We start from the raw sequence: 72,089 nt of genomic DNA, 5'->3' as shown, positions 1-72,089 counted from the left end.
CAAGCTCGATGAAGTCGCCGCCTGAATCTGTTCGACTTCTTCAGTCTAAAATTCAAGCAGAAATACATGCTTCCGCACAAATACGACTGGAACTCCAATCTCTATGCAAGATTAACCATAAGTACAAGACATTTATTGATGCTATGCAGCTTAAGTTGGTCGATATGAGCGCCAAAGAAGCGCAGTCTCATTAGGTTGCTAAGCTGCTTGCGCTGCAGCTCTTGGGCTAGGCTAACCTTTCTTGAACTATGTTGAAGTGCTGTCAGTTCTGTCTATTATTTTGTCCGCCTGTTAACTTCCACTGGTGGCGACCTGCCCAGTTTATGTAATCTGCTGTCTAGTTGCCGTTTATTATCACTGGCGGCGAACTTTGACGCCGAGGTGATGTAATACGATGTAATTTCTTTGTTGTATAGTCTAGGTTTATTCTTGGTCGGTATGCTGTAATTTAGGCCGGAAGGTTCTTCAGGCCAGCTCGTTACTCTTATGGGCCAAAACATGGGCCTATAATCATCTTGGGCCATTAGCAGGTCTAAACCTATAGTTGTTTCCCACCTTTAACAGGCCAAGTAAAGTTCTGGCCAGCTGGGCCAGAGAATACCATGGGATTTTAGGAGGCTAAAACCTAGATTGGGCTAGCATTGAGCCGAAAAATTCACGGGCCAATATAGGCCAAAACTGCCTAAGGCCCATGTTTGGCCCAAATAGGACGAGCAGTTAACAGGCCAAAATATATCTCGGGCCTGTTTGGCCCAATAAAGTTATGGGCTTTAAGCAGGCTGGTATCTACACGGGCCATAGGCCTAAAAGTTTCACGGGCCATTATTAGATGGGCTGTAAGCAGGCCGGATTCAACACGGAATGTAATTAGGCCCAACTGTTACACAGGCCATTAACAGGCCGATAGGCCAGTTGGGCTGAAATTTATCCACGAAGACTACGGGCTGTTAAGAGGCCTAAAGTTACTTCGGACAAGAAATAGCACAGTTTTTGCATGGGTCGTTAAATGGCCTAAAGTTAAACCGGGCCAACAACGTCCCATATGCACCATGGGCCGCTAACAGGCCGAAACTATTATCGGGCCGAACTGGTAAACGACAATTTAACAGGCAGAAAAACAAACCTGTCTTAGAATGGGCCCAAAAGAACAGTGGCCTGTTAACGAGCCTGGTCCGATATGGGACGTAATTTGGCTAAAAACACGACAGGCTGTGAACGGTCCTGATCTGGTATGGGCCTCAATTTGACCCAAAACATGGCAAGCTATTAACGGGCCAGCCCACTAGTGTCTGAAAAAACATGGTGGGCCTTTAGCCGGGCCGGCCTTTTTCACCGGAATGGGCCTCTGTTGGACCGTGCCACGTGTCGACGTATGATAGGAGTCTCCTGTCCAATGAGTGGATGACATCTGTCCCAACGGTGAGCCAACACGTGTTTCCTCTGGCCAATGAGAACTTTACACGTGGAAAACCCCCATTGGTCCGGGCTGTTAACAGGTTACCGGATCCAAAACCAGACCCGATAGCTTAACGGTGACCCGTTACGATCGATGTCACGTGTTGGTAACCCTTGACAGAAGCACTCCTATGACACGTGATTTATCGTCATGGAAGTGGACACTTCCGTGATGATAATTTTGGTAATGTCATGGAACACTTCTATGACAACACATGTATGACTATCTTGATTCTGTCATAAAATCATCATGGATGTACATGCATGACAGAAAACGTGACCTACTGTGACAAACACGTATCATCACGGAAGTGTATTTTTTTTAGTGATACCAACACTTTCCAAGGAACTTACTATTTGACAACATAAAGTAAATTCATTTTTCGTTTCGGGACTGGGCATCCCTATTACCTTTGCCATGCTCTCGTGCAATGAAAAGTGAATAAACACTCATCTTGAGAATAACACATCTATCATGGAAAAATATCAGCCACCCCCTACCGTTTCATGAGCGGTACGAGCACACAAAAAGGAAATTATTTTGAAAGTTAGAGATGCCACATACAAATTTGCTTAAAACGGCACAGAAATACTGCATATAGGTAGGTATGGTGGACTCCTATGGCTAAACCGGGTTTAAGGATTTTGGATGCACAAGTAGTATTTCTACTTAGTACAAGTGGAGGCTTGCAAAAAGATTGATAAGAAACCAACCAAGAAACGAAAAATCACATAAGTGAGCATTAAGCATAACTAACACCGAGTAATGCACCACAAGTAGGGTGTAATTTCATTGCATAACTATTGACTTTCATGCTTGCATAGGGAATCACAAACCTTAACATCAATATTCTTACTAAAGCATAATTACTCATTAAAATGACTCACATATCACTATCATCATATCTCAAAACTATTACAAAGAATCAAGTTTATTTTGTCCAACTTCACAAAGCTCTTTATGGTCTTAAACAAGCTCCTAGAGCGTGTTATAAATGCTTGACCAAGTTCCTTATTGAAAAAGGCTTTGAAATTGGAAAAATTGATTCTCCACTTTTTACTAAAAGGGTTAATGGTGCATTATTTGTGTGCCAAATTTATGTGGATGATATCATATTTGGTTCGACTAGCCCTAATTTTAGTGAAAAGTTTGGAAGGCTAATGTCGGAGAAGTTTGAGATGTCTATGATGAGTGAACTCAAGTTCTTTCTTGGTTTTCAAATCAAGCAAACTAAGGAGGGTACCTTTGTTTCCCAAGAAAAGTATACCAAGGACTTATTCAAGAAGTTCAACATGCAAGAAAGCAAAGGTATGAAAACACCCATGCCTAATAGTGGACATCTTGACTTGACAAAGGATGGAAAACCGGTTGACCAAAAGGTTTACCGCTCTATGATTGGTTCATTGTTATATCTATATGCCTCCTGTCCCAATATTATGCTAAGTATGTGCACGTGTGCACGATATCAAGCAGCCCCTAAGGAATGTCATCTTAAGGCTGTGAAAAGGATAGTGAGATACTTAATTCATGCACCAAACTTTGGCATTTGGTATCCTAAGAGGTCTTCTTTTGATCTTGTTGGCTATTCCAACTCGGACTATGCCGGTGAAAAGGTTGATAGAAAATCCACTTCGAGCACTTGTCAATTTATTGGTAGATCTCTTGTGTCTTGGTCCTCCAAGAAACAAAACTCAGTATCCTTATCCACCAGCGAAGCAGAATACATTGCCGCCGGTTCATGTTGTGCTCATTTACTTTGGATGACCCAAACTCTTAAGAATTATGGGATATATGTGAAACATGTTCCATTGCTTTGTGACAATGAGAGTGCCATTAAGATCGCTCACAATCCCGTGCAACATTCTCGAACTAAGCATATTGAAGTTCATCATCATTTCATTTGAGATCTTGTTTCTAAAGGAGACATCGATCTTAAGCATGTTCGTACCGATAAGCAATTGGTGGATATATTCACCAAACCGCTTGATGAGAAAGTATTTTGCCGTTTGAGAGGTGAATTGAACATCATTGATGCCTCAAACTTGGAGTAGAAACTCCATTTGGATGCATGGGCATGAGCCTTTGACTAATCCTTGATATTTCTCTTATGAGGATGATCATATGTCTTGGATCTATACTTGTACCCTTGCATGTCATCTAACCCTTGTAGGTACTTGGATGAGTCCAAATCTATGAGATTGCAACACACTCACATCATGAGCAATCTCTACATCACCAAGTCTCTACAATATGGTGGTTTAAGACAAGGAAGCATGAATCCTTTCAACATATCCTTTGACAATTTCAATATATAAAATTTCATTTGGTATCAAGTTTCATGATTGTCATTTTGGATACACAAGTGCTCTTGCTTGCAAGACTAACCCACGCAGGTAGATGAACTCAAACTACCACTGGTGCTCCCAACTCTTGATGAACTACATCAACCTTGAGCATCCAACACAAGTTCGACCACATGATCAAGATCAACACCACCACCCAAGGGATGTTATTCCACCTTAGAGAAGCTTTACCCCAAGGCATGGGTCAAAGCAGCTCAACAAGATGTGAATACGTCAAAATGCTTAAACGAAAAATGGAAACCCCATTTTGAGCTTAAACGATGAGTATGACCTATGATCAAGTGTTCTCACTTGACTCCTCAGTCAATATACTCTAACATAGGTGACTTTGTCGTTAACCCATTCTAGATGAAGTTCTCTAGTGTTTCTTTGTGTTCTTGCATTTTTCTGCATTCCTTGCATCTAATTCATTGCAAATCTTTTAGTTAATTCCCTGCAAATCCTTTGAGATCTTATTTGCCAAGTGAGCTGAGATGACAAAAAATTTCATCTGTATTGAACTCGGTCTCACCGATTTCTGCCTATCGGCTAGACCGAACTGCAATAGTGTAAATAGTTCATCGGTACAACTGACAAGGACAAACCCGGTCTCACCGATATGAATTATCTATGACATCTCCTACTCGGTGTCACCAATTAAAATAACTCGGTGGTACCGATTTCACTACTAAGAAAAAATTTTGTCATTGCCACTGTCATTTCTTTTCCAGCTCCACTCGATGATTCTTATCCTCTACTAGCATCTTAAATTACATGTTGTTTTGTAATGTGACTCAAGGACCAAAACAGTTTGACTCCAGAAGATCAATTCTTGGAAATTGATGTCAAAGGGGGAGAGGGAGAGCACATCAAAGCTTATCATAAAGGAGAGAAAGTACATCTTAGCTTCTCGAGATGCTTATTAACCATAGAGGAGAGAAGTCACATGTCTTTAAGAGGGGAAAGGCATGTTAGTGTATGTTATGATTGCTTTGCTCTCATTTTCTCTTACCCTACTTTCTCCCATTATCCAATATCAGATTCAAGGGGAGAAAGAGTTCATATCTAAGGGAAGAAAATCTTTGGAATTCATTGCATATCTTTGATCCGTGGGGACATGTCTATATCCAAATAGAGTACTAAGTGCTCACTCACTACATGCCATCCTTATCTTGGTACTCTTGTGGTTTTCTAAATTTGCTCTGATTAGTAGGTGTTCGTGTGTTATCTAACCCTATTTTCTCAAGGTCACCTCCTCCAAAGCCAACTCAAGACCACACGGTAAGTATATGCATCACACTCATGTGCATGTTGATCTCTTGCTGATGTACATATTGTTTGCAAGAAGAACTCATGAACATGAAGGTACATTTCCTGTATTTACCTCATTTGCTCTGATGCATATAGCCAAGATATATGTAACTCATTGCTTGCTCTGACATGCTTATGCATTCACATAATCTTACATGCTATCCTTACATGATTGCATACATGTAGGGGGAGCCTATGCATGTTACATGTCTTTCCAAAGCTTTAATTATCATTCTTCATATCTTTATCTAAAGCTTTGATGTATGATGAAATCACAAGTGCTCCCTGGGTGATTTTGGTAATTAATGTCAACATATCTCTTGTTGAACTAATAGTTTCATCTATTATATTTCAAAAAGTTCAACAAAGGCGTGGCATGGAAAAGAGGACGTGGAACCCCCTTCAAGGTGCTAAGGACGAAGATTGGCTAAAGCTCAAGACTCTTCAGTTCTATTTTAGTTATCCAAGATCACAATTAGTCCATAGGAAAAGCCAATACTATTAAAATGGGATGAGGTGTTGCTTAATGGTCTACTTGCTCAAAATGCTTAGTGATATGCTCCAAAGCCCTCAACCACTTTCTCAAATCCAAATATGTCCAAAACCTAAAGTAAAACTCGGCCCCACCGATTTGATTCACCCGACGCCACCGAGTTCACTTGACATAGCCACTGCCAGAAACCCTAATTAGTTCGGTCTCACCGATGGGATCTCAGTCTCACCGAGATGGCCTTGCAAACTCTGTGTTTCTTGTTGCAATTTTTTTGGCCTCACCGAAATATGCAATCGGTCTCACTAAGTTTGCCTGACCAACTCTCTGTTTTCTTATTACTGAAATCGGTCTCACCAAGTTCATGTAATCGGTCAAACCGAGATAAGGTTTTGCCCTAACCCTAGCACATCGGTCCCACCGAGTTGATCATGTCGGTCCCACCGAGAATCCTAACGTTCAAATTTTGAACTAAACCGGTCTCACCGAGTTCACTTATTCAGTCTGACCGAGTTGGCTCAATTGTGTGTAACGATTAGATTTTGTGTGGAGGCTATGTGTACCCCTCCAACCCATTCTCTATTCAAGAGAGAGCCATCAGAACGTGCCTACACTTCCACTACTCATTTTCTGAGAGAGAACCACCTACTCATGTGTTAAGACCAAGACATTCCAATCCAACAACAAGAATCTTGATCTCTAGCCTTCCCCAAGTTGCTTTCCACTCAAATCATCTTTCCACCACAGCCAAATCTATGAGAGAGAGTTGAGTGTTGGGGAGACTATCATTTGAAGCACAAGAGCAAGGAGTTAATCATCAACACACCATCTATTACCTTTTGGAGAGTGGTGTCTCCTAGATTGGTTAGGTGTCACTTGGGAGCCTCTATCAAAGATTCGAGAGATGAACCAAGGAGTTTGTAAGGGTAAGGAGATCGCCTACTTCGTGAAGATCTACCCAAGTGAGGCAAGTCCTTCATGGGAGATGGCCATGGTGGGATAGATAAGGTTGCTTCTTGGTGGACCCTTCATGGGTGGAGCCCTCCGTGGAGTCGTGCAACCGTTACCCTTCATGCGTTGAAGTCTCCACCAACATGGATGTACGATAGCACCACATACCGAAACCACGCCAAAAATCTCCATGTCTCCAATTGCGTTTGCACACTCCAATCCCATCCCTTTACTTTCTTGCAAATTGCATGCTTTACTTTCCGCTGCTCATATAATCTTGTAATGCTTGCTTGAAATTTAATGTGCATGCTTAAATTTGTACTAAAAATCCACCTCAACATGAAGGACTTAAAAACTACTACTTTTGCTTGTTGAGGGTCTAATCACCCCCCTCTAGACACCTCTTCTCGATCCTTTCACCTATGTCAAGCTTGGGGGAGGTGCCCTGGTATCATATCACCTCCACTATCTTTTGCCTTTACTTATCTTAGTTCGATCCATAGTTATGTTTTGCTTTAGATGAATAAAAGTTTAGTCCGATCCTTTCTTTTTTGAGAGTTTGCTTAGTGATCTATATTTGTAATCATGTGCGAGATATATAATAAAGTTTAGTTTGAGGTTTTGTTCTTTGTACTTTCATGTTCAATAAAAAGAAAGGAAATAAATGAAAAAGATCATATGCTAATCCTATGGTAAGTAATGACATCACATAAGGAAGAGTATAAGTAGAAAAATTTATTGGAGATTTACAAACATAGCATTGGTCAATGATGCTATTCATGAAAGAATTAATAAGGGAAGAGATGATTCACATGCAAATACACTATCCTAGTGTCATGAGAAACCACGGCCACCTATGGGACCAGAGGGCTAATTGCTGGTTCGGCAGGGGGGCGTCGCGTTGCACAAAGAACAGACAAGCATGGGGCAGCACGGCAGAGATCATGTAGGCAATTTTACCCAGGTTCGGGCAGCCGTGAGGTGTAAAACCCTACTCTTGCTTTGGTGGATTGATGGTGGAAGAGCGGTGGTGGAGCGTAGTACACTTGCCCGGCAAGGGCGGCAGTGGCTACGCGCGTATGGTCGTGTTTGTTATCCAACCTTCTAACCCTTTCTACGGTTGCCATGGGCCTCCTTTTACGAATTAAGGGGCTACCACAATGGCAAAGTAGTCATTATGCACTGATAAGATAGCAAACAGTGCTATTGTACCTAACTCTGCAGGCTGACAGGGTGCATTAAATGCATCGCTTAACATCACATTGTTGGTTGCCCGGCAAGCCTTGCCGGGCTATTTTGCCAGCTTCACACCTGCTCGCCTGACACGTCGTAGGACGGGTGTCATTCTTGGGCATCTTCTGTAGACAAAGGCTGCCGTGTGGCGAATGGCTGCCACTTAGTCACTTTGCGGCTTGACACCGCACTGATTGATGATGCAGGTTGTGGTGGAGTAGTTGGGTGAGGTGGTTTTGCCCTCGTGAGTCCCGGCAAGCCCTGCCGGGACGTCTTGGGTGTCTTCTTTTGGGGGCAGCCCTGCCCCTGCTGAGCTGGCTTGCCCGGCAAGGGAGGCCCTCCTCCTGATATTTTCTTGTTTCTCTGGCTTGAATTTGGTCCTCTTGGTTTGCATGTTGGTCCTCCGAAGCTCTTGGTCTCTTGCACTCTGGCATGGCCTGGTGCCTCATTCCTATTCCCGTGCATGTGTATAGTCTGGGCAACAAACCCAGGGTGTGTTGCACTGACAGAAGCCCACGGGCCTGCCCCAAACGCACTACCGAGTGTCATTGGTGTAGGGCCTAATAAGTGCACAGGCGAGGGCGCTGAAGAGGCTGGCCTCTTGATGTCATTTTTCTTTTGCTTCTTCATCAATCTTGGGCTTGGGTCAGTTTTTGATCTTCCCACACATCGTGCGCAACGCTGTGGAAAAACTTCGGTCATGACCCGCGGATTGCCCATGCCCCATGCTTACGGGGCGGAAACTGCCATTCCACTTGCCTCCTGTTTCACACGCACCTACCATGCGCTCTACATGCATTGGGTGTGGTAGGTGGTGGATTCGGAGGGCGAAGGAGGAGTGCCATGGCCGGAAACCGGTCGCCGATGGTTGGAGCAGAGGGTCGGCCTTGATTCTTAGAGCCATAGAGGGCGCAGAGAGGCCATATTGGAGGAGCGGGGTGGCCATTTCCTGTGTGAGAAGCCAGCCCCCTACCTCATCTCCCTATAAAAAGGGATAGGGGTAGTGCTTCTCCGCACATGCTTCTTCTTCCTCCCCTATGCAATCCTTCCCTTTTAGTCATTGTGAGAGGGCGAGGGTGCGACTGTGTCCCAGTAGCGGCGATGAGGGCTTCTACTCAATAGTGCATCCCTCCTCCTCTGGATCCTACAGTGGCGGAGCCCGCCGTGAGGGGAGGAGGGAGGGGGCGAGGCCGAGGTCGTCGCGGCGCTCGGGGAAGAGCAGGACAAGGCGGCTCCTCGGCAGTGCCCCCACCGGCAGCCTTTCCTCCAATGGAAGGCCATGTCGGGGACCAACCTCGAGAGTTCGTCGTCAGGCTGTACAAACCTCTGTGCGGCCATCTTCGCCTCCCAACTCCCTTTGCACAAGAAATGGAGCTTAAATAGCCACGCGCTATGAGGTTGCACGTGAGGGGCTGTGGGAATGGCAGCATGTGGGTTGACATCGTCTTCCCCGCCCTCACGTGATGTACCTCCACCGTGGTTCAAAGACCTTTGCTCGCGCCCATGGCTTCTCGGAGGGGCATGTTCTCCAATTAAAATTAATGGGGAGTGGCCTGCTCTCCGTCAAGATCTCTGGGCGCTCAAGAGGTCGCTTAGGGTGCTGCGTGGAGGGCCCGACCGATGACGAAAGCTCCTCCTCAAGCGAAAGCGACGAGGAGGACAGTGACGGCGATGACGATGGTAGCGGACGGGAGGGCGACGACTCAGACTCCGGCTGAGCGCCGCCCGCACAATCTTCATCAGGCGGCAGCACCATCATCTGCATCCGAATCTCCTTCCCGGCAATGCGATTTGCCGGGGAGTTGAATGCAGAGGTGGGGATGGTGCTCCCTGGCTCCTCCAGCAGTCCGCTAGCTGGACCCAGGGAGGCTTCCTCTCACTCTGCAGCTCCATTAGCCCCGTAGACCAGGGAGAAGGGAGTCTGCCTGGTAGCTGGATTTGGTGTCGTTCTGAGAGACCAGAGAACTACCGGTAGCTCATCGGTCCACCGCCTGCCTTGCTCCCGCAGTGTATCAAGGGTTCTTGTCTTGAGTCCTCGCAACACTTCAGCATTCGCTCTCTTAGCTCGCCCATTGCTCCTGGGATGTGCAACAGAGGCAAATGAGATCTTGCATCTGAGGGCATGAACATATTGCATGAAGGCACGACTCATGAACTGGGTGTCGTTGCCAATAATAATCCTTGCGGGAACTCCAAAATGGCACACCAATTCTTTCAAGAACTTGATAGCTGACTGAGCAGTCACCTTTCTCACGACAGTCACTTCCGGCCACTTTGTAAACTTGTCGATGGCAACGAATAAGAATTCAAAGCCCTCGATTGCTCGGGGGAAAGGGTCGAGGATATTGAGCCCCCAGACCGAAAATGGCCATGATAAAGGGATTGTATGAAGAGCTTGGGCTGGCAGGTGGATGTTCTTGGAATGGAACTGGCAGGCTTCACACTTGGTGACTAGCTCGAAAACATCTTGGAGGGATGTGGACCAATAGAATCCTTGCCGGAATGCTTTCCCAACAAGTGCCCTTGATCCAATGTGGGAGCCACACATGCCTTTGTGTATCTCAGCCAGCAGTTCCTTTCCTTCTTCCCGGCACAGGCACTTCAATTTTACACCGTTGGGCCTCCTTCTATACAAAGTGTCATCGACAAACTAATACATACTGGCCCTCCAGGCTACTCTTTCACCTTCATCTTGGTCACCTCGAAGCTCTCCGGTTTGGAGGAAGTGGACTATGTGCCTTGCCCAAGTTGGAGCCTGGGGCTCGGCAACAAGGACTAGCGGCACCTCCTCAACTGTGGGGGCATGTTCATTGTTCGTGGGGCCCATGAGCCTAGCTGGAGGGTGCGGTTCGGCAGGTGGTGAGGAGTTGTTGTCGGCAATGTCTCTGCCAGGAGCGGGCGACTCTACCGGGAGAGGCTTACCGGAGTCCAATTTCCTCCTTTTCCGGGCCATTGTTGTCGGGGATATGGAGGGCTGAGTAAGATGGAGAAAAAAATTCCTTGGTTCCACAGGAAGCTTCTGCGCAACACACTTTGACAGATGATCAACTATGTTGTTTTCCGCATGGGGTACGTGCTCTGTTTGCAATTCATCAAAGCATTCCTCCAATCTCCTAACTTCCTCGACGTATGCCTCCATCAACGGGCTTTGGTAATCCTTGTTGACTTGTCTCACCACAAGCTGTGAATCTCCTCAAATGACCAGCTTCTTAATCCCCAATTCCACGACAATCTTGAGCCTGGCAAGGAGCCCTTCATACTCTTTTGTATTGTTGGTTGCCTCTTCCCGGGCGAAATGCATCTGGACGACGTACTTCAAGTGCTCCCCGGAGGGGGCGACAAGAAGGATGCCAGCTCGTGCACCTTGCAGGGAAAAGGCACCATCGAAATACATAATCCATTCTTGGGACGATTTCTTGTCGGGGATAACTACCTCTGGCGCTTCCTCATCAGGGGTTGGCGCCATTCTGCAATAAACTCTACCAATGCCCTGCTCTGGATTGTTGCTATGCTCTCAAATTTCAAACCAAAACTGGATAACTCCAAAACCCACTCCACTATTCTGCTAATAACCTAAGGATTTCAGAGTATCCTTTGCAACGGAAAACGAGTGAAAACCGTGATCTCATGGGCTTGGAAGTAGTAGTGCAGTTTCCTTGAGGCCATGATGAGACCAAAGATCAACATTTGCACGCTAGAGTACCTCGATTTAGCCCCCTGTAGTAAGGAGCTGACAAAGTACACTGGGTGTTGCACCACTTTCTTCCTTGCCATGTCCTTGGGGTTGCCCTCATCGTCGTCCTCACTTCTGTCATGACTCCTATCTGACCCTGCCGATACTTGCTCACTTTCTACTTCATCCACTTCCCGTTGCGCTACCAAGGCTACGCTAACCACTTGGTTGGTTACGCTAAGTATAGAAGCAACATCTCTTGTGGCTTGGGAGCAACCAAGGTGGGCACAGAGGAAAAGTAGGCCATCAACTCTGGCAAAGCCGCATGTGCCTCTGGAGTCCACTTCATGGGCCTTGCCTTCTTCAAAATTTTGAAGAACGACAGGGCGCGCTCGGCAGACTTGCAAATGAATCTGCTTAGCGCGGCAACGCACCCTGTCAGACGCCTCACATCCTTGATTGTCCTTGGTGCTTGGATCTGCTTGATAGCTTAAATCAAATTGGGGTTGGCTTTGATCCCCCATGGGACACAAAGAACCCAAGCAGCTTGCCGGAGGGAACGCCAAACACACACTTCTCCGGGTTGAGCTTCAAGTTGATCTTGCGCAGATAAGCAAATGTCTCCTCCAAATCTTGAATAAGGGTGGCTCTATCCTTGGTCTTGACCATAATATCATCCATATAAGCTTCGATGTTTCTGTGCAGCTGTGGCTCGAAACCAATCTGGACTGCCCTTGCAAAAGTGGACCCGACACTCTTTAATCCGAACGGCACGCGGGCAAAACAGTACGCACCACATGGAGTGATGAACAATGTCTTATCTTTGTCTTCCTTGGACATGAAGATTTGGTGATACCCAGAATATCCATCTAGAAAGGAGAGCAAATTACAGCCTGAAGTGGAATCCACAATCTGATCGATACACGTCAAGGGGAACGGGTCCTTCAGGCATGCTTTATTGAGATCTATGAAATCTATGCAAAGCCTCCACTTCCCATTAGCCTCCCGGACTACTACTAGATTTCCCAACCACATGGGGTGTAGCACTCCTCTGACCAAACCAGCCGCTTCAAGTTTCTTGATCTCTTCCGTAATAAACTACTGCCTCTCTCAGGCCTGCTTCCGGACTTTCTGCTTGATGGGTCGGGCATGTGGGCAGACAGCAAGGTGGTGCTCGATTACCTCCCTGGGAACACCGGGGATATCAGATGGTTGACAAGCAAACACGTCGATATTCGCCTGCGGGAAGGCAATGAGCGCACTTTCCTATTTGTCATCGAGGGTGGCGCTAATAGTGAAAGTACCATCAACGCCAGCCAGCCCTGCCGGGACCTTCTTCACTTGGGGAGAAGTGACCTTGGATTTCTTGCTATTGGAACTCTCCAGCAAGTCATCAACAGACGTGGCGCACTCCGAAGAGACAAGCTTCCCAGATTCCTTGCCAATGTCCCTGCTGCCCTTCTTTCCTAGGTCCTCCTTGGCGGGAACTACTGCTGCCACTGCCTCTACCGCGACTGCATCCCGATACATCTTGTCCATGCAAATGATAGCATCCTTCTCGTCTGATGGGATAGTAATGACTCCCACAGGCCCAAGCATTTTCAAGGTGTTGTAGGCATAATGGGATGCCGTCATAAATTTAGCTAGGGCTGGGCGTCCAAGGATCCCATTGTATGGCAGGGGGAGGTCGACCACATCAAACACAATCTTCTCAGTCCGGTAGTTCAGCTCTCCCCCAAACGTTACCGGTAGCGCGATCTTTCCCTTAGGATGGCTCCTGCCGAGATTAACTCCTTGAAACATGCCGGTAACCTTTAACTCTTCCTTTGTTATCTGAAGTTGGCCAATAACTGTCGGGGAGATCAGATTCAACCCGGCCCCGCCGTCCACCAACATTTTTGTGACCTTCAGGTTGCGAATTGTTGGAGAAACCAACAATGGAAAATGATAACCATGAAACGTTTCATCATGATTTTAATTTTGAATCACATGATAGTTATTTTGTTGAGTTTGCTCCCACTACAATGAAGGAGGATAAATTTGTTTATGTGGAGAGTAAGAAAATTTATATCCTTATGCATCATGAAAAGAGTGCTTTTTGTGATAGTTATATTGTTGAATTCATTCATGATGCTACTGAAAATTATTATGAGGGGGGGGACTTATGCTTGTAGGAATTAAAATAATATCAAGTTTCCTCTCCATGTGTTGAAAGTTTTGAAGTTGCACTTGTTTTGCCTTCCTGTGCTAGTTGATTCTTGCTTCCATGAATTGTTTTCTCACAAAATCCCTATGCATAGGAAGTGGGTTAGGCTTAAATGTACTATTCATATGCTTCATGATTCTCCTTTTCATGTTTCAATTCTTATCTTTTATGCGAGCATCATTGAATTCGTCGTGCCTAGCTAAAAGGCATTAAAGAAAAGTGCTTGTTGGGAGACAACCCAACACTTTTACCTACTGGTTTTGTGTGTTCACATGATTAGGCTACTATAGTAATCATTTTTAATTGATTTTGTTTCAATAAAGTGCCAAGTAAGACCTTTGGGATGGCTTACGGTGATAGTTGATTTGATCTTACTGAAAAACATGAACTTTTGCGCTCAGGAAAACAATTGTCATTTTTAACAGAAGTGTGATAAAATTATTATTCCTTTTGTAGAAGATTACTAGACAAATTTCCCAGGTTTTACTATTTTTTCAGAATTTTTGAAGATTACTACAGGCTGTTCTGTTTTTGACAGATTTTGTTTTCAATGCATAGTTTGCTTGTTTTCTAGTTTCTATGGCTTATATTGCTCAATATAAATTGTGGAAATAATATGCTATAGTAGGCATTGTGTGAGAACAATTATGAATCTTGTCTTTGGCAGTACCAAGGTTAAGTGGTTTGCTCTTTATCATACTAACCTATCTCATGAAGTTCCGTTAAGTTTTGTGTGATTGAAGTTTTCAAGTTTTGGGTGAGATATCGATATGAGGAGAACAAGGAGTGACAATACCCTAATCTTGGGGATTCCCAAGGCACCCCCAAGGTAATATTCAAGGAATATCCAAGCAACTAAGCTTGGGGATGCCCCGGAAGGCATCCCCTCTTTTGTCTCCAACATTATCGGTAACCTCACTTGGAGCTATATTTTTATTCGTCACATGATGTTTGTTTTGCTTGGAGCATTGATATATTTTGTTAGGATTTGCTTGATGTTATTTATAATAATTTTTTGCATCTTTTACTTCAATAAAAATGTCTAGTATAGCATTTGCCATGCTTATTTTGCAAGTCTATATGTTGCTGTTTCAAAACTAAAAGTTTACCGCTGTTGCAAAAATTCCCTACAGAAGTTAGAATGTGATAAAATGCTGAAACTTTTTGCATATTAAGCTCTGATAAATTCTCTAAAGTGTGGTAAATTTTCATAATTTTTGGAGTTAACGAAGTATTGATACTCTTACATTCTTTACAAACTATACTGTTTTGGCAGATTGCCATTATGTTTGCATTGTTTGCATATATTTGCTTGTTTAATGATTCTATTTGAGGATAGGAGTATTAAATATGCAGAGGAATTTAATAAGCAATGTTGAATAATAATTTTAATGATTTTCTATGGTAGAGAATGATAAGGTTTATGCATTGGTTTATACTAACTTATCTCACGAGTTCTTGAGTTTTGTGTGGATGAAGTTTTAAGATTTAGGGAAACCATGATATAAAAGGAATTAAGGAGAAACACAATCTCAAGCTTGGGGATGCCCAAGGCATCCCAAGATAATATTTCAAGAAGTCTCAAGCATCTAAGGTTGGGGATGCCCCGGTAGGCATCCCACCTTTCCTCTTCAACAATTATCGGTTAGTATTGGTTGAGCCTAAGTTTTTGCTTCTTCACATGAGTTGTGCTATTCTTAGAATGTCATTTTATTTTCATTTTGATTTCTGTTTTAATAAAATACTTAGATATGAAAGTTTTTAAATAAAATATAGTCCTCAAATAGTTACCAGGGAGGCTAGGTAAGCGGCATTCACATCCCGCCAATGAAGCTCTTTTCTATGGAATTGCTCTAGTACTTCACTTATATCTTTTTGAGCATGGTGTGCTTTAGTATTTTTGAAGAAATTCTCTCTTTCTTCATGATACGTCTCCGTCGATTCTACTTTTCTAAACACTTTTGCCCTTGTTTTGGACTCCAACTTGCATGATTTGAATGGAACTAACCCGGACTGATGCTGTTTTCAGCAGAATTGCCATGGTGTTATTTTTATGCAGAAATAAAAGTTCTCGGAATGACCTAAAAATCAATGGAGATTATTTTTGGAATATATAAAAAATACTGGAAGAAGAATCCACGTCAGGGGGCCCACACCCTGTCCACGAGGGTGGGGGCGTGCCTACCCCCCTGGGCTGATCCGGAGTCCGTTTGGGGCTCCGGAGAGGGGAATCCGTCGCCATCGTCATCATCAACCTTCCTCCATCATCAATTTCATGATGCTCACCGCTGTGCATGAGTAATTCCATCGTAGGCTTGCCGGATGGTGATGGGTTGGATGAGATTTATCATGTAATCAAGTTAGTTTTGTTAGGGTTTGATCCCTAGTATCCACTATGTTCTGAGATTGATGTTGATATGACTTTGCTATGCTCAATGCTTGTCACTAGGGCCCGAGTGCCATGATTTCAGATCTAAACCTATTATGTTTTCATGAATATATGTGAGTTCTTGATCCTATCTGGCAAGTCTATAGTCACCTATTATGTGTTATGATCCGTTAACCCCGAAGTGACAATAATCGAGACCATTACCGGTGATGACCGTAGTTTGAGGAGTTCTTGTATTCACTATGTGTTAATGCTTTGGTCTGGTACTCTATTAAAAGGTGGCCTTAATATCCCTTAGTTTCCAATAAGACCCCGTTGCCACGGGAGGGTAGGACAAAAAATGTCATGCAAGTTCTTTTCCATAAGCATGTATGACTATATTCGGAATACATGCCTACATTACATTGATGAACTGGAGCTAGTTCTGTGTCACCCTATGTTATAACTGTTGCATGATCGATCGCATCTGACATAATTCTCCATCACCGATCCAATGCCTACGAGCTTTTCATATATTGTTCTTCGTTTATTTACTTTTTCGTTGTACTGTTACAATCACTATAAAACTAAAAATATTACTTTTGCCACCGTTACCATTATTATCATATTACTTTGCTACTAAACACTTTGCTGAAGATATTAAGTTTCCAGGTGTGGTTGAATTGACAACTCAGCTGCTAATACTTGAGAATATTCTTTGTCTCCCCTTGTGTCGAATCAATAAATTTGGGTTGAATACTCTACCCTCGAAAACTGTTGCGATCCCCTATACTTGTGGGTTATCAAGACTATTTTTTGGCGCCGTTGCCGGGGAGCATAGCTCTATTCTTTGAGTCACTTGGGATTTATATCTACTTATCACTATGAAGAACTTGAAAGATCAAAGAACCAAGATTTTTCCCTCAACTACGAGGGGAGGTAAGGAACTGCCATCTAGCTCTACACTTAATTCACCTTCTGTTTTCAGTAAACTTGCGACACCTACACATGCTCTTGATTCCGATAGGTCGCATGTTATTGATGATGCCACTTCTGCTACGCGTGATATTTATGATGCAACTACTTCTATGCTTGATACTACTATGCCATTAGGTGAATTTCTTGATGAACAACTTGCTAGGGCTAGAGAGAATGAGATTATTGAAACTGATAATATTGATGAAAGTGATGATGAATATTCTCCCTGTAGATATGAACTGCCTGTTGTTCCTGAGGGTTATGTTATGGATGAAGAAATTGCTAGAGACTTTAGTGCTTGCAATGATAGATCTGATCTTAATAAATTATTAGCTAAACTTAAAGAAAAGTCTTTGAATGCTAGAATGAAATATGACCCTGCTTTTGCTACTTCACCTATCTTTATTACTGATAAGGGATATGATTTCTGTGTCGATCCTGAGTTAATTACTTTGGTTGAATCTGATCCTTTTTATGGCTATGAATCTGAAACTGTTGTGGAACATCTTACTAAATTAAATGATATAGCCACCCTGTTTACTCATGATGAGAAAACTTGCTATTACTTTATCCTTAAGTTGTTTCCGTTCTCATTAAAGGGTGATGTTAAAACATGGTTTAATTCTCTTGATCCTGGTTGTGTGCGTAGTCCCCAGGATATGATTTATTACTTCTCTGCTAAATATTTCCCCGCTCATAAGAAACAAGCTGCTTTAAGGGAAATATATAATTTTGTGCAAATTGAAGAAGAGAGTCTCCCACAAGCTTGGGGGAGGCTTCTCCAATTACTTAATGCTTTGCCTGATCATCCTCTCAAGAAAAATGAAATACTTGATATCTTTTATAATGGACTAACCGATGCTTCCAGAGACCACCTGGATAGTTGTGCTGGTTGTGTTTTCAAGGAAAGAACTATTCATCAAGCTGAATTGTTATTGAATAATATGTTGACTAATGAAAATAATTGGACACTTCCTGAACTAACTCCTAAGCCAACTCCGAAGAAAAGGGGTATTCTATTTCTCAGTCCTGAAGATATGCAAGAGGCAAAGAAATCTATGAAAGAAAAAGGTATTAAAACTGAAGATGTTAAGAATTTAATACCTATTGAAGAAATACATGGTCTTAATTTGCCGCCTATTGAAGAAATACATGGTCTTGATAACCCGACACAGGTAGTAAAGGTAAATTCACTCTATAGATTCGATAAATGTGAAATCCCATTTACTATGTTTTCTAGCCCATGCTTGGATGAGTTTGATGACTTTATGGTTAAACAAGAAAACTTCAATGCTTATGTTGGTAGACAATTGAAACACAATGTTGATATGCTTGAACACTTGGGTGATTATATGGCTAACGTTAAAGGTCAACTTAAACTTATTAGTAAACATGCTTCTATGGTTACCACTCAAGTAGAACAAGTACTTAAAGCTCAGAATGATTTGCTCAATGAATTAAATAATAAGAAAAATGATAATGCTGTTAGTGTTATGACTAGAGGTGGTAAAATGACTCAGGAACCTTTGTATCCTAAGGGCCATCCTAAGAGAATTGAGCAAGATTCTCAGAGAACTAATATTGATGCACCTAGTCCTTCTAAAAGGAAGAAAAAGAAAAATGATAGGACTTTGCATGCTTCTAGTGAACCTATTATTAACACACTTGAGAATCCCAATGATATTTCTATTTCTGATGCTGAAACACAATCTGGTAATGAACATGAACCTAGTGATAATGTTAATGATGATGTTCGTATTGATGCTCAACCTAGCAATGATAATGATGTAGAGATTGAACCTGCTGTTGATCTTGATAACCCACAATCAAAGAATCAACGTTATGATAAGAGAGACTTTGTTGCTAGGAAGCACGGTAAAGAAAGAGAACCATGGGTTCAGAAACCCATGCCTTTTCCTCCTAAACCATCCAAGAAAAAGGATGATGAGGATTTTGAGTGCTTTGCTGAAATGATCAGACCTATCTTTTTGCGTATGCGTTTGACTGATATGCTTAAAATGAACCCTTATGCTAAGTAAATGAAAGATATTGTTACTAATAAAAGAAAGATACCGGAAGCTGAAATTTCCACCATGCTTGCTAATTACACTTTTAAGGGTGGAATACCAAAGAAACTTGGAGATCCAGGAGTACCAACTATACCATGCTTCATTAAAAGAAACTATGTTAAAACTGCTTTATGTGATCTTGGAGCCGGTGTTAGTGGTATGCCTCTCTCTTTATATCGTAGACTTGATTTGAATAAGTTGGCACCTACTGAAATATCTTTGCAAATGGCTGATAAATCAACTGCTATAACTGTCGGTATTTGTGAGGATGTGCCTGTTGTGGTTGCAAAGTTACTGTTTTAACGGACTTTGTTATTCTTGATATTCCCGAGGACGATAGTATGTCGATTGTCCTTGGTAGACCCTTTTTGAATACTGCAGGGGCTGTTATTGATTGCACCAAAGGCAATGTCACTTTTCATGTTAATGGTAATGAGCATACAGTACACTTTCCGGGGAAACAACCTCAAGCCCACGATATCAATTCTATTGGAAAAATTTCAATTATCACTATTGGAGGTTTTGAATTTTCTCTTCCTACTGTCAAGAAGAAATATGATATTCTTATTGTTGGGGACATGCATATCCCCATTGAGGTAACCTAGTGTTATTCGAAATTTCTCTGGCTTCATGTTATTCGAAATGAGTTTGTTAACAAGACCTGATCAACCTTGTTAGTGGATTCCTTTTGATGAGCATGAGATACCAAGAGATGCTCAAGTGCGGCCTTGTGAATGGCCGTCAGAGGACTTCATGATTCGAGCAGGAATCAAGGAGGAATTTGACGCATATGTGCATAATGCAGATCTTGAGAGCTTCGTGGCAGATAAGTGTCGTCAGTACCTCTACTTAACCGATTCATTTGTGAGAAGGTTTAAATTTTCATCATCACGCAATTCTCAAACTGTCCTGTTTGATCTTTATGATAAATCTTATACCATGGACTTAGAAGATTTTAACACTGCTTGTAAACTCCCACAGTGGGGTAATGTTAGTGAACCTCGCAAATCTGAATATAAAGACTTTCTTGCTAGTATAAGTGTGGGGGAATCTAGGGAAATCACACAAGCTACCATAGGGAGCATTCATTTTCCTGCCATACATTATTTTGCTCTCTTCATAGGTAGATGCATAAATGGTAAGGATGAGGCATGTCACATGTGTGTTCGTGATCTTAGTGTTCTCAAGAGTGCTGTGTTAGGATATATGCAATATAACTTGGGGGCCATTGTTGCACGTAGGTTGCATAATAATAGTATTGATGGAGATTTATTTGGTGGAATTTATGCAACCCGTTTAGCTGATTTTCTTGAGATACCCATTCGTGGAGATGATATTGACTTGCCTCCTGCTTATTTAGATTATAATTCCATGGTTCGTCATCAGTTTGTTGAGAGGAACAATCAGTTCCTCCAGTACCGACTAATCTTCGACAAACGACGCACCTACCACATCGCTCTCCCTGCTCCTGCTTTCTTTGAATTTCAAGCAAAGGGGAGATATGTTATAACCAGGGAGGAGGCGACCGAGTACGAGAGGAGGGTGGAGGCAGCTCGCCTCCAAGCTACAGCTCATCAGACAATTGCCGCTGCATCTCAGTACGACCCCAGCTACAACTTTGATCCATGGGCATAGACCAACTTAGGCCAAAAGCCTAAGCTTGGGGGAGTACGTATCTCTCACCGACATTACATTCATGTTCACACAGTCATGCCAATTGTTGGTGTTCATACTTTTTCATTGTATCATCCATGCTAGTTTATTTCCATTTTCTCTCTTTCTTCTTGTGTGTTTGAATAACCTTAAGAAAAAACAAAAAAATCAGTTGTAGCTTTTAGTTAGTTTACTTCCCATGCCTGTAGTAGTAGTAATTAAAAAGAAAACCCAAAAAGATTTCTCGTTCTTCTTTTGCTTGTTGGGAGCTTTCCCGTGTAAATTGCTTTATTTCTTTTCTTTCCTTTGGAGGTCGGGAGGAGAAGACCATGATGAAATTGTTGAGTGGCTCGTATATGCATTATTGTTGATCTAACAAAGAGCCCATATTACCTTGTCTTCTCCCATGAATTGAATGCTTGCAGATTCCAGCTTAATCCAATGCACATGAACTATTATTATTATCCACACCGTTCGGTCGTACAAGTGAAAGGCAATAATAATGATTATATGATGAACTTATTGAGATGAGAAAAGATGGTATGAACTCGACCTCTCTTATTTTTGTAAATATGATTAGTTCATCGTTCCTGATTCAGCCTATTATGAAAGAAACATATTTGCAATGACAATTAGAGATTGTAGTTGCTTATGCCATGCTTAATTAGCTCGGAGCTTATAATGGTTTACCTTGCGTGCCAACATGCTATTAAAATGGTTGTGGTGTGGTATGATAGGGTGGTATCCTCTTTTGAACGATTCGAGTGGCTTGACTTGGCACATGTTCACGCATGTAGTTGAAACAAAATCAACATAGCCTATACGATATTTATGTTCATGATGCATTATATCCTACTCATGCTTGCATTCGGTGTTGATTAATTTTAATGCATGTTCATGACTGTTGTTGCTCTCTAGCTGGTCACTGCCCAGTCTTTTTATAGCCTTCACTTGTACTAAGCGGGAATACTGCTTGGCATCCAATTCCATAAACCCCAAAGGTACTCCATATGAGTCCACCATACCTACCTATATACGGTATCTACCTGCCGTTCCAAGTAAATTTATATGTGCCAAACTCTAAACCTTCAAATAAACATTCTGTTTTGTATGCTCGAATAGCTCATGTATCAACTAGGGCTGTCTGTATCCTCCATGCTAGGAGGGTTATTCTCAGGAGGAGTGGACTCCGCTCCTCATTCACGAAAAAATGGCTGGTCACCGGGATGCCCAGTCCCATGCTCAAATCAAATCAAAATAATTGCAAACCAAACTCCCCCAGGATTGTTGTTAGTTGGAGGCACCCGTTGTTTCGGGCAAGCCATGGATTGATGCTTGTTGGTGGTGGGGGAGTATAAACTTTACCATACTGCTTGGGAACTGCCTATAATGTGTGTAGCATGGAAGATATCGAGATCGCTCAGTTGTTATGTTGACAATGAAAGTATACCGCTCAAAATATTATTCATATCTATTTCAAAATCGAGCTCTGGCACCTCTACAAATCCCTGCTTCCCTCTGTGAAGGGCCTATCCATTTACTTTTATGTTGAGTCATCATCCTCTTATTAATAAGCACCAGTTGGAGAGCACCACAGTCATTTGCATCCATTACTGTTAGTTTACATTGAGTATGACTGTGACTGGATCTCTTTTACCATGAATTACAATGTCTAGTCAGTCCTAAATCCTTAAAGGTGCCCTGCATTTATGTTTCGCGGTCTCAGAAAGGTCTAGCGAGATACCATCTTGTTATATCATATCATGATTGTTTTGAGAAAGTGTTGTCATCCGAGATTTGTTATTATTGCTTGCTAGCTGATTATGCCATTGATATGAGTAAACATGAGACCTAAATGTTATTGTGAATATGGTTAGTTCATAATCTTTGCTGAAAACTTGAGTGCTGGCTTTACATATTTACAAGAACAAGAGCAAACAGAGTTTCTAAAAGTTTTTCTTTATCACTTTCAGTTTATCAACTGAATTGCTTGAGGACAAGCAAAGTTTTAAGCTTGGGGGAGTTGACACGTCTTCGTCGTATCTACTTTTCCAAATAGATTTGCCCTTGTTTTGGACACTAACTTGCATGATTTGAAAGGAACTAACCAGAACTAACGTTGTTTTCAGCAGAATTACCATGGTATTATTTTTGTGTAGAAATAAAAGTTCTCAGAATGACCCGAAAATCAACGGAGATTATTTTTAGAATATATAAAAAATACTGGAAGAATAATCCACGTCAGGGGGCCCACACCCTATCCACGAGGGTGGGGGCGCGCTCCCTGCCTCATGGGCCCCCTGACGCTCCACCGAAGTCCACTTTGACTCCATATATTCGTGTTCGGGGAGAAAATAATTAGAGAGAAGGATTCATCGCGTTTTACGATACGGAGCCGCCGCCAAGCCCTAAACTCTCTCGGGAGGGCAGATCTGGAGTCCGTTTGGGGCTCCGGAGAGGGGAATCCATCGCCATCGTCATCATCAACCTTCCTCCATCACCAATTTCATGATGCTCACCGCCGTGCGTGAGTAATTCCATCGTAGGCTTGCTGGATGGTGATGGGTTGGATGAAATTTATCATGTAATCGAGTTACTTTTGTTAGGGTTTGATCCCTAGTATCCACTATGTTCTTAGATTGATGTTGCTATGCCTTTGCTCTTCTTAATGCTTGTCACTAGGGCCCGAGTGCCATGATTTGAGATCTGAACCTATTATGTTTTCATGAATATATGTGAGTTCTTGATCCTATCTTGCAAGTCTACAGTCACCTATTATGTGTTATGATCCGTTAACCCCGAATTGACGATAATCGGGACCATTACCGGTGATGACTGTAGTTTGAGGAGTTCATGTATGCACTATGTGTTAATGCTTTGGTCCAGTACTCTATTAAAAGGAGGCCTTAATATCCCTTAGTTTCCAATAGGACCCTGCTGCCACGGGAGGGTAGGACAATAGATGTCATGCAAGTTCTTTTCCATAAGCACGTATGACTATATTCGGAATACGTGCCTACATTACATTGACGAACTGGAGCTAGTTCTGTGTCACCCTATGTTATAACTATTGCATGATCGATCGCATCCGACATAATTCTCCATCACCGATCCAATGCCTACGAGATTTTCATATATTGTACTTCGCTTATTTACTTTTCCGTTGTTACTGTTATAATCACTATAAAACCAAAAATATTAATTTTGCTACCGTTACCATTATTATCATATTACTTTGCTACTAAACACTTTGCTGCAGATATGAAGTTTCCAGGTGTGGTTGAATTGACAACTCAGCTGCTAATACTTGAGAATATTCTTTGGCTTCCCTTGTGTCGAATCAATAAATTTGGGTTGAATACTCTACCCTCGAAAACTGTTGTGATCCCCTATACTTGTGGGTTATCACTTCACTTAAATTAATTTGATAGAAAGAAATATTATGCTCATGATCTTCATTTATATCTTTTTGGAGTAGCTTGTCATTTACTCTTGTGCTTCACTTATATCCTATGAGTAAATTGTTGAATAAATTGAATGTCATGAAGTTGGAATCATATCATGCCTAGTGGTAGCTTCACATTGGGTTTAGAAAGTGAAATCTTTTGAGGCTTGACAATCACAATATTGGTCATACAAGCAATTCACGAATAATTAGAATAAGGAAGAGAACTTTCACATGCAAATACACTATCATGGAAATCTTTTGTGATTGTGAGCCCCCATCAAAATATTATATGCCAAAATTGTTGACGTTGGACAAGGAAGACAACGTAATGATTTATGTTTGTTCATATTCACATAGAAGTTATATTGTCATAGATCCTTCAACATGTGGTGCTTGTCCCCCATCTTTGCTAGCCAAAAATTCCGCACCAAGTAGAGATACTACTTGTGCATCCAAAAACCCTTAAACCCAAATCTTATTTTCAAGAGTCCACCATACCTACCTAAGGATGAATAAGATCCTTCAAGTAAGTTGTCATCGGTGCAATAAGGCAATAAAAATTGCTTCTAAAAGTGTTAGATCATTTAGTGTAACAGAAAATTGAGTGTTGTATGAACTTGTGATGGCAAAGAATAAAAGCGACAAACTTCATAATAAAGGTTGCTATCATAAGGGGCAATATAACGTGACATTCTTTTTCACTAAGGGGTTGAGCATACAAACAAATAAGCGCATGGCAACCTCTGCTTCCCTCTGTGAAGGGCCTATCTTTTAGTTTTATGTATTTACTTTCATGCAAGAGTCAAAGTTTTTCTCTCTATTCCTTTCTGTTTTTCTCTTTTGGCAAGCATCATGTGGTGAGGAAAGATCTAGGCACATATATCCAGTTGGATATGGGTAGCATGAGTTATTATTGTTGACATCACCCTTGAGGTGAATACGTTGGGAGGTGAAATTATAAGCCCCTATCTTTCTATGTGTCGGTAGAAACGTTTTGCTCATGTGTATGAGGTGAGTGTTAGCAATCATAGAAGACTATATGATGGTTGAGTATGTGGAGCTCTTACTTAGACTCTGTTGAATAACTTGAATTGCAATTGCTTGGTGACTGAAAACATAGGTTGTTGAGTTTCAAGAGAATTCATTGTTTGAACCTTAACATGTGAATTGGTTGCCACTTTAACATGAGAAATTTTATGAGAAAGAATTGTTGTTATGATGCTAGGAAAAGTGATTGAAATTTTCATTGATCAAACTTGTGCACTTTGCTAGCATTCACACTTCATAAATTATTTCTTTTATCATTTACCTACTCCAGGATGAGTAGGAATTAAGCTTGGGGATCCTGATACATCTCCAGTGTATTTATAATTTATGAAGTATTCATGCCATTATATTATCATTCTTGGATGTTTTACAATCATTTTATAGCAACTTTATATCATTTTTGGGACTAAGCTATTAATCCAGTGCCCAGTGTCGGTTGCTGTTTGTTGCTTGCTTTTTAAATCACAGGAAATCAATATCAAACGGAGTCCAAACACCGTGAAACTTTTTGGAGATTTTTTATGGACCAAAACACCCAGGATGGGCCAGAGCAGCACCTGGGGGGTGCCCCGAGGGGGGCACAACCAACCAGGGCGCACATGGGGGCCCAGGCGAGCCCAGGTGGGTTGTGCCCACCTCGGTGGCCTCCCGCACCCCCTCTTTAACCTATAAATTCACAAATATTCCGAAAACCATTGGGGTCAACCTAGATCAGAAGTTCCACCACCGCAGGCCTCTGTAGCCACCGAAAACCAATCTAGGCCCCGTTCCGACACTCTGCCGGAGGGGGAAATCATCACCGGTGGCCATCTTCATCATCCCGGCGGCCACCATGATGAGGAGGGAGTAGTCCACCCTGAGGGCTGAGGGTTTGTACTAGTAGCTATGTGTTTAATCTCTCTCTCTCTCTCGTGTTCTTGAGATGTCATGATCTTGATGTATCACGGGCTTTGTTAATATAGTCAGATCATATGGTGTTTTCCCCTCTCTATCTTGTTGTGATGAATTGAGTTTTTCCCGTTGAGATTTCATTGTTATCGGATTGAATACTTTTATGGATCTGAGAGCACTTGATATATGTCTTGCATATGAATACTCATGGTGACAATGGGGTATCATATTGATTCACTTGATATGTGTTTTGGCACTCAACTCGCGGATTCCCACGGTGACAGTGGGGTAATCTATGCATATGCGTTGATGCACGTTCTCATCTTTTGTTACTCCAGTAGAAATCTTGGGGCACTCTTTGTAGTTCTTTGTGTTGGATTGAGTATTATGAATCTGAAATTATTTGGTGTTAGTTTAGTATGAACTCTTGGATAGATCGATCGGAAAGAATAGCTTCGAGGTGGTTTCGTAACCTACAAATGATTTCTTCTTATGCTGTAACACCCCGGATGTAACTTACCATATTTGTATTCCAACTCTTGCCATTTTCGGCTCTAAGTTATGAGATTAGTGTTTGGGTTCTTGTCTTTGTTTTTCATTTTGCTCATGTCATGCATTTCATATCATGTTATCATGTGCATCTCATTTGCATACGTGTTCGTCTCATGCATCCGAGCATTTTCCCCGTTGTCCGTTTTGCAATCCGACACTCTTATGTCCTCCGGCGCCCCCTTTTGTCTCTTTTCGTGTGCGGGTGTTAAACATTCTCGGAATGGACCGAGGTTTGCCAAGCGGCCTTGGTACACCACCGGTAGACCGCCTGTCAAGTTTCGTGCCATTTGGAGTCCGTTCGATACTCCAACGGTTAACCTGGGAACCGTAAAGGCCTCGTGTGTGTTGCAGCCCAACACCCCTCCAAAGTGGCCCAATAACCCATCGAAACCCCTCCCATGTCCTCCACTGTCGAATCACGATCATGTGGGTGAAAAATACACCTCATTTGGACACTCCCACCTCCTTCTATGTATAAATAGGTGCTCCCCCCTTTTTCTTCTCGCAGTCCAAACCCTACCCTCATTCCCCCGTGCCGCCGAACGTTTCTCCCCATCGGCCGAACGTGTCCAACGCCCTCACCGCCGCCACGTGGAGCCTCCCGATTCGCCGAGACGCCCGTGCCCACTTCCCCGCGCCGCCACCCGCGTCGGCCCGCCGGGGCCCAAGAGGCGCCCTCCCGGCCCGGGTCGCCGCCCGACGCCACCAACCGCGCCCGCGCGCGCCGCCCTTCGCTACGCCGGCCGCCGCCCTTCGCCTTGCCGCTCTCCGCCACCTCGCCTCGCCCGCCGCCTCGCCTCGCCCGACGCCACTCCGGTCGCCGTGCCGCCCTCCGCCGCCCATGTGCTCCGGTGCCGCCCTGTCCTTCTCTAGCGAGTTCCTCTACTCCGGCGAGCACCCCCCCTTCAACTCCGGCCTCCGCGTTGTCGTCTCCGGCGAACCTCAGGATCTGTGCCGGAACCCTAGATCTGTCCAGGGGTTGACCCAAAAATTCCTCCAAGTCTTTTAATTTTTGCATTCTGAAGCCATGTTCATCATGCCATAACTTCATGTGTACTCCTCCGTTTTGTGCGTGCTATATATCAAATTGTTCATCAGGATGTGCTATTCATTTTGTTCCATTGTGCCATGCTTGTTTGAGTCCATCTTGATGCCCAAATCGTTGATGCAAGAGTGCTATAAAATGTTAGGTGCTGATTCTTAGCAGAGCATGAGTATTTGTCATTTTTGCTACAATTGTTGTGTGCTGCATATGAACATGAGCTCTACATGTGTTTTGGGCTATGCCATGCCGTCTTTACATGGGTGTATGCCATGTATTTTTGTAATCAATGTGGTGACTAGCACAAGCATGCAAAGTAGCTCTCGTGATATTGTTGATTTCAGAGACTTAGAATTTCACAAAGTCATTTCCCTGTTGTTATTTTGATGCCATGTATTCATGTTGCTACAGTGAGATCCATGCTTATTTTGAGTATGTTCAGTAAGGATGATTTTGACATATGGTTATGCTATATCCATCCATGTCCATGTTTGAAATTATGGAGTGCCCTAGCATGTCTTAATCTTTCTCTACTTTTGCTATAAAATGTTCCTGGCAGATGGTTTACATGTTAATCAATTTTGCCATTGATGTTGTAGTTGATCCAAGCATGCTATAAACTTGTTCTTGCTTTGGTTAGCTTCATGATCATGTCTTCTTGCTGGTAGTATGCTTAGTTTGTCATGCAAGGCTTTGTGGTGAGTGAATCGAGCTCGCAAAGAGGCCTTCATAACTCTGTTTATGCCATGCTCTGTTTTCTGCTAAGTCTGAATCTGGTAACGAAACTTGCTATGTTTACATGGGTGCCATCATATCTTCTTATCCTTTTTGGCTTATGGTCAGCAAGGGACTTTTGTTCTATGCTTTGAGTAGATTCATGCCATGCCTTGTTTTGCTATGATATGTTCCTGTAGCATGTTATTTGCTTGGTCTAAACATTGCTTCATGATGTTAATTCCTGACATGTTTGTATTTTCACCAAGTCTGTGATGCTGATATCTTATGCACTCTTGCCATGCTTGTTTGAACCTGCTCTTGTGTGATTTAGCCGCAGCTTAGTGTTCATCTTTTTTTAGCATCTTGAGTAGATCACTCCCATGTGCTTTGGTGCTATGTTGGAGTGCAGTACCTTAGTTTCTTATTGCATTTTAGATGGCATCGTGCTGTTAATCGCAGAATTGTGCCATTCTTGTTTTGCTTGCCATTTGCAAACCGTGCATCCATTTCCGGTGATCTTTATATCGATTTCGACCGAAATCAACTCATCTTTCCGGCGGCACACTTGGTTTGCCAAGTTGAGGCCTTGTTCAATCTTTCCCTTCCAAAGAATGCATATGCATCACATATCACATCCCGCATGTCATGTCATGTTTTGCATCATGTTGCTTGCGCATTGCACCATGGTTGATTGTTGTTTCCTTTGCTTGTGTTCTTGCTTTGGGTAGAGCCGGGAGACGATTATGTGATTGAGGAACCCGTTGAGTACACTTACGAGGATCAAGCTTTTGTCAACTCGGAGAACTTTACAGGCAAGATGACCATACGCTCGAAATCACTTCTATCTTTGCTTGCTAGTTGTTCGCTCTATTTGCTATGCCGCGATACCTACCACTTGCTATATCATTCCTCCCATATTTCCATAACAAGCCTCTAACCCACATTTCCTAGCAATCCGTTGTTTGGCTATGTTACCGCTTTGCTCAGCCCCTCTTATAGCGTTGCTAGTTGCAGGTGAGGGTGGATTTTGTTCCTTGTTGGAACATGGATATTGTTGGGATTTCATTACTATTATATCTTGTTTACTTTAATGCATATATATACTTGGTAAAGGGTGGAAGGCTTGGCCTTATGCCTCGTGTTTTGTTCCACTCTTGCCGCCCTAGTTTCCGTCATACCGGTGTTATGTTCCTTGATTTTGCGTTCCTTACGCGGTTCGGTTATAATGGGAACCCCTTGACAGTTCGCCTTGAATAAAACTCCTCTAGCAAGGCCCAACCTTGGTTTTACCATTTGCCACCTAAGCCTTTTTCCCTTGGGTTCCATGGACTAAAGGGTCATCTTTATTTTAGACCCCCAGGCCAGTGCCCCTCTGAGTGTTGGTCCAAAACAGAGCCACTTGCAGCGCCACCTCGGGGAAACTTGAGGTTTGGTTTTATTTGTGCGTAGTGTTCATCTGGTGTGCCCTGAGAACGAGATATGTGCAGCTCCTATCGGGATTTGTCGGCACATTCGGGCGGCTTTGCTAGTCTTGTTTTACCATTGTCAAAATGTCTTGTAACCGGGATTCCGAGTCTGATCGGGTCTTCCTGGGAGAAGGAATATCCTTCGTTGACCGTGAGAGCTTGTGATGGGCTAAGTTGGGACACCCCTGCAGGGTTTTGAACTTTCAAAAGCCGTGCCTGCAGTTATGGGCAGATGGGAATTTGTTAATATCTGGTTGTAGAAAACCTGACACTTAACTTAATTAAATTGAATCAACCGCATGTGTAGCCGTGATGGTATCTTTTCGGCGGAGTCCGGGAAGAGAACACGGTCTCGTGTTATGCTTGAACGTAAGTAGTTTCGGGATCACTTCTTGATATTTGTAGCTTCTCGACCGTGCTTTGCTTCTCTTCTCGCTCTCATTTGCGTAAGTTAGCCACCATATATGCTAGTGCTTGCTGCAGCTCCACCTCACTACCTTTTCCTACCCATAAGCTTAAATAGTCTTGATCGCGAGGGTGTGAGATTGCTGAGTCCCCGTGACTCACAAATTACTTCCAAAAATAGATGCAGGTGCCGATGATGCCAGTGCAGGGGACGCGACCGAACTCAAGTGGGAGTTCGACGAGGATTCGGGACGGTACTATGTGTCATTTCCGGACGACCAGTAGAGGAGCCCAGTTGGGGCGATCGGGGATCTAGCATTTGGGGTGGTCTTTCTTTATTTGGTTCCGTAGTCGGACCTTGATTGTATTCTGGATGATGTAATGTTATATTTATGTATTGTGTGAAGTGGCGATTGTAAGCCAACTCTTTATCCCTTCCTTATTCAGTACATGGGATGTGTAAAGATTACCCCTCTTGCGACATGCCTACTATGCGGTTATGCCTCTAAGTCGTGCTCCGACACATGGGAGATATAGCCGCATCGTGGGTGCTACATATGCTCTCCACTAGATAGGAACTTTGGAGTGATTCTTCATTGCACGCTGAGGGATGGTTATATGATCCAATTATATTAGCACTGTTGAGAGATTGCACTAGTGAAAGTACGACCCTTGGCCTCATTTTCAAGCATTACAATACTGTTTTGTGCCTGTTTACTATTTTCTACCTTGCTGTTTTCATTTATTCAGATTGGAAAAAAATATTTCTACCATCCGTATTACACTTTTATCACCATCTCTTTGCCGAACTAGTGCACCTATACAATTTTCCATTGTATTGGGTGTGTTGGGGACATAAGAGATTTCTTGTATTTGATTGCAGGGTTGTTTGAGAGAGACCATCTTCATCCTACACCTCCCACAGATTGATAAACCTTAGGTCATGCACTTGAGGGAAAATTGCTACCATCCTACAAAACTTTGCGCTTGGAGGCCCAATACGTGTCTACAAGAATAAAGTTGTGTAGTAGACATCAGGGCGGCAGTGGCTACACGTGCATGGGCATGTTTTTTATCCAACCTTCTAACCCTTTCTACGGTTGCCATGGGCCTCCTTTTATATATTAAGGGGCTACCACAATGGCAACGTAGTCATTATACGCTGATAAGATAGCAAACAGTGCTATCATACCTAACTTTGCAGGCTGACAGGGTGCATTAAATGCACCACTTAACATCACGTCGTTGGTTGCTCGGCAAGCCTTGTCAGGCTATTTTTCCAGCTTCACACCTGCTCGCTTGACATGTTGCAGGACGGGTGTCGTTCTTGGGCATCTTCTATAGAGAAAGGCTTCTAGGTGGCGAATGGCTGCAACTTAGTCACTTTGCGGCTTGACACCGCACTGATTGATGACGCGGGTCGTGGTGGAGTAGTTGGTGAGGTGGTTTTGCCCTCATGAGTCCCGGCAAGCCCTGCCGGGACGTCTTGGCCGTCTTCTTTCGGGGGCGGCCCCGCCCCTGCTGAGCTCGCTCGCCAAGCAAGGGAGGACCTCCTCCTGATGGTATCTTGTTCCTCAGGCTTGACTTTGGTCCTCTTGGTTTGCATGTTGGTCCTCCAAAGTTCTTGGTCTCCTGCACTCTAGCATGGCCTGGTGCCTCAATCATGTTCCTGTGCATGTGCACAGTCTGGGAAACAGACCCAGGGTTTGTTGCACCGACACCTAGACATCTTTTTTGATTGTGAGTTGATGACCCACAAGTATAGGGGATATATAGTAGTCCTTTCGATAAGTAAGAGTGTCGAACCTAACGAGGAGCAGAAGGAAATGACAAGCGATTTTCAGCAAGGTATTCTCTGCAAGAGCTGAAATTATCGATGACAGATAGTTGTATGATGAGATAATTCATAACGGGTAACAAGTTACAAAAGTAACTAAGGTACAGCAAGGTGGCCCATTCCTTTTCGTAGCAAAGGACAAGCCTGAACAAACTCTTATATAAAGGAAAGCGCTCCCGAGGACACATGGGAATTACTGCCAAGCTAGTTTTCATCATGCTCATATGATTCATGTTCGTTACTTTCATAATTTGATATGTGGGTGGACCGGTGCTTGGGTACTGCCCTTCCTTGGACAAGCCTCCTACTTATGATTAACCCCTCTCACAAGCATCTGCAACTACGAAAGAAAATTAAGATAAATCCAACCATAACATGAAACATATGGATCCAAATCAGCCCCTTACTAAGCAACGCATAAACTAGGGTTTAAGCTTCTTTCACTCTAGCAACCCATCTTCTACTTATTACTTCCCAATGACTTCCCCTAGGCCCAAATCATGGTGAAGTGTCATGTAGTCGATGTTCACATAACACCACTAAAGGAAAGACAACATACATCTCACCAAAATATCGAACGAACACCAAATTCACATGATTACTTATAGCAAGACTTCTCCCATGTCCTCAGGAACAAACGTAACTACTCACAAAGCATGTTGATGTTCATAATCAAAGGAGTATTAATTATCACTAAGGATCTGAACATATGATCTTCCACCAAATAAACCAACTAGTATCAACTACAAGGAGTAATCAACACTGCTAGCAACCCACCGGAACCAATCTGAGGTTTTGAGACAAAGATCGGATACAAGAGATAAACTAGGGTTTGAGAGGAGATGTTGTTGGTGAATATGTGATGGAGATCGACCCCCTCTCAATGAGAGGATCGTTGGTGATGACAATGGCTTCGATTCCCCCTCTGGGAGGGAAGTTTCCCTGGCAGAACAGCTCCGTCGAAGCCCCAGATTGGTTCTGCCCAAGTTCCACCTTTAGATAGCGGCGCTTCGTCCCGAAAGCTTCCTCGTGATTTTTTCTAGGTCAAAACACACCATATAGCAGAAGATGGGCATTGGGGGCCTGTCAGGTGGCCCACAAGGCAGGGGCGCCGAGGGGGTAAGGGCGCGCCCCCACTCTTGTGGATGGCAGGTGGCCCCCCGCTGGTGCTTTCTTCGCCCAATATTTTTTATATATTCCAAAATAATTCTCTGTGAAGATTCAAGACTTTTGGAGTTGTGTAGAATAGGTCTCTAATATTTGCTCCTTTTCCAGTCCAGAATTCCCGCTACCAGCATTCTCCCTCTTCATGTAAACCTTGTAAAATAAGAGAGAAAAGGCATAAGTATTGTGATATAATGTGTAATAAGAGCCCATAATGCAATAAATATCAATATAAAAGCATGATTCAAAATGGATGTATCATGAGCCCCCATCAAAATATTATATGCCAAAATTGTTGATGTTGGACAAGGAAGACAACGTAATGATTTATGTTTGTTCATATTTACATAGAAGTTATATTGTCATAGATCCTTTAACATGTGGTGATTTCCCCTATCTTTGCTAGCCAAAAATTCCGCACTAGGTAGAGATACTACTTATGCATCCAAAAACCCTTAAACCCAAATCTTGTTTTGAGAGTCCACCATACCTACCTATGGATTGAGTAAGATCCTTCAAGTAAGTTGTCATCGGTGCAATAAGGCAATAAAAATTGCTTCTAAAAGTGTTGGATCATTTAGTGTAAGAGAAAATTGAGTGTTGTACGAACTTGTGACGGCAAAGGTTGCTATCATAAGGGGCAATATAACGTGACGTTCTTTTGCACTAAGATATTTAGCATACAAACAAATAAGCGCATGGCAACCTCTGCTTCCCTCTGCGAAGGGTCTATCTTTTACTTTCATGTATTTACTTTTATGCAAGAGTCAAAGTATTTCTCTCTATTCCTTTTTTTCTCTTTTGGCAAGCATCATGTGATGAGGAAAGATCTAGGCACATATATCCAGTTGGATATGGGTGGCATGAGTTATTATTATTTACATCACCCTTGAGGTGAATACATTGGGAGGCCAAATTATAAACCCCTATATTTCTATGTGTCCGGTTGAAATGTTTTGCTCATGTGTATGCGGTGAGTGTTAGCAATCATAGAAGACTGTATGATGGTTGGGTATGTGGACTTGCCAAAAAGGCTCCGATACGTGACCCTTCCTAAAAAGATGATGAATTGTAGTTGCAAAGTTGACTGAGAACATAGTTTGTTGGTTTTCAATGGAGTTTATGCTTTATACTTCGATGTTGTGATGAATTGTTACTTATTCATTAGAAGCCTATGATAAAAGTTTTATGTTAAAGTTTGTTGCTTTTATAATAATATACATGATGCTTATATGTACGTATTTTATTTTTATCGACACCTCTCTCTCTCTCTAAGCATGTGGACATGTTTTCGATTTCAGTTTTCACTTGAGGACAAGCGAGGTCTAAGCTTGGGGGAGTTGATACGTCCATTTTGCATCATGTTTACCTACTGTTATTTATATTTTTGATATGTATAATGATGCTTTTTGGAGTATTTCTAATGCCTTTTCTCTCATAATATGCAAGGTTCACACAAAGAGGGAGAATACCGGCAACTGGAATTCTGGACCTGAAAAAGCAACGTCACGCTACCTATTCTGCACAACTCCAAATGAGCTGAAACTTTAAGGGGAATTTTTATGGAATGTATAAGAAATATTGGAGCCAATAAGTACCAGAGGGGGCCACCAGGTGGGCAGAACCCACCTCGGCGCGCCAAGGAGCCCAGTCGCGCCCTGGTGGGTTGTGCCCTCCTCGGCCCACCTCCGGTGCCCCTCTTCTAGTATATAAGTCATTTTGACATAGAAAAAATAAGGAGAGGACTTTCAAGACAAAGCATCACCGTCTCGAGGCGGAACTTGGGTAGGAGCACTTTTGCCCTTCGGTGGAGCGATTCCGCCAAGGGAACTTCCCTCCCGGAGGGGGAAATCATAGTCATCATCATCACCAACAACTCTCCCTTCTCGGGGAGGGAAATCTCCATCAATATCTTCAACAGTACCATCTCCTCTAAAACCCTAGTTCATCTCTTGTGTTCAACCTTGGTACCGGAACTATGGATTGGTACTTGTGGGTGACTAGTAGTGTTGATTACATCTTGTAGTTGATTACTATATGGTTTATTTGGTGGAAGATTATATGTTCATATCCAATATGCTATTTAATACCCCTCTGATCTTGAGCATGATTATCATTTGTGAGTAGTTACTTTTGTTCTTGAGGTCATAGGAGAAATCTTGTTGCAAGTAATCATGTGAATTTTATATATGTTCGATATTTTGATGGTATGTATGCTGTGATTCCCCTAGTGGTGTCTTGTGAACATCGACTACATGACACTTCACCATATTTGGGCCTAAGGGAATGCATTGTGGAGTATTTATTAGATGATGGGTTGCGAGAGTGACAGAAGCTTAAACCCTAGTTTATGCGCTATTCTGTAAGGGACTGATTTGGATCCAAAAGTTTAATGCTATGGTTAGAATTTATTCTTAATACTTTTCTTATAGTTGCGGATGCTTGCGAGGGGGCTAATCATAGTAGGAGGTATGTCCAAGTAAGAACAGCACCTAAGCACCAGTCCACCTACATATCAAATTATCAAAGTAGCGAACACAAATCGAACCAACATGATGAAAGTGACTAGATGAAATTCTCGTGTACGTACCCTCAAGAACGCTTTGCTTATCATAAGAGACCGTTTTGGCCTGTCCTTTGCCTCAAAAGTATTGGGCTACCTTGCTGCACCTTTTGTTACTACTATTGTCACTTGCTCGTTACAAATTATCTTGCTATCAAACTACTCATTACTTATAATTTCAATGCTTGCAGAGAATACCTTGCTGAAAACCACTTGTCATTTCCTTCTACTCCTCGCTGGGTTCGACACTCCTACTTATCGAAAGGACTATGATTGACCCCATATATTTGTGGGCCATCATCTCTCTCAAACAACCCTGCAACCAAATAACAAAGAGTATCTTGTGTCCCCAACACACCAAATACAATGGTAAATTGTATAGGTGCACTAGTTCGGCAAAGAGATGGTGATACCAGTGTAGTAATGATAGTAGATATTGATTTTTGTGATAGGAACAATGAAAACAGCAAGGTAGCAGGTAACAAAAGTGATCACAAATGGTATTGCAATGCTTGAAAATAAGGCCTAGGGTTCGTACTTTCTCTAGTGCAATCTCTCAACAATGCTAATATAATTGGATCATATAACCATCCCTCAACGTGCGATGAGCAATCACTCCAAAGTTCTTATCTAGCGGAGAAAATAAGAAGAAGTTGGTTGTAGGGTACGAAACCACCTCAAAGTTATCCTTTCCGATCGATCTATAGAGCTATTCCTATAAGTGTCACAAATAGCCAAGAGTTCGTACTAAAATAACAACATATGATACACATCAACCAACTCTAATGTCACCTAGATACTCCAATGTCACCACAAGTATCCGTGAGTTGATTATACGATATTTATCAAACAATTTCAGATTCATAATACTCGATCCAATTCAAAGAACTTCAAAGGGTGCCAAAGATTTCTACCGGAGAAACAAGGACGAAAACGTGCATCAACCCCTATGCATAGATTACCCCAATGTCACCTTGGGAGTCCGCGAGTTGAGTGCTAAAACATATATCAAGTGAATCAATATGATACCCCATTGTCACCACGGGCATTCATAGCAACACATACATCAAGTGCTCTCAAATCCATAAAAGTATTTGGTCTGATAATAATGAAATCTCAAAGGGAAAACTCAATTCATCGCAACAAGATAGAGAGGGGAAAACACCATATGATCCAACTATATTAACAAAGCTCACGGTACATCAAGATTGTGCCAAATCAAGAACACGAGAGAGATAGAGAGATTAAACAAATAGCTACTAGTACAAGACCTCAGCCTCGAGGGTGGACTACTCTCTCCTCATCACGGTGGCCGTCGGGATGATGAACATGGTCGGTGATGATTTCCCCCTCTAGCAGGGTGCTAGAACAGGGTCTAGATTGGTTCTTCATGGCTACATGATGTGGCTTGAACTACGGTAGGTATTTCCCTCGGTGATGAGACCAAGGTTATCGAACCAGTAGGAGAACCACGCAACACCATGTAAACAACTCCTACACACAAAGAACAAATACTTGCAACCCGACGTAAGAGATGGGTTGTCAATCCCTCATGGGTAAGAAGATAGGTAAAATTGCAGTAGATTGGATAAATAGATCTCGCAGGAACGCGAGATAAAATAAATAAATAAAAATTGCAGCAAGGTATTTTTGGGTTTTTGGATTAATAGATCTGAAAATAAAAAGCAACTAAAAATATATCGGGAAGGCAAATATAATAAAGAAGAGACTCGAGGGCCGTAGGTTTCACTAGTGGCTTCGCTTGAGAAAAATAGCAACGGTGGGTAAACAAATTACTATTGGGAAATTGATCGAACTTCAAATAATCATGACGATATCCAGGAAATGATCATTATATAGGCATCACGTCCAAGATTAGTAGACCGGCTCCTGCCTGCATCTACTACTATTACTCCACACATCGACTGATATCCAGCATGCATCTAGTGTATTAAGTTCATGGAGAAACGGAGTAATGCAATAAGAATGATGACATGATGTAGACAAGATCTATTTATGTAGAAATAGACCCCGTCTTGTTATCCTTAATAGCAATGATACATACATGTCAGTTCCCCTTCTATCACTGGGATCAAGCACCGAAGATCGAACCCATCACAAAGCACCTCTTCCCATGGCAAGAAAAATCGATCTAGTTGGCCTAACTAAACCAAAGATTCAAAGAAGAAATACGGGGCTATAAGTAATCATGCATATAAGTGATCAAAAGACTCAAATAACCTTCATCGATCAAAACATAGATCTGATCATAAACTCAAAGTTCATCGGATCCCAACAAACACACTGCAAAAAGAGTTACATCAAATAAATCTCCAAGAGACAATTGTATTGAGAATCAAGAGAGTGAGAAAACCATCTAGCTACTAACTATGGACCCGAAGGTCCACAAAAGACTACTCATGCATCATCAGAGAGGCACCAATGAGGATGGTGAATCCCTCCGTGATGGTGTCTAGATTGGATCTGGTGTTTCTGGAACTTGCGGTGGTTGGAATTGATTTTCGTCGACCCCCTAGGGTTTTTGGAATATTGGGGTATTTATAGAGCAAAGAGGTGGTGCGGGAGGCCACCGAGGTGGGCACAACCCACCTGGGCACGCCTGGGGGCCCACGCGCGCGCTGGTGGGTTGTTCCCCCCCTCGGGGCACCCCCAGGTGCTTCTCTGGCACATTGGATGTCTTCTTCTCAATAAAAATTCCACAAAAAGTTTTGCTGCATTTGGACTCCATTTGATATTGATTTTCTGCGATGTAAAAAACAAGCAAAAAACAGCAACGGGCACTAGGCACTATGTCAATATGTTAGTCCCAAAAAATGATATAAAATGATTGTAAAACATCCAAGAATGATAATATAACATCATGGAACAATAAAAATTTATAGATACTCTGGAGACGTATCAGTACAGAGGCTTGCGGCGGCGAAACTTCTGATCTAGGGTAACTTTCGGGGGTTTCTAAATATATAGGATATTTTTGCGTCGGTTTCACGCAAAGATGGGCCTTAGGGGGCCGACTACCCAGTAGAGTGGGCCAGGGGGTGGCACGCCCTGGTGCCTTGTGGGCAGCAGGGGGGCCTGTCGGTGTCAAAACCGGCGGATCTCGGGTAGGGGGTCTCGAACTGTGCGTCTAGGATCGATGGTAAGAGGAGACAAGGGACACAATGTTTACCCAGGTTCGGGCCCTCTCTATGGAGGTAATACCCTACGTCCTGCTTGATTGATATTGATGAATATGGGTGTTACAAGAGTTGATCTACCACGAGATCGTGATGGCTAAACCCTAAAAGCCTAGCCTGACTATCCCTCCAGTTTATATAGACACCGGGGGGGGGGGGGTCTAGGGTTTACATAGAGTCAGTTACATAAGAAGGAATCTTCATAGTCGGTCGCCAAGGAGAGTCCAATCCGGACTCAGGTATAGTCTTCGGTCTTCATGTCTTCACAGCCCATCAATCCGACCCAATAGATAACAGGCCGGACGCTCGAGGACCCCTTGGTCCAGGACTCCCTCAGTAGGCCCTGAACCTGGCTTCAATGACGAGGAGTTCGGCGCGCGGATTGTCTTCGGCATTGCAAGGCGGGTTCCTTGTTATCCGAACTTCAAGATAGCGATTCCAGACTTGTATGCACAACCGTAGAGGATAAAATATTTCACGGGTTCAACCCACTGACCACTTTTTGGTAATATAACACCACGCCCGACCTTTACTTGCGAACCGTTTTAGTCAGCCCGTCGCCCCACGTCCCAGGACGTGGCATTATTGGCGTATTTTATCCAAACGGAGATCGTGCCTCCCTTTTTAAGGGATTCCCATCGACCCGAACGTGGGTAACCCAACCGTCGCTTGGGTACAATTCCTTGGAAAAAATCAAGTTTTTGAGGCCCAATAGGAGATGTTTGATATTTGCAGCCTTTATATAGGGTTACAGACCCGTCTGTTTCTTCCATGCTTGCCTCTTCCTCAACTCCTGCTACCCCGAGCTCCAACTCCCGGGCTTCCATCGCCACTAGCCCCAACCATGTTCGGATCTAGCCGTCAAGGCCGGTGGGTAGCCTCTTCTGTCACAGAGGAAGACATTGCAAAGCTTCGGGCAGCGCAGTACCTGACCGCTGAAATCCATCATCGGCTTCCTGCCGAGGGGCAGGTCATTCCCACCCCCAGATCCGGCGAAAGGGTCGTGTTCGTGTCCCACTTCCTCCGTGGGTTGGGATTTGCACTTAACCCCTTCGTCCGAGGGCTCATGTATTATTACGGGCTAGACTTCCTCGATTTGGCCCCGGACTCTATTCTTCTTATCTTGACGTTTATCGTCACGTGTGAAGCCCTCCTCCGAACTCCTCCGCACTTTGGCTTGTGGCTCAAGACCTTCGATGTGAAGCCGCAAGTGGTAGAGGGGGAGCAGGCCGAGTGTGGCGGCGCTGCAGTAAGCAAGCTTGCTAGCGTCGTTTGGCTGAAAGGATCCTTCACTAAATCTTCCGATCTGTGGCAGCAGGGGTGGTTCTATATCACCGAGTCCCGCAGCTCCAAGTGGGCGACCGCGCCCCTATTTCGACCCGGCCCTCCAACTCAACTTGCATCATGGATTAATAAGGGGCTAGATTGGGGATCAACGAATGATGTGCAAACTCTGGAAAGTCGCATCCGGAACCTCATTGAGAGCGACATCGACATAGCCAGCGTCGTTCATATAATGCTAGTTCGTCGGACCCTGCCGTGCCAGCGACAACCTCTCCGCCTATGGGAGTTCAATCCAGAAGGGTCGTGAACTCTTCAAAACTTATACATCACAATGCACGAAGGAATGTGGAGATTAGTCTTCGGAAAACGAAGGCAATGGCCGGACACCGCCAGAGATGTCGGCCTAGACCGCAACCATCCAGACACCCCGGTAAGTACATGTTTGCCGAATACCTTACAGTCAGATATCCAATGGCAAGAAACCAATGGTGTCATCCTTTTTCAGGGCTGGATAAAGAAGGTGCAATTGAATAGGTGTCCGGCTCCCCTTCCCGAAGACTTAGCTACTCCTGTGTTGACAAGGATGCTGGCCTCGGTGCCATACCAGGCACCAGCAGGGGAGGGCGAGAAGACCCAAGATGACCTTGGTTCTAGAGGCAAGTCGGACACTGAGTCCGGAGAAATCGACCTTTCATCGCCCGAAGATGGAGGCAGGAAAGGACCCAGTGCTCCTTCTCCAAATAGGAGGAAAAGGGCCTCCTCCTCCGAGGAGGAGGGGCGGTCTTTCAAGAAGGGCAAGAATGCCACCGTCAACCAGCTTGGGCTTGGAAGACGATGTCGTTGAGCAGCTCCAACAAGGGGACAAACCCTTGGCCGAACCGTAAGAGAACCCGGAGTGCCTTGATAGCGTCCTGTTCCGTTGCTGTTACCATAACGCATTCATGCATTTTTACAGGTCGGCACAGAGTTTTTCTGGGCGATCCTCTTCTTCGGGAAGTCTTCTTCCAGAGATGATGGAGAGCAAGACGCCTCCTCCAACCTCCTTGCCCATCAAGGCAGATGACTCTGAAGTTTCATCGCAGAGGGTCCCTTTAGACCAGGGGACAGAAGAGGCGGTACCCCAAGGTGTACCTCCGACCATCCGGGATTCCGGGGCTGATGGTAACGAGGGCCCCGAACTGTCCAGTTCACAACCGACAGCGATTTTGGAGGCAGGCGAGTAGATTCCTTCAAAGGATGATCGTGCTATTGGAGCAATTTCCAGAAACCCGGAGACTCCGGATATGTTGCGAGACATGTTGTGGAAAGCATCTGTCTCGGGGGAACAATGTACCTTGATGAGTACGCTGATTGAGAAGATTTCGTTCGCGAAGAGCAGATTAAATGAAGCCTTCATGACCCTACTGAAGGGCTTCGAGGTTTATAACATAACATTTTCACCTATGTGTCATTTGTGAAGATACGCCTGTGTATAGGTAGTAACCCCTGATACTCGGGTTGGCTTCCGTTGGGAAGCAAAACGGAGAATCAAAAAGGATTGTTTGAGGACTAACCTGATAAACCTTGAACGCAGGCTGCTTCCCCTTTGGCCACTTCCCGGACTATGGAGATTGCCGATTTGCAGCGGAAGCTTGAGGTGACAGGGGATGATCTTGCTTTAATTAATATGCGTATTGACGAGTCGCAAGGTATGTATTCGGTGCAATCCTCAAACATTTTTGTAGTGTAAGCATAACGCTGAAATTTGGCTGTAGATAGTGCTGCCGCCGTTGAAGTTCTTCGAGCGGAGCTGGCCCGGGCCAAGGAGCAGGCCTGGCGTAGCGATGCTGCTGCCGAAAAGGCATCGGCTGAATTAGAAGCCAAAAGAGCTGCACGGCGCCAAGATGACGAGAAGATATCCAAGGTGATGCTCGAGCTGGAGAATGCTACCGGCCGCTGTGAATTTCTGGAGAAGAAGAATGAAGCCTTAACGGTTGATTTAGAGAAGGCCTTACAAGAGGCAAGAGGAGTGCGGTTGGAATGCAGAGCAGCCCGTGAGGAGGTTTGATAGGCGAGGGAGATTGCGGCTGGAAAGCCCTTTCTGCTACAAACCAAGTTCGGCGACCCGAACTATGCCCAGCTCAACCAAGTATGGAGCTCTTCGGACGAGTTCTTGGACTTGCCGAAGAGTTCTGCCGATGCGGCGCAATGTTACCAAGTGCGGGATGGATATGCAATGGAGAAGCTTTTTTGGTCGCAGTTTGGCACGTCAAAGCGCCCTTTGTTGCTTAGTGAACAGATGTCCCAGTGGGCCAAACTTCATAGGATGTCCGGCGCTGCCATGAAGGACGTCGTAGTCCAGTTGTGGCCAACCGAGCATGTTCCGAATAGCTATTTCGGTTTAGTGCAAAGGCTTGTTGACGCAGTGCCGTGTATCGATGCTGTGAAGCGTTCTGCGTGCACTGAGGGTGCACGGATGGCTTTTGCCCAAGTCAAGACATTCTGCGGGAAGATAAAGGCCATTGATGTTGCGACGAAGGGTCCACCCAAAGGCAAGGACTGTCCGGAACCGGATCATTATTTTGAAGACGTCCTAGAGGTCGCCCGCTTTGTAGAGGGTCAGTGCTCAAAAGACATAATGTTTGAGTGAGTTGTATGAAAATTGTAAAAACAATTTTATAGTTAATCTATTTATGTTTTGCTTGAAAGCTTGAATTCCTCCTGTGCGGCCGTTTTGATATAATCTGAAAGATTTCCATTCGTCGGCTTCAGCCCCCTCATAGGAAGTATGGGGGTGTTCAGAAAAGCATTTTATCACTCTTTATCCAACATCTTGGTCCATGAAGGAGGTGATAATGTGGTGAACTAGGCAATCGGACTATAAGGCGTTAACACTTTCACTTAGCCATAGGAGTTTTATGGCGGAGCTACAACATAGCCCCTGGTATGTATGCGGCATACGGTACCTTACATATTTGACCTGAAAAGATCCCTCGTGTGACACGGAGAATTGCTAAAGATTCTAATAAGTCGTCAAGTGGTTGACCAGCTCACGCCGCATCATGACAGTCAGTTTCCGGCTTTCTCTACTGAGGTGCTCGTCCGGTTTAGACCAGGGCACAATCACAGTAGTTCTCCCTTTACTACCCTAGCCGATAGAGCGGACTGTAGGGTAGCAAGAACAGGAGCCGGGCAACCCAACTATTGACCCAAGACAATGATTCAGAGCTGATGCATATAAGGCCAAACTTGCGACGCCGAAGTGTGCTATAGAGCTGTTCGGACTTTTACTAGCAACTCATTTGTTCCCACACCGAGCCCATGGCAAGTTAGGCCAAGGTATTTTTGTGAAATAACCGTACGAGCCATATTTGTCGGGAAAACCATACGGATGACTAACTTGTATATTGTTTACTAGTAACTGAGTGATATGCCGATAATTACTTATGATATATGTATATAAAAGCCACCCCCCGGCTATTTGACATGCTCGGGGTTGGAGGCGTAGGAACACGCATAGTACTGGCTCGAAAAATAGAGAGTGCGGTCTACAAAAAGTTATTTCGGACCTCGTGTCGCACGTCTGCACCGCCAGTCGTCAATGGGGGGAGTCCTTGATGGACATAGCCCCTTAGGTGAGTATACAGATCCGGACTCGATAGAGCCGGTTCTGATTTTTATCCTGTTCGTCACCTATTTTTTAAAGGATATCAAAATACAAAATAAATAAAAAAATAAAGTAAATAGTTGTACATAGAAAAAGGTTACTGGAGTGCTCGCAGGCTTGTCCGTATTGTGCTTCCGCCGATGCCCATGGTATCTTGAGTGCGTAATGATGTACGCGTGGTACAAACTTTGTAGGTGTACGGAGTGGGCGGCGGAAGCCGAGTTGCTATTGCCGTTCTCGGGTTAGTCGATCCTCGGGTGGAGACAGCTTCAAACCCCGGTTTTTCATTGGTGAACCTTTCCGTCATCCCTGTCACTTGGCGGCTTCCTTCCCCTGTGTTCGACGTTGAGCTTGCCGGCCTATTTAAAGACCCAGCAGTTTCTGTTGGTGTGATTGGATGGTTTATCGGGGTGGCCATGAATCTAGCAGGGTCGGTCCAAAATCTTGTCCAGGTTGGATGGTTCATCTTGGTTTGCCCTGGATGGCTTCTTCCGCTGACCGGGCTTGGGGTTGCTGAATCCGGAGTTGACCGTTGTGTTCCCTGATCTTTCATTGTCAGTGTGACGGTTGTTTTTGCTTCCTCATGGCTTGCCGTTGGCGTCTCGGATTTTGGAGGTGCCCTAGTTGCTGGCGCCATTGCTTCTACGAGCGAGCCAGCTGTCTTCTCCCGCAAAAGCGAGTCATCAGAGCAGTGAGAGCTATCATGGATTTAGGTCCTTCTTGGCCGAGGTAGCGTGCAAGCCATTCGTCCCGGACGCTGTGTCTTGAAGCCGCGAGGGCTTCCGCATCCGGACAGTCGACGATTTGGTTCTTTTTGACTAAGAACCGGGTCTAGAGCTCCCTGGATGATTCGCTGGGCTGTTGGACGATGTGACTTAGGTCATCGGCATCCGGTGGCCGGACATGTGTTCCTTGGAAGTTATCGAGGAAGGCCTCTTCCAAGTCCTTCCAACTGCCTATGGAATTTTTAGGCAAGCTGTTTAACCAGTACCAAGCTAGTCCTTTTAGTTTTAGTGGGAGGTATTTAATGGCGTGGAGGTCGTCTCCATGGTTCATATGGATATGGAGGATGAAATCTTCTATCCATACTGCGGGATCAGTTGTCCCGTCGTATGATTCAATATTGACGGGTTTGAATCCTTTGGGAAATTCATGACCCATTACCTCATCAGTGAAGCAAAACGGGTGTGCGGAACCTCTATGTTGGGGCACACCGTGGCGTAATTCCAAAGGAGTCCCATTGCGGTTTTCAGCCTGGTCGCAGCGAGGTGTGACACGTCCGAATAGGTAGCCATCGTCGTGTGTCGAAGCATGTTTTTGTGATCCGTAGATCGGTCTTGCGCTTCCTGCTCTATTGTCCCAGTCCCTCTGTAGGTTGTCTGGGTAATCCTGGCCTCTGTTGTTCTTGCCTTTATGGCGAGGTGGGGCGGTCTGGTGTTCGGCTTGAGTTGCCTTTTTATCCGGACAGAGTGTCGGCTACCTGCCATGTTGTGTGACGATGGTATGTGTTGGGGATGGTAGCTATAATTCAAAAAATTTCCTACCTGTCACCAAGATCAATCTAGGAGATACTAGCAACGAGAGAGAGGGAGTGCATCTTGATACCCTCGAAGATCGTTAAGCGCAAGCGTTGCAAGAACACGGTTGGTGGAGTCGTACACGCAGCGATTCAGATCGCGGTCGATTCCAATTTAAGCGTCAAACAACGGCGCCTCCGTGCTCAACAGACGTACAGCCCGGTGACGTCTCCCGCGCATTGATCCAGCAAGGAGAGAGGGAGAGGTCGGGGAAGACTCCGTCCAGCAGCAGCACGACGGCGTGGTGGTGGTGGAGGAGTGCGGTACTCCTGCAGGGCTTCACCAAGCACTACGAGAGACGAGGAGGGAGAGAGGTAGGGTTGCGCCTTGGGAGAGATAGACTCGTGTGTTGGGCAGCCCCAAAACCTCCACTATATATAGGGGCAAGGGGGAGGGGAAGGCGCCCTAGGGTTTCCCCTAGGGGGGGCGGCGGCCAGGGCAGATGGGATCTCCCCCTTGGGTGACTTGGCCCCCAAGCCAGGAGGTGGGAACCCTAGATGGGGCGCTCCAAACCCCCTGGTGACATGGGATCAATCTTCTCCTTCGGACCATTCTGGAACTCCTCGTGACGTCCGGGATCTCATCCGGGACTCCGAACAACATTCGGTAACCGTGTACATACCTTCCCTATAACCCTAGCGTCATCGAACCTTAAGTGTGTAGACCCTACGGGCTCGGGAATCATGCAGACATGACCGAGACATCTCTTTGGTCAATAACCAATAGCGGGATCTGGATACCCATGTTGGCTCCCACATGTTCCACGATGATCTCATCGGATGAACCATGATGTCAAGGATTCAATCAATCCCGTATACAATTCCCTTTGTCTACTGGTATGGTACTTGCTGAGATTCGATCATCGGTATCCCGATACCTTGTTCAATCTTGTTACCGGCAAGTCTCTTTACTCGTTCCGTAACACATCATCCCGTGATCAACTCCTTGGTCACATTGTGCACATTATGATGATGTCCTACTGAGTGGGCCCAGAGATACCCCTCCGTTACACGGAGTGACAAATCCGAGTCTCGATTCGTGCTAACCCAACAGACACTTTCGGAGATACCCGTAGTGCACATTTATAGCCACCCAGTTACGTTGTGACGTTTGGTACACCCAGAGCATTCCTACGGTATCCGGGAGTTGCACAATCTCATGGTCTAAGGAAATGATACTTGACATTAGATAAGCTTTAGCATACGAACTACACGATCTTGTGCTAGGCTTAGGATTGGGTCTTGTCCATCACATCATTCTCCTAATGATGTGATCCCGTTATCAACGACATCCAATGTCCATGGTTAGGAAACCGTAACCATCTATTGATCAACGAGCTAGTCAACTAGAGGCTTACTAGGGACATGGTGTTGTCTATGTATCCACACATGTATTATGGTTTCCGGTTAATACAATTATAGCATGAACAATAGACAATTATCATGAACAAGGAAATACAACAATAACCATTTTATTATTCCCTCTAGGGAATATTCCCAACAGTCTCCCACTTGCACTAGAGTCAATAATCTAGTTCACATCACTATGTGATTGTAATGAATCCAACACCCATGGGGTTTGTTCATATATCGCTTTTGAGAGAGGTTTATTAGTCAATGGGCCTGAACCTTTCAGATCCATGTGTGCTTTACAAATCTCTATGTCATCTTGTAGATGCAGCTACCACGCACTACATGGAGCTATTCCAAATAACTGCTCTACTATACGAATCCGGTTTACTACTCAGAGTCATCCGGATTAGAGTCAAAGTTTGCATCGACGTAACCCTTTACGACGAACTCTTTTACCACCTCCATAATCGAGAAAATTCCTTAGTCCACTAGTTACTAAGGATAAGTTCGACAACTGTCATGTGATCCATTCCCGGATCACTCTTGTACCCCTTGACTGACTCATGGCAAGGCATACTTCAGGTGCGGTACACAGCATAGCATACTGTAGAGCCTATGTCTAAAGCATAGGGGACGACCTTCGTCCTTTCTCTCTTTTCTGCCGTGGTCAGGTCTTGAGTCCTACTCAATGCTCATACCTTGTAACATAGCCAAGAACTTTGCTGATCTATTTTGAACTCCTTCAAAATCTTGTCACGGTATGTATTCATTTGAAAGTACTATTAAGTGTTTTTGATCTATCCTTATAGATCTTGATGCTCAATGTTCAAGTAGCTTAATCTAGGTTTTCCATTGAAAAACACTTTTCAAATAACCCTGTATGCTTTCCATAAATTCTACATCATTTTTGATCAACAATATGTTAACAACATATACTCATAAAAAATTCTATAGTATTCCCACTCACTTCTTTGGAAATACAAGTTTCTCATAAACTTTGTATAAACCAAAATCTTTGATCATCTCATCAAAGCGTACATTCCAATTCTGAGATGCTTACTCCAATCCTTAGAAGGATTGCTGGAGCTTTGCATACTTGTTAGCATCTTTTAGGATTGACAAAACCTTCTGGTTGTATCACATACAACCTTTCCTCAAGAAAAACGTCGAGGAAACAATGTTTTGACATCCTATCTGCAAGATTTCATAAATAATGCAATAACTGCTAACATAATTCCAACAGACCCTTAGCATCGCTACGAGTGAGAAAGTCTCATCGTAGTCAACTCCTTGAACTTGTCGGAAAACATCTTAACGACAAGTCAAGCTTTCTTAATGGTGACACTTACCATCATTGTCCGTATTCCTTTTAAAATCCGTCTGCACCCAACAGCCTTACGAGCATCAAGTAGTTCTTCCAAAGTCTATACTTTGTTTTTATACATGGATCCTCTCTCGGATTTTATGGCCTCGAGCCACTCATCGGAATCCGGGCCCACCATCGCTTCTCCATAGCTCGTAGGTTCGTTGTTGTCTAGCAACATGACTTCCAAGACAGGATTACGTACCACTCTGAAGTAGTACGCATCCTTGTCGACCTATGAGGTTTGGTAGTGACTTGATCCGAAGTTTCATGATCACTATCATAAGCTCCCACTTCAATTGGTGTAGGTGCCACAGGAACAACTTCCTGTGCCCTGCTACATACTAGTTGAAGTGATGGTTCAATAACCTCATCAAGTCTCCATCATCCTCCCACTCAGTTCTTTCGAGAGAAACTTTTCCTCGAGAAAGGACCTATTTCTAGAAACAATCACTTTTGCTTCCGGATCTGAAATAGGAGGTATACCCAACTGTTTTGGGTATTCTATGAAGATGCATTTATCCACTTTGGGTTCGAGCTTATCAGCCTGAAACTTTTTCACATAAGCGTCGCAGCCCCAAACTTTTAAGAAATGACAGCTTAGGTTTTTCTAAACCATAGTTCATACGTGTCGTCTCAATGGAATTGTGTGGTGCCCTATTTAAAGTGAATGCGGTTGTCTCTAATGCCTAACCCATAAATGATAGTGGTAATTTGATAAGAGACATCATGGTATGCACCATATCCAATAGGGTGCAGTTATGATGTTCGGACACACCATTACACTATGGTGTTCCAGGCGGTATTAGTTGTGAAACAATTTCCACAATGTCTTAATTGTGTACCAAACTCATAACTCAGATATTCATCTCTATGATCATATCATAGACATTTTATCCTCTTGTCACGACGATCTCCAACTTCACTCTGAAATTACTTAAACCCTTCAATAATTCAGACTTGTGTTTCATCAAGTAAATATACTCAGCATCTACTCAAATCATCTGCGAAGTAAGAACATAACGATATCCACTGCGTGCCTCAGCACTCATTGGACTGCACACATCAAAATGTATTACTTCCAACAAGTTGCTTTCTTGTTCCATCTTACTGAAAACAAGGTCTTTTCAGTCATCTTACCCATGTGGTATGATTAGCATGTCTCAAGTGATTCAAAAACAAGTGAGTCCAAAGATCCATCTGTGTGGAGTTTCTTCATGCATATCTACCAATAGACATGGTTCGCATGTCTCAATCTTTTCAAAACGAGTGAGTCCAAAGATCCATCAACATGGAGCTTCTTCATGCATTTTATACCAACATGACTCAAATGGAAGTGCCACAAGTATGTGGTACTATCATTACTATCTTTTGGCATGAACATGTGTATCACTACGATCGAGATTCAATAAACCATTCATTTTTCGGTGCAAGACCATTGAAGGTATTATTCAAATAAACAGAGTAACCATAATTCTCCTTAAATGAATAACCGTATTGTGATAAACATAATCCAATCATGTCTATGCTCAATGCAAACACCAAATAACAATTATTTAGGTTTAACACCAATCTCGATGGTAGAGGGAGCGTGCGATGTTTGATCACATCAACCTTGGAAACACTTCCAACATATCGTCATCTCACCTTTAGCTAGTCTCCGTAGCCTTTTATTTTGAGTTACTAACACTTAGCAACCGAACCGGTATTTATTACCCCTGGTGCTACTAGGAGTACTAGTAAAGTACACAATAATATAACGTATATTCAAAATACTTCTATCAACCTTGCCAGCCTTCTCATCTACCAAGTATCTAGGGTAGTTCTGCTTCAGTGACTGTTCCCCTCATTATAGAAGCACTTAGTCTCGGGTTTGGGTTCAACCTTGGGTTTCTTCACTAGAGCAGCAACTGATTTGCCGTTTCATGAAGTATCCCTTCTTTCCCTTGCCCTTCTTGAAACTAGTGGTTTTACTAACCATCAACAATTGATGCTGCTACTGGATTTCTACTTTCACGGTGTCAAACATCACGAATTGCTCAAGGATCATCATGTCTATCCCTGATATGTTATAGTTCATCACTAAGCTCTAATAGCTTGGTGGCAGTGACTATGGAGAACTATCACTATCTCATCTGGAAGATTAACTCCCACTCGATTCAAGCGATTGTTGTACTCAGACAATCTGAGCACATGCTCAACGATTGAGCTTTTCTCCCTTAGTTTGCAGGCTTAAGAAACTTGTCAGATGTCTCATACCTCTTGACGTGGGCACTAGTCTGAAATCCCAATTTCAGTCTTTGGAACATCTCATATGTTCTGCGACGTTTCAAAAACGTCTTTGGTGCCATAATTCTAAACTATTAGCATTACACACTGAACTATCACGTAGTCATCATAACGTGTATGTCAGATGTTTCCTAGCATCTACAGACGACGCTCGAGGTTCAACACACTGAGCGGTGCATTAAGGACATAACCCTTCTGTGCAGCAATGAGGACAATCCTCAGTTCACGGACCCAGTCCGCATAATTGCTATTGTCAACTCTCAACTGAATTTTCTCTAGGAACATATCTAAAATAGTAGAACCAAAGCGTGAGCTACGACATAATTTGCAAAGACCTTTTGACTATGTTCATGATAATTAAGTTCATCTAATCAAATTATTTAATGAACTCCCACTCAAATAGACATCCCTCTAGTCATCTAAGTGATACATGATCCGAGTCAACTAGGCCCTGTCCGATCATCACGTGAGACGGACTAGTCATCATCGGTGAACATCTTCATGTTGATCGTATCCACTATACGACTCATGTTCGACCTTTCGGTCTTCCGTGTTCCGAGGCCATGTCTGTACATGCTAGGCTCGTCAAGTTAACCTAAGTGTATTGCGTGTGTAAATCTGGCTTACACCCGTTGTATGCGAACGTGAGAACCTATCACACCCGATCATCACGTGGTGCTTCGGAACAACGGACCTTAGCAACGGTGCACAGTTATGGATAACACAATTCTTGATATTTTAATGAGGGATCATCTTATTTATGCTACCGTTGTTCTAAGCAAATAAGATGTAAAAACATGACAAACATCTCATGCAAATCATAAAGTGACATGATATGGCCAATATCATCTTGCGCCTTTGATCTCCATCTTCGAGGCACGGCATGAACACCATCGTCACCGGCATGACACCATGATCTCCATCATCGTGTCTTCATGAAGTTGCCTCGCCAACTATTACTTCTACTACTATGGCTAACGGTTAGCAATAAAGTAAAGTAATTACATGGCATTTTCATTGACACGCAGGTCATAAATAAATTAAGGCAACTCCTATGGCTCCTTCCGGTTGTCATACTCATCGACATGCAAGTCGTGATTCCTATTACAAGAACATGATCAATCTCATACATCACATATATCATTCATCACATCCTTTTGGCCATATCACATCACATAGCAAACCCTGCAAAAACAAGTTAGACATCCTCTAATTGTTGTTGCATGTTTTATGTGGCTGCTATGGGTTTCTAGCAACGACGTTTCTTACCTACGCAAAACCACAACGGTGATATGCCAATTGCTATTTACCCTTCATAAGGACCCTTTTCATCGAATCCGATCTGACTAATGTGGGACAGACAGACACCCGCCAGCCACCTTATGCATCAAGTGCATGTCAGTCGGTGGAACCAGTCTCACGTAAGCGTACGTGTAAGGTCGGTCCGGGCCGCTTCATCCCACAATGCCGCCGGATCAAGATAAGACTAGTAATGGTAAGCAAATTGAACAAATCATCGCCCACAACTGCTTTGTGTTCTACTCGTGCATAGAATCTACGCATAGACCTAGCTCATGATGCCACTGTTGGGGATCGTAGCTATAATTCAAAAAATTTCCTACGTGTCACCAAGATCAATCTAGGAGATACTAGCAACGAGAGAGAGGGAGTGCATCTTCATACCCTTGAAGATCGCTAAGCGGAAGCGTTGCAAGAACGCGGTTGGTGGAGTCGTACACGCAGCGATTCAGATCGCGGTCGATTCCGATCTAACCGCCGAACAATGGCGCCTCCGCGTTCAACACACGCACAGCCCGGTGACGTCTCCCGTGCCTTGATCTAGCAAGGAGAGAGGGAGAGGTTGGGGAAGACTCCGTCCAGCAGCAGCACGACAGCGTGGTGGTGGTGGAGGAGCGCGGTACTCCCGCAGGGTTTCGCCAAGCACTATGAGAGACGAGGAGGGAGAGAGGTAGGGCTGCGCCTTGGGAGAGAGAGACTCGTGTGTTGGGCAGCCCCAAAACCTCCACTATATATAGGGGCAAGGGGGAGGGGAAGGCGCCCTATGGTTTCTCCCAGGGGGGGGGGCGGCGGCCAGGGCAGATGGGATCTCCCCATTGGGTGACTTGGCCCCCAAGCCAAGAGGTGGGAACCCTAGATGGGGCGCCACAAACCTCCTGGTCACGTGGGGTTAGATGAGGGGGCGCACAGCCCCTTAGTGGGCTGATTTTCCCCCTTCCCTTGGCCCATGAAGCCCCCCAACACTTGTCGGGGCTCCCGAAATACCTTTCGGTCATGTTGGTCATCACCCGGTACCTCCGGAACACTTCTGGACTCCAAAACTCTTCGTCCAATATATCAATCTTCTCCTTCGGACCATTCTGGAACTCCTCGTGACGTCCGGGATCTCATCCGGGACTCCGAACAACATTCGGTAACCGTGTACATACCTTCCCTATAACCCTAGCGTCATCGAACCTTAAGTGTCTAGACCCTACGAGCTCGGGAATCATGCAGACATGACCGAGACATCTCTCTGGTCAATAACCAACAGCAGGATCTAGATACCCATGTTGGCTCCCACATGTTCCACGATGATCTCATCGGATGAACCACGATGTCAAGGATTCAATCAATCTCGTATACAATTCCCTTTGTCTACTGGTATGATACTTGCCCGAGATTCGATCGTCGGTATCCCGATACCTTGTTCAATCTCGTTACCATCAAGTCTCTTTACTCGTTGCATAACACATCATCCCGTGATCAACTCCTTGGTCACACTGTGCACATTATGATGATGTCCTACCGAGTGGGCCCAGAGATACATCTCCGTTAGACGGAGTGACAAATCCTAGTCTCAATTCGTGCCAACCCAACAGACACTTTCGGAGATACCCTTAGTGCACCTTTGTAGCCACCCAGTTACGTTGTGACGTTTGGTACACCCAAAGCATTCCTACGGTATCCGGGAGTTGCACAATCTCATGGTCTAAGGAAATGATACTTGACATTAGAAAAGCTTTAGCATACGAACTACACGATCTTGTGCTAGGCTTAGGATTGGGTCTTGTCCATCACATCATTCTCCTAATGATGTGATCCCGTTATCAACGACATCCAATGTCCATGGTCAGGAAACCGTAGCCATCTATTGATCAACGAGCTAGTCAACTAGAGGCTTACTAGGGACATGGTGTTGTCTATGTATCCACACATGTATTATGGTTTCGGGTTAATACAATTATAGCATGAACAATAGACAATTATCATGAACAAGGAAATACAACAATAACCATTTTATTATTGCCTCTAGGGCATATTTCCAACAGTATGGGCCCTGATGCCCTGTCATCGGACTGGTAGAGCGATCTGTGTTTTGGGTAGCTTTTGGCTGGGCCACTGAGGTCGTATTCTTCGGCTACCAGGACTTCGATCCATCTATCGTTGAGTAGGTCTTGGTCAGCTTGAAGCTGCTGCTGCTTCTTTTTTAGGCTCCTTGCCGTAGCTGTCAGCCTGTGCTTAAAGCGCTCCTGTTCGAGGGGCTCTTCGGGTACGATGAAGTCTTCGTCGTCGAGGCTTTCCTCATCTTCGGAGAGGGGAAGGTAGTTATCGTCTTCCGATCCATCGCTGTGCAGGGCCTGTTTGTCGGGGTTGGCTTGCCCGTTTTCCTATTCCTCCTGCTCGAATGTTGCTCCCACAGGGTCTTCATTGCATTCGGCGCCGTTCAGAGTACTATTTTCTCCAATGCCATTGTTGCTGCGGTGTGGCTTGGGGCACCGGAACTTAGACTGTGACTCAGGAGTTTTAACTAGGTCTCCCTTGTCTCAGCCGTGAGGCTTTTTGAGTGTATCGATCATTTACATGTCATGTAAAGGGGTGGCCATTTTGCGCCTGATAACTGGCGAATCTTGGCCTTGCTCCTTATCTGCATCGTTGTCTGGGCCATCAATGTCTTCGGAGCCAGGAGTGGGCATGTCAGTTAAGTCCTCGACAGTGGCTATGAAGTGGGTGGCGGGCGGGAAGCAAAATTCTCCTTCGTCAGCCCCTAGTTCGAACCGGACATAGTTCGGCTGCGAGCCTCCCGTGAATGACAGGTTCCTTAAAGAGTTTAGCACATCGCCCAAAGTTGAGTGCTGAAAGACGTCTGCGGCACTGAATTCAAAGATCGATAAATGATCTAGCTCTGTGTCCGCAAGCGTATATGGCCCAGAATTTATAGCCAGAAACTAGGGCTGGAATTCGAGCCGAGTCGAGCCAGCTCAGCTCGACTCGCTGGAGCTCATTTCATTAATGAGCTAGCTCGACTCGACTCGTTATTATAACGAGCTCAAATCCATGATTGGCTCGACTCGTATAACTCACGAGCTGGCTCGTTTAGCTTGTTAAGCTCGTTAAAGATATGAACATAAAACCCTCAAATATTATAAAAATGATTATGTATATATTAACATATATATCAGTAACAATAGTAATTTCCTTGTAACGCATGAGTCTCCTAGGTAGTTGGGCCTTCAACGGCTAGGCCTTGTGTTGTGCGCCTAGGACATAGGGTGCTGAGTGGTTGATCTTTTTTTGTATTTAGAGTGGTTGATCTTTTGTATCGAGCCTAACGAGTTACACGAGTACTCGTGAGATTGGCTCGTTTAACTTGGTCTATAAACGATCTTAAACTAAAGCTTGGCTTGACTCGTTATTCTTCGAGTTCGAGTCGATTCGAGCCGAGTCACAAGCTACTCGTTTAGCTCACGAGCTCCGAGCTTTTTTCCAGCCCTACCGGAGACGAATCCAGAGTTCCACTGACGCATATATCACGGGGTGCCAAGTCCATGTGCGGCTCCAACGCCGCGGACTCTGTGGCTTCGGATGGCACAATCTGCTCTGGTTCTAAGGCCGTTACAGCAACAGGGGCCATCTCCTGGATGTGATCTGATGACAGATTTAAGTCATGTTCCTCAGAGCGAAGGGGAACGATTGCTGTGGTCTCTAATCCATTGAAGATCAAGTCTCCACGGATATCCGCGACGTAGTTCAAGTTCCCAAATCTAACCTGGTGGCCAGGGGCGTAGCTATCGATCTGCTCCAGATGGCCAAGTGAGTTGGCCTGCAGTACGAAGCCGCCGAACATGAAAATCTGTCCGGGGAGGAAGGTTTCTCCTTGGACAGCGTCACTGTAGATGATTGAAGAAGCCATCGAACCTTTCGTGGACGACATAGTGGAACTCTCAATGAAAGCACCAATTTCGGTGTCAAAACCAGCGGATCTCGGGTACGGGGTCCTGAACTGTGCGTTTAGGATCGATGGTAACAGGAGACAGGGGACACAATGTTTACCCAAGTTCGTGCCCTCTCTATGGAGGTAATACCCTACGTCCTGCTTTATTGATATTGATGAATATGGGTGTTACAAGAGTTGACCTACCACGAGATCGTGATGGCTAAACCCTAAAAGCCTAGCCTATATGACTATGGTAATGAATGTGTCCTTTCCGGTATCCCTCCGGTTTATATAGACACCCGGGGGATCTGGGGTTTACATAGAGTCGGTTACATAAGAAGGAATCTTCATAGTCGGTCACCAAGCTTTCCTACCACGCCAAGGAGAATCCAATCCGGACTCAAGTATAGTCTTCGGTCTTCATGTCTTCACAGCCCATCAATCCGGCACAATAGATAACAGGCTGGACGCCCGAGGACCCCTTAGTCCAGGACTCCCTCAGGGCCCTCCGGTGGTTCTCTGCTCTAGTATTTTTATTTTCTTCCCAAAAAAATCATCAAAAAGTTTCATCCAATCCCGAGAACTTTTATTTATGCACAAAAACAACACCACGGTAGTTTTGCTGAAAATAGAGTCAGTCCGGGTTAGTTCCATTTCAAGCATATAAAATTGCACCCAAACCATATAAAATTCTTGCAAACATGGCATGAATACTTCATAAATTAAAGATATGTTGGAGATGTGTCAGCATCCCCAAGCTTAATTCTTGCTCGTCCTTGAGTAGGTAAATGATAAAATAAATAATTTATGAAGTGTGAATGCTAGCATAGTGCATAAGTTTGATCAATGATAATTTCAGTCACTTTTCCTAGCATCATAATAGCAATTCTTTCTCATAAAACTTGTCATGAAAAAGTACCAATCAATTCACATGTTACAGTTCAAACAATGTCTTCTCTTGAAACTTAACAACCTATGTTCTCAGTCACCAAGCAATTGCAATTCAACTTATTCAAGAACGTCTAAGTAAGAGCTCCACATACTCAATCGTCATATAGTTTTCTATGGTTGCTAGTACTCAAAGCATATTTTTAGAACAAATGGCATCCATCGAACACAGAGAAAGATATGGGCTTAATGTTTCACCTCCCAACTCATTTATCATAGAGATAATTGTCAACACTAATAAATCATGGTCAAATATATTTGACTGGCCATATGTGCCTAGATTTTCCCCCACCACATGATGCTTTCCAACTAGAGAATAATTGAGGTTGAAATGAGAATGCATACTATTGACACTTGCATAAAAGTAAATACTGAAAAGTAAAAGATAGGCCCTTCGCAGAGGGAAGCAGAGGTTGTCGTGCGCTTTTAATTTTTGGATGCGCAAGCTCTTAATGCAAAGGAACGTCACGTTATATTGCCCTAGCAACCTTTATTATGAAGTCCATCACTTTTATTACTTAGCCATCACAAGTTTGTACAACGCTTATTTTCTCTTACAATAAAAGATTAAACATATTTAGGAGCAATTTTTATCGCTTTACGCACTAGTGACAACTTGATCGAAGGATCTTATTCAATCCATAGGTAGGTATGGTGGACACTCATGGCAAGAAACTGGGTTTAAATGCACAAGTAGTATCTCTAATTAGTATGAATTTTTGGCTAGCAAAAGATCCTAAGCAAACACCACATGTTGGAGGATCCATTACAATATAACTTCTATGGAAATATACACAACCATAACTCATTACGTTCTCTTCCTTGTCCAACTTCAACTAATTTGCTCAAGTTTGAAAAAAATTAATGGGTATTCACAATCATAGAAGATGTCCAAGATAATATATTGGTATGTGAAAGTTCTCTTCCTTATACTAATCATTCATGAATTGCTTGTATGACCAATATTGTCATTGTCAAGCTTCAAAAGATTTCACTTTCTAAACCCAATGTGAAGCTACCACTAGGCATGATATGAACATATAATTTCCACTTCATTGTATTAAATTCATTCAACAATTTACTCATAGGATATAAGTGAACCACAAGAGTAGATGACAAACTACTCCAAAAAGATATAAGTGAAGATCAAGAGAGTAGTTAAGTAAATGGGTTGCTATTTGAGGACTCTCTCTCATTTAAAAAACTTTCAGATCTAAGTATTTTATTAAAACATCAAGAAAAACAAAATAAAATGACATTTCAAAAATAGGACACATCATGTGAAGAGGCAAAAACTTAGGTTCAACCAAGGCTAACCGATAATTGTTGATGAAGAAAGGTGGGATGCCTACCGGGGCATCCCCAAGCATAGATGCTTGAGATTTATTGGAATATTAACTTGGGATTCCTTGGGCATCCCCAAGCTTGATCTCTTGTGTCTTCTTCATTCCTTTTATATCACAAAACTCAACAAGAACTCGTGAGATAAGTTAGTATAAATCAACTGAAAACCTTATAACATTGCATAATAATGCCATTGCATATGTGATACTCCTATCCTCTAATAGAATCATTAAACAAGCAAACATAACAGCAATATGTCAAAACAGGAGAGTCTGTAAAGGATGCAAGAAAGTTCATACTTATTTAACTCTAAAAATTCTGAAAATTTACAACATGTAGAAAATTTAGCATAGCTTGCTGTGTAAAAATTTCAAGATTTTATGGCATTCTGACATATTTTAACAATTCAGACAATGATAGAAAACTTTCTGTTTTCAAAACAACAACATATAGACTTGAAAATTAAGCATGGTAAAGGCTATACTTGAATGTTTTATTGAAATAAAAGATAAAACATTATTCTAAATAGAAGCAATCAAATACAAATAAAAGAAAATGACACTCGAAGTAAAACACATCCATGTGACGAATGAAAATATAGCTCCAAGTGAGGTTACCGATAATTTGAAGACGAAAGAAGGGATGCCTTCTGGGGCATCCCCAAGCTTACTTGCTCGGGTCTTCCTTGAATATTACCTTGGGGTTCATTGGACATCCCCAAGCATAGGGTCTTGTCACTTCTTTTTCTCCTCATATCGATATCTCACCCAAAACTTGAAAACTTCAATCACACAAAACTTAACGAAACTTCGTGAGATAGGTTAGTATGATAAAGAGCTAACCATTCACTTTGGTACTGTAGAAGACAATATTAATAATTTTTCTCACACAATTCCTACTCTAAATTATCATTTCCGCAATTTATATTGAGTAATATAAGCCATAGAAACTAGAAAACAAGCAAACTATGCATTGAAAACAGAATCTGTCAAAAATAGAACAATCAATAATGATCTAGACAATGACCATACTTCTATAACCCCAAATATTCTGAAAAATTAGGACAGTAGGAGCAAAAGTTTATGTTTTTGCACATAATCAAGTCAACTATCATCCACACTATCCCAAAGGCTATACTTGGTACTTTATTGAAACAGAAGCTATAAAAAATGATTATTATAGTAGCTTAATTATGTGAACAAACAAAAATAGTAGGTAGAAGTGTTGGCTTGTCTCCCAACAAGCGCTTTTCTTTAATGCCTTTTTAGCTAGGCATTATGATTTCCATGATGCTCACATAAAAGTAAAGAATTGAAACATAAAAAGAACATCATGAATCACATGGCAAGCACATTTAAGTCTAACCCACTTCCTATGCATAGGGATTTTGTGAGCAAACAATTTATGGGAACAAGAATCAACTAGCATAGGAAGGCAAAATAAGCATAACTTCAAGATTTTCAACACATAGAGAGAAAACTTGATATTGTTGCAATATGTAAAAGCATATGTTCCTCTCTCAGAGTAATTTTTAGTAGCATCATGAATGAATTCAACAATATAACAATCACATAAAACATTCTTTTCATGGTCCACAAGCATAGAAATTTTATTACTCTCAACATAAGCAAATTTATTCTGTTTCATAGTAGTGGGAGCAAACTCAAAAAAATAACTATCATGTGATACTTCATTGGCATAATCCAATTGAAAATTAAAATAATGATGACACGTTTCATGGATATCATTGCTCTTTATAGCATATATGTCATCACAGTAATCATCATAGATAGCAACTTTTTTATCACGCTCAATTGAAACCTCTTCTAATATAGTGGATTCATCATTAAATAAAGTCACGATCTCTCCAAATCCACTTTTATCATTATAATCATCATAAATAGGAGGCATGCAATCATCATAATAAATTTTCTCATCAAAACTTGGTGGAATAAAAATATCATCTTCATCAAACCTAGCATCCCAAGCTTACGGCTTTGCATATCATTAGCATCATGGATATTCAAAGAATTCATACTAACAACATTGCAATCATGCTCACCATTCAAAGTTTTTATGCCAAACATTTTATTGAATTGTTCTTCTATCAATTGAGTACAATTTTCTGATCCATCATTTTTGAAGAAAGACATGATAAAGACTAATAATATGAGGCAACCTCAATTCCATTTTTGTAGTTTTCTTATATAAACCAAACTAGTAATAATCAAGAAACTAATAGATTTAGTTGCAAGATCTAAAGATATAACTTCAAGCACTCACCTCCCTAGCAATGGCGCCAGAAAAGAGCTTGATGTCTACTATGCAACTTTATTATTGTAGACTCGTGTTGGGACTCCAAGCACAGAGTTTTGTAAGATAGTAGCAATTTTCCCTCAAGTGGATTACCTAAGGTTTATCAATCCATGGGAGGCATAGAATGAAGATGGTCTCTCTCAAACAACCCCGCAACCAAACAACAAAGAGTTTCTTATGTCCCCAACACACCAAATACAATGGTAAATTGTATAGGTGCACTAGTTTTGCGAAGAGATGGTCATACGAGTGTAGTAATGATAGTAGATATTGATTTTTGTGACAGGAACTATAAAAATAGTAAGCTAGCAAGTAACAAAAGTGAGCACAAATGGTATTGCAATGCTTGAAAATAAGGCCTAGGGTCCGTACTTTCACTACGGCAATCTCTCAACAATGCTAATATAATTGCATCATATAACCATCCCTCAACGTGCAATGAAGAATCACTCCAAAGTTCTTACACTACAAAAAATACACTTTCGTGATGATACGTGTTTGTCACAGTAGGTCGCTTTTTTGTCATGCATGTGCATCCATGACAAATTTATGACAAAATCAAGATAGTCATACCTGTGCTGTCGTACAAGTGTTCCATGACATTACCAAAATTATCATCAGGAAGTGTCCACTTGCATGACGATAAATCGCGCGTCACAGAAGTGCTTTCGTCAAGGGTGACCGACATGTGGCATCCATCGTAACGGAACACCGTTAAGCTACCGGGTCGGGTTTTGGATCCGATAACCCGTTAACAGCCCCAACCAATGGGGATTTTCCACGTGTAAAATCATCATTGGCTAGAGGAAACACGTGTTGGCTCATCGTCGAGACAGATGTCATCCACTCACTGGACAGAAGGCGCCTATGATACGTCGACACGTGGCATGGCCCAACAAGTTTAAATGGGCCGGCCCAACAAGTTTAAATGGGCCGGCCCTACTAAAGGCCCACAAGATTTTGTGGACCATAATGGGACGGCCCAGCTAAAGGCCCACGAGATTTTACGGACCATAATGGGCTAGCCCAGCTAAAGGCCCACAAGATTTCGCGGGCCATAATGGGCCGGCCCAGGTAAAGGCCCACAAGATTTTTGTGTGCCATAATAGGCCGGCCCAGGTAAAGGCCCACAAAATTCTTGCGGATCATAATGGGCCGGCCCAGCTAAAGGCCCACGAGATTTCGCCGACATTAATGGGCCGGCCCAGCTGTAGGCCCACAAGATTTTGAGGACCCTAGTAGGCTGGCCCGTTAACTAGCTGCCATGTTTTGGGCCAAATGCTGGCCCATATTTGATCCAGTCTATTAATGGCCTGCCATGCTCCGGGCCTAATAGTGGCCCATATGAGATCCGGCCCGTTAAAAGCCTACCACGTTCTGGGCTAAATTACGGCCCAGATCAGATCCGGCCCTTTAAGAGGTTTTGGGTCTAATTATGGCCCATATCAGATTCGGCCCGTCAACTGGACACTATACTTTTGGGCCCACTTGCTAATGGCCCACTTAGTAATTCGGCCTGATATTAGTTTTCGCCTGTTAAGGGCCCGTTTAACATTTCGGCCCTATATTAATTTCAGCCTATTAAAAGCCCGTCATATAGTTGGGCCTAACTACGTCCCGGTTTGCATCCGGCCTGCTCGCAGCCGATATCTGATTGGGCCAAACAAGGACCGAGACAATTTTTCGGCCTGTTAAAAGCCCGTGTTTTGATTTGCACAATCATGGGCCGGGATTCATTTCGGGCTGTTGCCGGCCCATGAGCTGATCGGCAAGTTTTAGGCCCAACCTACATCGTGATTGCATGACGGCCCGATTATGTACCGTAATTTTACAGTTTGGCCGGTTTACTGCGAAGACAGGATATATATACAGTAAAATAACTGTAGCATCGTTAATAAGAAAAAACCTATACTATACAATAAAGAAATTAAGGCATATTAATCCACTCGGCATCAAACTTCGCCACTATGATAATAAAGCACAAGCAGACAGCAGATTACACCCACTGGGCATCAAAGATCGCCACCAGTGCAAATAAACACACTGACAAAATAATATACAAAACCGACAGCACTTCAATAGAGTTCAAGAAAGGTTAGCCCTGCTGAGGAGCTGCAGCACAAGCAGTTGAGCAAGATGATGAGAATGCGCTTGTTCAACACTTATATCTTCCTCACTCTGAAAGATAAACAAGCAGACAAATGATAGGTTTTGCACATAAAAGTATCAGTGCTGACAATTCATCACATTTCTTACTGACGAATAAAGTGACACAGTTTAAGTTTGCATTAACACAATATGGTATTGTTCAGGTCAAGACATGGCAGGAAATGACATTGTGAAGTAGTTGGCAGCTTCACGACACCACTGGATTACAGATCAAGAACTCATAAGTATCAATGGTTAGTGTGCTGTCAATTTATACCATTTCAGATTGGCAAATAAAGAGACGGTTTAAATAATAGTAGAATTATATGAAATTTTTCATAGTTAAGACATTGCAGAATATGACATTGTGATGTAGTGGGTAGGTTCACCACACCACTAGATTACAGATGAAGAACAGAAGCATACATGCAGTGCAAAACAAGATCACTTGCTCTATATAGTTTAATTTACATGGTATGAAGAAGGAACTTGGTTGTACAGCTGAAAACTTAAATTGAGAAAGGACGGACTTTTGTTTATGAACTACATATAATAAACTTTAAACAAGCAATTCGATGCAAACACCAAAAATAAACAGCTGTTGCAGTCATGCCTAACCAAATATATACAACAAAGTTTGGAGGCTTGAGATGGACAAACTTACATTATTGGTGAAGACAGGCTCTATAAAGGCCTTGTCAATGCTGATGGGGGGGGGGGGCAATTCAAGAAGTTTACCACAGAATCTTCTTCAAAAGCATTGCCTTTATTCTACATTTTGTTAAGAATAAATATAGATGTGATAATATACGAAAAAATGGAGAATATTTAAGATAAGATGAAGAGTGATGCTACATAACCAAGTAGCTATAAATGTAAGTGCAGCGATACAGGCAAAAGGTACAGCCAAGAGCAATGCATAGCTAAACTTCTTCAGTACCAACCTTATGGTAAGAGTAAATATAGATCTGGTGTGTAGAAAATGGAGGGCAAAGGAAAATAAGCTGCAGAGTGATGGTACCTAAACAACTACCTGTCATTAAAAGTACACTGATAAAAGATAGCATGTACTTACAAGAACAATGCAGAGCTAAAAAAACATTGGCATTGGATATATTCTACACTAATGTAACCATTCATACAGATCAGATAATTTGGAGCGAACAATTGATAAGCAAGCTATCATGCATACTGCTGTCACATAATGAACCAGGTATGTATGCAAGTACAGTGATACAAGACAACAGGTACTAACAAGAGCAAAGCAGCGGGCAGCATATTTGCGAGATCCTGTCGTTCTTGTCAAACCGGAATTCTTCTTCGAGCAGATTTCCTGCAGAAAAGATCTGCAAGACACATGTGGAAAAGTAGAAGTTCAAATTGTCATGTGATTTCATAGACAATACCTCATCCTGGGAACGAGACCAATGCATAACAAGGTTTTTCCATTCAATGTCTTCTAAATTTAGCACAGGAGACTTCACCAGAAATTCGTTTATAGACTTGCCATCAAAGTGTGATTTCCTCGGGTAACACCGATACTGTTGCAATGCTTCCTTGAAAAGCACAAGCAAGCTTTGCTCGTCATGACTATCCAGATTGACCCTCGCCAAGTTACAACAGTGTAATGTAAATCATTGATGTGTTCAATCAGCAGAAAACAGGAAAATAATAACCATGAATAATAGCACTTACACGTAAGTTGGACAGGAAGATGTGAAAATGGTGTTTGTCTTCACAATAATCTTCCCATGATGGGAATATGTGCACGTAGTCCCTAACAACATTGAAAGCATTGTCTTTTAAACTGGGAATAAATGGAATGGGGTTCCAATCTGCAGGAATTGGCCGTCTCTGTAGTTGGGATAGGTCTTCGGCCGGTGGACTTGCTGTACTTTTTGCTAGAGTGGGATTTTTTTGTGGTACAGCTGGTGATATGGAAAATGAAATCGGTATCCCTTTTGCTGGAGTGCAGGTCCTGTGTGGTGGGGCTAGTGGTGTGGCCAGTGAAGTATGGGTACAGTCTGCTGGAGTCGGTCCTACGTTTTGTGTCACTGGTTGTACAGCCAATATAAGTGGGGTGCTGTCTGATTTCTCTGGCACCACCACATTTTTAAGGACTTTGCTGGTGCTCCTTCAGGTTCGGCAATCACCCTCTTCCTTTTTGACGTCTGATTCACAAGAACAACATTTGAGTGGAAAAACATGGTATGATGACAGATGGAATATGTATTGATAATGGATGGGCATGGCATCTCGACATATATGATGAGTAAACTAAGCAGATGGCGGTGCAACAAAGTAGAAGAAATACAAGACAACATATGCAAGATACGCGCGATCAATAAAACCTTGCCAAATTAGAACAGGCACCTTGATGGGTGAACAGGACAGGCCATCTGCCTTTGACTCCTCGAGGTTAGAATAGTCATTAGGATGATATTCTGAACAAGAATCAACAGGAGGGGAGCGTACGAGTTTCATTGCTTCCAGAATGGCACTCAATGCCTTGCTGCCAATTTTGTAAGTCATTGAAGTGTTCCACAATATTCTTCTGATGCACGGATTCTGATATTCACTGTAATTGCGTATAATATCTGAGAACCATGAAAACATAAATAGTTGTGAGATTATCTTTGTAATGCAGATGATATTCTAATATAGGGGCGCCCCTGTAAACACCTGTGTGCTATCACTGGATTCTGATGAGAGAGCTCATGTGTGCTGTAATATGGTGCGTGCATTTATATAATCTGGCACAAGTACACAAAAAAATAGGCTCCAAAAGTAAGGATAGCTGGCAGATGATAGGTTCATAATATACTGTATAGAGAGTTTATTGCCAAACCATGATAACAAGAGCACACAGCAACTAGGCAGATCATAGTGTACATAACAGGGGTACACCATAACTAGGATATATAAATCGGGAAAGTGGAAATGGCTGGAAATTACGGTGTTGTATTGCCGCTAGTAATTGAAAGCCTATCGATCACGTACAGGCCAGCTCTATCAGCTGTTGACTGCAGATGTCCCTGCTCCCCTTCCTGACAAGGAACATACTGTGCTTTCCATACAGAACACCGCACGGGCCACCGGCCGAACCACCGGCCCCACAGCCTATGTTCCTCCGCCACCCCACCTCGCCCCACCCGCGTCAAGTTTTCTTCGTTCGACGAGGCCCCACCACTGCCCCCACAACCACCGTCCCCACCCAAGCCCCGTTGATCACACCGGCAAACTCCGGCGAGCTCTGAAAAATCGACTGACCCAATTTTGAAATTTAGTCTACTGTGATTTAACTAGTGTGGAATATAAAAGGGGGAAACCATAAGCATTGCGAGTATGGTGTTGAGCGTGCCGTGGCGGATCTGAAGGTGCAAACCGAACAAAGGCAACTTCGCAACCTAGACAAGAAATCAGAGTAAAGCAGTGGCGATCTATTTTCTTGCTGCGATAAATAAGTTGAGCAGATACGAAAGAGTACCGCCTCTGGTGCGGCGCCGTGTACGCATCTGCTGAGAATTTGACGGTGCTGCGGTAGCGATGGCTGTCAGCGGCGTGGAAGCAGATCTAGGAGGGTAGACGGTGGCGGCGGGGCGCGGTGGACGAGACGGTCGTAGGAGCAGCGCCGGCAAGGTGGACGACGACGGGGATGAAGCGAAAGGACGGGATGCAAGGATCACGGTCCGAATCCGTGGATGAGAGAGGTCGATCTCTTGTAATGGACAACGGCGTCAGGGAATCAGCTCCGGCATGGTGCGGGAGAACGGCAGTGGATGGGGTGGCGTACGGCGGCGGACGGAGGAGGGTGGGGTGGAGAGGGTGTTTTAGCGCCCACGGAGTGTGAATGGGGAAAAGGGAGGTAGAGAGGAAGGGGGGAACCATGTATTCAGGGTGCGCTTGTCTCAAATGCGAGGAAATTTACAAACTTAGCCCCCATTTCAAATTTCTACTACATCACAGCAACACTAGTCGGTTGGGGATAGGACCGTAATCTCGCATACACCGAATATTTGCCGACGAGAGTTTGTTTTTGGCGCCCACCGTGTATGAATATGAATCGGGGAGGGAGTCGATTTCGGCCGAGGACACACTGTGTTTTGGCGCCCACCGTATATGAATCCGGGTGAGAGGCGGTTATGTCACATTTGGGTGAAATTACAAACCTACCCCTATCGAAACCTATAGAAATCCAGCATATAGGCTTTGTGTGGCAGGGATAGGCAGTAGTGATTTCCATCTCGAAGATTTTGGTTTCGGGCGGTTACTGCGACTTTCCCCGCTTCATTCAAATTTTGCAGAGTGCATGTTTACCGTGCCAACTCAATTCGAATCCCGTTTGTATTCTATTTTTTCAGGCGGGATCCATTTTCAATTGGAATTACATTCTATATACATCATTTTTTATATATACTTTCAAAAGCACAACAAAGAATTCTGCTCCTTTATATGTATAATATGATTTACAAATACAACGATCTTGAAATCTTAAGGTTGAATTCGAAAAAATTGAACCAAATTATGTTCTACTAAAATGTATGGATCATTAATATCTACATATTAAATAACATAGATGTGCGTGAATTCATATGAGTATGCATGTTTGATAGATCAATTTTGGTTTGAATATGGATTACATGTATCATCATCTCGAATTCAAATATTTGAATCCCTTTTTTGTTCACTCCTTTTACGCCCATCTCTCTCGCATGCATGCTCCTTCAGGTAGCTATCACTCTCTTTTCTCCAGCTCACCCGCTCACTTCATGTTGCTCCTATCCTGGCAAACATGGTCTCTCGATGTCTCCCTTGAGAAGTGTCACACTCTCCCTATCATTATAAATTACACGGTTTTCATTATCTCTCACGTCTCTACTATTCTCTGGTATCACTCGGTACCTAAGCTTTCTTTTTCACCGCCAAACACACAGTCTCCACTCGTCTTTCACTTAGTCTTTCTCTCTATGGGATTCTCTCACACACCCTATATGTCTCTACATATGACTCATACCACTAAAATTACTCTCTCTATCTCTCCTGTAGACACAACATTTGTTGCGGTCTCCTTTTCGTCTCCATCCCAGACTAACATTATTCATTTGTTTACCGATCAGACAACCCCGACTACCGTCTCCTCTCTCTCTCTCTCACAGACACACACACAACTCCTGCTTCCACTCCCCTTCCCGACTACCGTCTCTCTCTCTCTCACAAAACTCTCGCTTTCGCACCCGACTCGTATTTCTCTCATAAACATTTATCGACTAGCTAGCCTCTAGATAGGTTTATACACCCGCACACTCGTGCTTCCACGATCGCATACATGTCTCTCTCCCGCTGCTTGTATCTATGTAGATTTTTCTTCCCTTCTTGAGACATGCCCTCTCGATCGTGCACACACACACTATTGCCTCATTTTAAGCTGATACCTATCGCACACACACTCCTTGTGTCTTTGTCACACATGCACTCCGTCCTCCTCCACTCGCCCTCTCTCTCTCACACACACATGGGCTTTTTGCAACAACTAGCAAGATGCCCATGCGTTGCACGGAACATCAAGATGAATTTGTATGAGTAGTTTATCTTGTGGGGGAAAAGGATGAACGAGGGAAGGCCTTATTTGCAGATGTGGAGAGGGGTGAGGGTATCTTTTTGCAAAATTGCCATAGTTTCGTTCCTATCCGTCAGATATAGATCGGACGACCTATATTGCAGGATGGCAGGCACATGATCATCACCGACAATGCTTATTAGAAGAGTAGGTATAAAAAATAGAGTTGGTGATGATGGTGGGCTTGCCATCCTGCAATGTAGGTCGTCTGATTTATATCTGACAGATAGGAAGGAAAATATGGCAATTTACCCGCACTCTTCACCACATTTGCGGATAAGGCCTTCCCTCGTTCATCCTTTTCTCCCACAAAATCTTGATGTTCCGTGCAACGCACGGGCATCTTGCTAGTAAGAGTAGAAATTAGACATATACCACTTCTCGAATCTTGAAACCAACAACATTCCTCCATTATCTCATCAAAACCGCCAAAGGAATATATTTTGAGTGAAACATAACATATTTTTAGTGATATACGTATTTCAAAGCTAGAATTTTTTTTCTATCAAATCGGTGAATATGTATTAATCAAGTGGTGGAGACAGGCCTGGGGCAGCTAGGGCTATAGCCCCAGGCCTAGAAACAACTTCCTTTGTAATTTCTTCATGCAAAGCATAGAAAATCATAGAAGTTTATCACTCAACATAGCACAGCCCCAGGCGTAGTCTGCATCTAGCTCTGCCACTTTATTAATCTACTTTGATCGTGTGGCAACGCATTGGCACATTGCTAGTAGTTATCATAATTTTTTGGACACCAGACAAATGGTGGAGTACATATACGAAGAGAAGAGGCGCACGCACGCAGTTGGCCTCTCACTGTCTCGCACACATGAGTGTTACGTAAAGGCAACGTTAACAAATAAACCCTAAAACCCTAGGGGCACGATTGCTACACTCGCGGGTACCGGGTACGTGGTGGAGCATGTTTGTAGGAATAGTCAGCTCGCGTGATAATTTGATCTGTAGGAGTTGATGGTCGGGACCACAGGTGAACGACTTGGAGCGCGGTGGCTCGCCAGTTGCCATAGATCGAGTAACCACATTTAAAATATCGTTTTTAGTGGGGTTAAGAGTTCCGATTGTCAATGGCGCGTTATAAGTAGTAAGTAGTTTTTAGAACGATTGGTATGGAGCGAAAATGGAATTCATAGTACTACGTACCTCCTTGGCGTATGGTTGTATGGTTTTTTTGCGATGGAGGTTGTATGGGTTTATGTTGCGAGATGTTGAACCTGGTAGTTCTAGGGCAAATACTATGGTTTAGATTTAGATGCTGGTTTTCTTTAATGAAAATCGGAAGGGGAAACCCTTCTTTGATTAAAAAAACTACTACCTCCATTCTAGTTTACTAGTCCCCATCGTACTTTCGGTCAAAGTTTGTCCACGAACTTTACTTGTAAAATGTGAATGGAAAACAAGATTTTGTTATACCCAAACAAAAAAGGACTGGAGGGAGTGTTTGCTCTGACACGGACGCGACCTCTCATAGCGCAGGCATTGAACTGGCACACCAGCCAAGAGGGCCGCACTCGCTGCAGGCCCGGCTGAGCACGCCTCCTCGCCGGGTGCAACCAGCTTAAGACTGCCCCGCCTGCCTTCATTGAATCCGTGCATGTGCCGGCAACACGTCCTTCCGCGAGCCGGCAGGCATTTTAGAACACAAAAAATGACTAAAATATAATTAATTTACGCATGGTCTTGACTTGTTGTGCTCGCACTGGTAGCATGGTCTTGACTTGTTGTGCCACCTTATTGGACGAACGGCTAATCTTTGACAATTGAAGATTGTTGATCAACTTCGAGATGCTCAACGCTTTCATCTTCAGGTCACGCATAGCAGACCTGTCAACGCTTTGACAAGCATCAATGAAATCCCACGACCAAATTTATACTAAAAATATCAATATCTACAATACTCCCAAAACACTTAGGCGCGGTGCATTAACTTCTATCTCGTTTCTTGTTTCTTGACATATCAACCAATAGGAGATGTGGGTGTGCATGCTTTTAATGACTTGAGACTACCAAACACGACATGCAGTGGTTAGTTCATTGCATGCAATGCTATTAATTAGCAAATAAACATTAAGATATCTCATTTTCCCCTCCTCCTTGGTCGCAGTGCACAATCTAAGATGACTTGCTCACCTAGACGGAGGGAGTACTGATTATAATGAGTACTCCCTCCTTCCATCTATATAGGGCCTAATGCGTTTTTCAAGACCGCCTTTGACTATTCATAAAATTAATACTACATGACATGCATAATGTGAAAATTATATCACTAAAAGCACCTTTCACATACGAATTTGATGATGTGCTTTGTGTAAGTTGCATGTCATATATTATTGCTCTAACATTTGGTCAAAGTTAGCCTCGGAAAATGCATTGGGCCCTATATAGATGGAAGGAGGGAGTATAAGAACTAAGTTTTATAATGAGTGTAAAAATATTGATTTGACATTGTGAATGTTGACACATTGTGGAATAGTTTTTGAAGTCTGCAAAAGTACTCAACAAGTGCTGTCGTTCTCCACAAAAAATGTGTTTACCAATGCATAGTTCGTCATTTCCTGATAACAACTATTTAATAACCCATTTATTCATTTTCTTTGTCGGCGGGCAGGGCTTGGGCAAAGTTCATCAGGGCCACTCCAGGCCCATGGAAACAAAATCTGAAATGGTATCGACCCAAGGTAAGTAATTAAGTAGTACTAGCTAGCTGCCATCTCTTTAATTATCATGCTTCATTAATTATTATCTGATCAAATTCCATTCTCGTAAAGGCCCTGAAGCAGGCGCCGGGGAATGATCTATGTGCATACTACGTTTGCGAGAACATTCGCATGATGGCGTCCAAAAGGAGCAAATCTCAAAGACAGGAGTGGGTACGATATCGATTGTCAGAACACTATTCACAATTTTTACACCATTATCGATATCTAGTCACACAACTAATACACATGCATATTGATCTCCTTCTTAACAGTTCAAAGAGGTGCGGGACAAGCTCCTAGCACAGGACCGCATATAAGCAATTCAAAAGGAAATAGCGGGATTTTTGCTCGACCAGGTCATAGATCCCAAAGGAGAATACTATTACCCGCTACCGCCCCCATGAACCACTTCCAATTGTTATCGTGCTCCGAAGGCACCAATTAGCTAGGCTAATGCCACTAGCTCCAAAGGCACCAATTAGGAGAAATTGTATATATATATACATGTGTGTATATATGTGTGAATTAATTAATGGTGATTGTGAGACACTCGATGATATATATATATTATGATCGGTTCTACTAGAAATTCTATTTATATATATGCATAACGTGTAAAATATGTAGTATCGTAAAATACCAGCAAACGAAAAATAATTAAATGGAAAACACAAAATTAAATGAAAAAGAAATCATAAACCCAAAACCCCCAACCTTTTAATACCGGTTGGTGACACCAACCGGTACTAAAGGGCTCCCTGCCCCCGAAGCTGGCTCGTGCCACGTGGTTGCCATTTAGCACCGGTTCATGCTGAACCGGTACTAAAGGGGGGGGGGCTTTAGTGCCTACACTTTAGCACCAGTTACCAAACCGGCACTAAAGGGCCTTACGAACCGGTGCTATTGCCCGATTCTGCACTAGTGCATGCATGAACTCTAGTTACTCTAACCCCCCTCTCTTCTTTAATTCTTTGCCACATTAGCATGTCTGCTATTCCTGTGTGCATGATACCAGCTAAGATACCACCATTATGGCCAGCCTTAATCATCGCATGCAATAATTTAGTGCACCTTGAAATATGAACATGTGTGGGGCGTGTTTGTTTTTAATGACTTGAGACTATACCTAGCCCGACATGCAAGATGACTTATTATGCACCGTTCCCCATACCTGCAGGAAGCCCGTTCATCTCCAATTTTTTTCCTCTCCAT

Source organism: Triticum urartu, chromosome 7A (assembly GCF_056163025.1).
Source record: "Triticum urartu cultivar PI428250 chromosome 7A, HENAU_Tu73, whole genome shotgun sequence".
Lineage (NCBI taxonomy): Eukaryota > Viridiplantae > Streptophyta > Magnoliopsida > Poales > Poaceae > Triticum > Triticum urartu.
This window is presented reverse-complemented; position numbering follows the sequence as displayed.